Source organism: Blennius ocellaris (assembly GCF_963422515.1).
Source record: "Blennius ocellaris genome assembly, chromosome: 6".
NCBI lineage: Eukaryota > Metazoa > Chordata > Actinopteri > Blenniiformes > Blenniidae > Blennius > Blennius ocellaris.
Genome location: NC_137655.1, coordinates 28,700,516 through 28,772,604, shown reverse-complemented (window position 1 = coordinate 28,772,604; position 72,089 = coordinate 28,700,516). Strand labels below are relative to the sequence as shown.

The 72,089-nt window shown below is 42.3% G+C and overlaps 3 protein-coding genes across 3 annotated transcripts in view; 1 reads left to right on the top strand and 2 right to left on the bottom strand.

The window, feature by feature from the left end:
• Window positions 1-786, top strand: part of adcy5 (adenylate cyclase 5) — a gene marked incomplete at its 5' end in the record, with an annotated part of 184,942 nt that extends 184,156 nt beyond the window's left edge. Inside the window, one exon of the mRNA XM_080498590.1 lies at window positions 1-786. This exon is cut by the window's left edge and continues 266 nt beyond it.
• A 19,406-nt stretch (window positions 787-20,192) lies between these two features.
• Window positions 20,193-37,961, bottom strand: sec22a (SEC22 homolog A, vesicle trafficking protein). The gene is made up of 7 exons (XM_080498368.1): window positions 37,842-37,961; window positions 34,479-34,689; window positions 31,022-31,185; window positions 29,899-30,078; window positions 28,673-28,791; window positions 22,242-22,307; window positions 20,193-20,963 (listed from the first exon to the last, which is right to left on the bottom strand). The coding sequence occupies exons 2-7, from the start codon at window positions 34,658-34,660 to the stop codon at window positions 20,763-20,765; spliced, it is 912 nt and encodes a 303-aa protein (XP_080354494.1). The 5' UTR covers window positions 34,661-34,689; window positions 37,842-37,961; the 3' UTR covers window positions 20,193-20,762.
• A 22,059-nt stretch (window positions 37,962-60,020) lies between these two features.
• The window catches only part of pdia5 (protein disulfide isomerase family A, member 5), a 147,415-nt gene continuing 135,346 nt past the window's right edge, over window positions 60,021-72,089 (bottom strand). Inside the window, exons 16-17 of the mRNA XM_080498412.1 lie at window positions 63,901-64,035; window positions 60,021-61,812 (exon numbers count right to left, since the gene is read on the bottom strand). Of these exons, the coding sequence (XP_080354538.1) occupies window positions 61,732-61,812; window positions 63,901-64,035 (216 nt within the window). The 3' untranslated portion in view covers window positions 60,021-61,731. The remainder of the gene's footprint in view (window positions 61,813-63,900; window positions 64,036-72,089) is intronic.

Below are 72,089 nucleotides of genomic sequence, written 5' to 3'. Positions count from 1 at the left end.
AGAGCGGGAGACGGATTTGTGGGGCCCCGCGGGGAATATATCCCAGGAGAAACTTTTGAAGCGAACTTTTGATTCGCTTCGGCCTGCTTTTCTGAGGGCTTTCAGACAAACTTGGAGAAGGACATGAGCTGTGCTGCCTCCTCCTCCTCTTCCTCTTTTCTCTCTGCCTTTCTCCTGCTGAAGTATACGCACGAGAAACCGACAAGGTTTTCCGTGTGCGTACGTTTTATGTACTGTTTTAGTCCATGTTGTTGTGAAAGCCAGCACTGCAGCACTATCCGTCTTCTGAAAGACGTGTCCTCACGTCGATTGATGGGAGACGCTCTAACTCTAACTCATGTCTTATTGCTGGGGAATGTGTCGGCCTGGGGTGGGGGCTCTGAGACCTGGATATATTTTGTAAGAACAGAGTGTTTATACAAGGGTTCCTGTCACAAAAACAAAATCATAACTTCACATGTACAACAGCTCTCACACACACACACACACACACACACACACACACACACACACACACACACACACACACACACACACACACACACACACACACATACACACACACACACACACACACACACACACACATACACTGAGGATGTCAGAGGTTTTTTCTAATCTTCAAAATGGTTTCTATTTTACGTGGAAACACCGACCCTACAAGATATTTTGAGATTCTATATTTTGTACATTGATATATTATAAAGCTATCTATAAACACAAGAGTGTATTCAGATGTACAGAGATGTATCTCTCATGTCGGGATGTTTTGCCTGGTCTTTGCATTGTGCCACTGCTGATGCTTCAACTCCTGAAGCCCCATTTTTTGTTTCCTTTTGCTTTCTCTCATCAAATTTCCCATCAGCTCCAACTCATATTATTTGCACCAATGACACGCTGTGATTTTAGATTTTTTTTTCTGTGTCTTGGTAACAATTTAGTGTAAAACTGACAAGACCAGTGGTTCCCAACCTGTTTTTCCACCTAAAAATAACAAAAATACAGATGATATTTACATTTCTAGGTATGAGAAGCCAGCATGTAGGGCCCAAACTTAATTGATTAAGTGATTTTTGTTCCAAACCTTTCTAAAGAAACTGCTGTGGAAAAGGTGAATAATCTTCATATTACATTACACCACCATACATTACAGAGGTGTCAAACATGAGGTCCGCGGGCCAAAACAGACAAAATATCCAGTCCAGCAAAATATTAGTGGACATTTTTTTTATTGATATAACAGCTGTCTTTAATTTCTGAATTATATGATTGCAGTTTTTATGATATGAAAGATGAGTTGCAGAGTCAAAAACTTGATGCCTTATTTATTAAGCAGCAATAATATTGATGGTGAATTTTTAAAAGCTGCAAAATGTTGTAAATGTAAATACCTTAAGTATGGCACAATAATGAATCTGCTCTTATTTTTATTTAACATCTTCAGTATTTTAAGGTTTTTTCAACAATATTTTCTTAAATGCAAATGGGTGATTGATAATTTAGTCAATACGAGGTGTCCAGAAATCTGTATTTAGATTTTAATATGCTGTTATTTGACTTCTATGGCCCTTTATGAGAGAAATGCATGAGGCCCTGGACTGAAATGAGTTTGACACCCCCGAATTAAGAGCTTATTCATCATAGATTCCTTCAGATTCCTTCAGCTTCATCTTGACATTTCTCGGCTCCAGCGATCAGTGCACCAGACCTATCATCGTCTGTACCAGAGCACCCACAAAGAATGACAATGTTTGCTTCCTATTTAATTTCAAAAGAGCAAAGTGATTCAACTGTATATTAACTTTGATGAATGCAAATGCATGCAACGGATTATTTCCACCTGAAATTACACTTGATAATTTAAGAAATAATTGCAAATGTGGTTAATAGACCACTTTCTGAAGGCTAGCAGGGCCTCACTCATTAACATTGGTATAAACATTGTCGATATGAAGGCAAAAGCCTCATGGTCCGGGAGGCTGTGCTCTGATCTTTACTCTGATTTCTCAATAAATCTTCCCAGTGAAGCCAAACACCCCGTCTCACCCAGCAGCCTCCCCAGGTCTGCTCCACATTATAGAAAGTGTCTTGAAATCCATTTCTGACCACGGCTGCCATCCTCCCAGGCCACAGACTGGGAACCACTGGACTAAAGTCAGGAGCTGCATCAGGGTTGATACCCAGGAGCCATTTTGCATCCCGGTGGTTTCAGCCATCCACTTCTCCGTGCACTGCCTAACCCCACCCCACCCCCTTTGTTTGCTCAATCAGATGGTACGACCCAATGAATGTCCTATGATCTCCGACGAGGCCTTCAACACGGACTCTGTACAGATGACGCTGGTTCTGAGGAGCACATGGGAACGTGTGCTTCTATTCTGCTGTTTTCTTTTCTTCAGTATTACACATTACTCAGCACGTCCTCGGACCGACCAACCGGCATGGGTCAGCGAGGTTTTAGTCCCACGATACAATGAGTTTCAAATAAAGACTAATTTGAAACAAAACTTAAAAGAGAAGACCTGCCTTGTTTGATGGTTTTCTTGCTGCCAGATAATCTCATGAAAAGACCAAAATCATGAAGTGTTTCATTACTCCACCAAGAGGCTCCATGGTGCATGCCCGATAGATTATGAGTTCTATAAGAACATTTTTCAATCCAATTATCAAACATTTGTTCAAAGCCAGAGACCACATTAACCCTGAGACATCATTCTGTTGATTTTAGGGACGTTTTCCTGGTATTCCAGCTGATTTGTGCAATCAATTTTTACTTGTGAATAATTCCCAATTTTAACATATTTTTGAATTCAATGACCAATTTTCCTCATTTTCTATCCTTTCAAGGTAGGAGAATATATGTTCCGTGATTTCCGGACTATTGAGCGCACCCGACTATAAGCCACACCCACTACATTTTAAACGGAAAAGAAAAGAAAAGGAAATTAGCAGCATGAAACTCGTTAACCCTTAAAAAGTCATCAGCTGCAGGGTTCAAAGCGTGTAAAAAAACCAAACATTGCGGAAAGTAAAGGAAAAAGGACCAGTCATGTTGAATCACATTCAGCTGTGGCATCAGAAAGTGCCTTTAACCTCTTATAAACCTTCAAGAGACAGTGGAAAGCACCGGAAACAGTGGAAAGCACATTTATTCTTAATCTCAGAACATTTAATCCTGCACACTGGTCTTTTACAAACCGAACCTGTCCAGCTGTATTGACAGGCTCGCCTGGATAGCATTGACCACATCTGGAGGGTTTATGTGTTTTAACTGGTGCAAAATGCACTAAAATAAGTTGAGTTTCACCTAATTAAACTGTTAAAGACAGAAGTGACTTCTGCATGAAATACAGCATGCAACACAGTTGGCACTCATTAATGAAGTTCTATTACAAGCCAATGAAAAAAGCAATTGTGAAAAAATTTAAAAAATCAAGCTATTTTGATTTCATTGGTTTCCGATTGTGGGTTGCACTGTCAAGTAGTAATTCACACTCAGGGTTTAAATCTGGGCTTCCGGTGCAGGGATTGCTGTTCTCCCTGTGCATGCATGGATTTGAGAACATACATTTGAAGTTCATTTTGCAATTGCATACCAAGATAAAAACTATAAATGTGCTTTTCCAATCGTGCCACACTGTTAATCACCCAGTTACACACCCCAATGGAAGCAGCTGCCATGTAAGGCCCCACATCCACTAAGGGCAGTGTGGGTTCAGCGTGGACAGGGGTCAATGGGGAATCAAACCTTCAACCTTCTGAAGGCGATTCAAGCACTCTACCAACATTAAAACCATCTTGATCGCCTCTACAGAAGTAAATGCAGAGCTGCCGCAGAGTGTATGTGGAACACAACAATAAATAGCAACACAATTTGGCTCTACATTTGAAAGTCAAACACTGTTTTGGTCTTTCCATGAGATTTAAAAGTGAGCCATCTATTTACTGGTAGCTTACCATGTTCTGGTACCGATCCATCCTGGTTGGTTTTAGTGTTGTTAGTGTATCACACTGACTGAACCTTACAGTGTCCTAGTGGAGTTACTGAACGCCTTTTTGAGTTCATGCTCCTTTTACTCCTGCTTATTGTACATAAATGTCCCACGGGGGGGGGGGGGGGGGGGTATAGCTTTTGAAGAGCTTTTCACTTTTAAAGCTGACATCATGCTACACCTTTTCTTATTTCTTTTCTTTTACAGTAAAATAAACAGCTGAGATGTTTCACAGGTAATTGATTTCACTGGAGTTTTTTTCATCCTCCTCCCCTTCTTCTTCCTCCCTATCCCCCCTAATGCTCCCTCCTCCTCAACCCCCACACAGTCTGTCTGGGCTGTCAGGTCGCTAATGCTTTCAGATGGATGGCTGTTTACTTTGTGCAAGCTGTTGTAGCGTCACACTCATACAATACAAAAGCCACAGCGTTACATTCGTTCGAGGCTCTGCAGCTGGTTTTCATTCACAGAAAAGATCTATATTTAAAGCATCTGCAGTAACGTGTAAAGTAAATTAGCGACTCTGCACAGCTGCTTGACACCTTGCAGGGTATATTTGTCGAGTCCACAACATTAGTGCTGCACAATTGGAATAAATGGAATATTAATATGAACAATGTTCACATTGCAAATGGCTGACTGAACTGCCATAAATGGATATTTATTTTCTCAATGCCACATGTTCCGTAAATACAAAATGGTATAATTTTAAAAATGCAAGAGAAATGTGCAATTAATCCTAATTAATTCACAAAAAGTGTGCAATTACTTCGTCACCTGCACAGGTGACGGAAAGAACAAACAAAGTGCTTTAAGACATGTTCTTCCAAATATCACTGCTCATTTTGTTACCACTAATTCACACATAACATCCTCTTCTTCACACTTATGTGTTTGTATTTATTGCAATTTTTGATCTTAACCTTTGTTGAGGAAAGTCACTATATTTCGTTGTCTGTTCAAAAGGCTATAAATTGTCTTTCAAACATATGTCCAATGCATATAACAAGTCATAAATAGACTTTTTTGTTGCAAATAACCCAGTATGTTTTAGGACATTGTAGTTTGAAGACAATCTTTTAGAGAAATGATTTCCATTTTTAGCCAAAGACATTGAAACATGTGTGGTTTTGTCCAGTTTTGTATGCTCAAATACATTTATTTATTCATTGTCACAATGCAATTTTAATTTCAAGGGTGAAAATACACTTTGAAAACTCTATTTTTCAATATTTGGCCAATAAAAGGTGCATTTCTTTGCACAGAAGAGAAAAGTGACACTCAAATAAAGGTTCAATTAATGTTTTGCCCGATGAAATACATGTGAAGTGCAACTGCTGAGGCGTTGAAAATACCTACAGTCTTTATTTAAATAACAGTATAGAGACAGTCAGAAAAAAGTAAAAAAATGTTTTGTTGATACATGATTTCTTTTTTTAAGAAATGTATCTTTTTTTAAGAGTGTTGCTCATACATGTATATGTGCACACATTATAAACTGTTATTATAATTCTTTACTTTTATCATAGTCTGGAGTCAAAAACTATTAGATATAGAAAATATTTTCTAAATTAATACCAGGTAACAACCTGGTATTAATTAACTGCCGCCTACATAAAACACTTTGAATTCCTTTTTTGTTTTTATTGATCCCCTTGTGGAAATCATTTATCTGCATTTAACAAGAGGTATTGACTTTAAACTCTTATTGATGTAAGTTGATCCTTAGTAAATCCATCCACAGCTTCAGTATGGATAAATGTCATCATCAGCCCTTTCAATCTTTTCCCTGTGACTCATCTTCTTTCAGCAGTGCTTGTTTTCATTGAGACAGTGAGGCAGATAACTTGACCTACATGACCTACTTGCTCAGCGACCCAAAGGGAATCAAACCAGAGAGCACTGATATGTTCTATTCTCTTCAAACCACAGACTTTGAGCTAAGTGGTGGGATTATTTCTACATGTTCACATCGCTCACCAACAGATGGCAGGAGCAGCACATCACTGGCTTGCTGCTGCAGGTCCTTTGTCTCATTTTGTTTTTTAACCATCACTGTTGTTCTGATATAATAAATGCTAATGTGCTGATGAGCACCCTGCTAGTTACCTCGCTCATTACAGCATAACTACATTAATATAAATAGCAATATGATTAGGGCTTGGGTCAATATGTATTAAGTAGCTGCTGCACATCCAAGTAGCTTGTAATGTAATTACATATTTTTTTACTCCCTTCAAACACCCACATGGCTGATTTGTGGAAAGATGAAAAAAGTTGCACTGTGATGATGCTCACTGCTGCTTTTCTGGAGGAAGTTCAAGTGCACATTAAAGCAAACAAATTCCTCACATTTAATGGCTCTGGCCTTTGTGAACAGTCACCAAAACATTATCACCACTGACATTCACTCACAGTGCACTGGAGGAAAATCTAAGTGTGTCACCTAACAGCCCCCATTAGTCCAAATCTGCATATTTACAACTCAGGAGGGGGAAAAAAACATTCTGCGGGAACCTGCATCTTCTCCTGAAAGAAAGTGAGTTGAGGCTGTAATGGTTAACGTTACTAACCTCAGTAAAATAAAGTGATCATACCCTCTTCCCCTCTTGGGGAAATTGCTGTTGTCCACATTGACCAATCTTATTTGTGGAAAGCGGAGGTGCAGTCACATTGGGGAACTGGGGAGCTGATGGGCTCAAGGACGTTGGTCAGGGAACCTGTGAACTCCTGATCACAGAAATAAGTCTTGTTCTCTCCACAAGGCGACCACTTCTCCGAGCCAACACAGGATGAAGAAAGAAAGCAATGGCTGAAGATTTTGGCATACATAGCAGTGTCATCTGCCTCCTACCTGCAACTACCAACCATGGATTAGTAAATCCATAGACCATCCAGTCTGAACTGATGAAGCCACTAGAATAAGGAGCTAAACGTCTTCCAAGACACCTGATCTCCCTGGACGAAAGAAAACATGAGTCGACAACGTGAAATATGACCCAGAACTTCGACTCTTTCAGCTAAAGTGATTCAACACTGCCACCCAATGCACTCCAGAAGCATTACCTCAAGCTCACATCGTCCCATATTATACTAAATCGACTTTTCTGTGCTTTAAACATCATCAAAGTGCTATTTGGGGTTCATATGTATCCCCAAAGTGTTTTTTTTTAATTGATTCCCTCAAGCTTGAGTTCACAGCGATCTTTCTCTGTTCTAACTGGTGGAGGAGCTCAACGAGTTGAAACAATTTAATGATGCGGCACCACCTTGCTGACGTCACAGAGCTGGAGAAGCCCCGCCTCTAGGAAGATTGACATGCGGAGAAACCAAAACAAGACACGCCCACGAATGTGCCAAGGGGCACGTCCAGCCTCTTCTCTGCTCTCTCAGTCTCTGCTGCTTCACATTGAACTGCTGTTTTTGTTGCTGTTGATAACTGTTTTCACCATCATGTCCACTGGAGAAAATGTGTTTTCACCATCATGTCCACTTGGAGAAAATGTGTTTTCACCATCATGTCCACTGGAGAAAATGTGTTTTCACCATCATGTCCACTGGAGAAAATGTGTTTTCACCATCATGTCCACTGGAGAAAATGTGTTTTCACCATCATGTCCACTGGAGAAAATGTGTTTTCACCATCATGTCCACTGGAGAAAATGTGTTTTCACCATCATGTCCACTTGGAGAAAATGTGTTTTCACCATCATGTCCACTGGAGAAAATGTGTTTTCACCTTCATGTCCACTGGAGAAAATGTGTTTTCACCATCATGTCCACTTGGAGAAAATGTGTTTTCACCATCATGTCCACTGGAGAAAATGTGTTTTCACCTTCATGTCCACTGGAGAAAATGTGTTTGCACCATCATGTCCACTTGGAGAAAATGTGTTTTCACCATCATGTCCACTTGGAGAAAATGTGTTTTCACCATCATGTCCACTGGAGAAAATGTGTTTTCACCATCATGTCCACTGGAGAAAATGTGTTTTCACCATCATGTCCACTGGAGAAAATGTGTTTTCACCATCATGTCCACTTGGAGAAAATGTGTTTTCACCATCATGTCCACTTGGAGAAAATGTGTTTTCACCATCATGTCCACTTGGAGAAAATGTGTTTTCACCTTCATGTCCACTGGAGAAAATGTGTTTTCACCTTCATGTCCACTTGGAGAAAATGTGTTTTCACCATCATGTCCACTGGAGAAAATGTGTTTTCACCATCATGTCCACTTGGAGAAAATGTGTTTTCACCATCATGTCCACTGGAGAAAATGTGTTTTCACCATCATGTCCACTGGAGAAAATGTGTTTTCACCATCATGTCCACTGGAGAAAATGTGTTTTCACCTTCATGTCCACTGGAGAAAATGTGTTTTCACCATCATGTCCACTTGGAGAAAATGTGTTTTCACCATCATGTCCACTTGGAGAAAATGTGTTTTCACCATCATGTCCACTGGAGAAAATGTGTTTTCACCTTCATGTCCACTGGAGAAAATGTGTTTGCACCATCATGTCCACTTGGAGAAAATGTGTTTTCACCATCATGTCCACTGGAGAAAATGTGTTTTCACCATCATGTCCACTGGAGAAAATGTGTTTTCACCATCATGTCCACTGGAGAAAATGTGTTTTCACCATCATGTCCACTGGAGAAAATGTGTTTTCACCATCATGTCCACTTGGAGAAAATGTGTTTTCACCATCATGTCCACTGGAGAAAATGTGTTTTCACCTTCATGTCCACTGGAGAAAATGTGTTTTCACCATCATGTCCACTTGGAGAAAATGTGTTTTCACCATCATGTCCACTGGAGAAAATGTGTTTTCACCTTCATGTCCACTGGAGAAAATGTGTTTGCACCATCATGTCCACTTGGAGAAAATGTGTTTTCACCATCATGTCCACTTGGAGAAAATGTGTTTTCACCATCATGTCCACTGGAGAAAATGTGTTTTCACCATCATGTCCACTTGGAGAAAATGTGTTTTCACCATCATGTCCACTTGGAGAAAATGTGTTTTCACCATCATGTCCACTGGAGAAAATGTGTTTTCACCATCATGTCCACTGGAGAAAATGTGTTTTCACCATCATGTCCACTGGAGAAAATGTGTTTTCACCTTCATGTCCACTTGGAGAAAATGTGTTTTCACCATCATGTCCACTTGGAGAAAATGTGTTTTCACCTTCATGTCCACTGGAGAAAATGTGTTTTCACCATCATGTCCACTGGAGAAAATGTGTTTTCACCATCATGTCCACTTGGAGAAAATGTGTTTTCACCATCATGTCCACTGGAGAAAATGTGTTTTCACCATCATGTCCACTGGAGAAAATGTGTTTTCACCATCATGTCCACTTGGAGAAAATGTGTTTTCACCATCATGTCCACTGGAGAAAATGTGTTTTCACCTTCATGTCCACTGGAGAAAATGTGTTTTCACCATCATGTCCACTTGGAGAAAATGTGTTTTCACCATCATGTCCACTTGGAGAAAATGTGTTTTCACCATCATGTCCACTGGAGAAAATGTGTTTTCACCTTCATGTCCACTGGAGAAAATGTGTTTGCACCATCATGTCCACTTGGAGAAAATGTGTTTTCACCATCATGTCCACTTGGAGAAAATGTGTTTTCACCATCATGTCCACTGGAGAAAATGTGTTTTCACCATCATGTCCACTTGGAGAAAATGTGTTTTCACCATCATGTCCACTTGGAGAAAATGTGTTTTCACCATCATGTCCACTGGAGAAAATGTGTTTTCACCATCATGTCCACTTGGAGAAAATGTGTTTTCACCTTCATGTCCACTGGAGAAAATGTGTTTTCACCATCATGTCCACTGGAGAAAATGTGTTTTCACCTTCATGTCCACTGGAGAAAATGTGTTTTCACCTTCATGTCCACTGGAGAAAATGTGTTTTCACCTTCATGTCCACTTGGAGAAAATGTGTTTTCACCATCATGTCCACTGGAGAAAATGTGTTTTCACCATCATGTCCACTGGAGAAAATGTGTTTTCACCATCATGTCCACTTGGAGAAAATGTGTTTTCACCATCATGTCCACTTGGAGAAAATGTGTTTTCACCATCATGTCCACTTGGAGAAAATGTGTTTTCACCTTCATGTCCACTTGGAGAAAATGTGTTTTCACCATCATGTCCACTGGAGAAAATGTGTTTTCACCTTCATGTCCACTTGGAGAAAATGTGTTTTCACCATCATGTCCACTGGAGAAAATGTGTTTTCACCATCATGTCCACTGGAGAAAATGTGTTTTCACCATCATGTCCACTGGAGAAAATGTGTTTTCACCATCATGTCCACTGGAGAAAATGTGTTTTCACCATCATGTCCACTGGAGAAAATGTGTTTTCACCATCATGTCCACTGGAGAAAATGTGTTTTCACCTTCATGTCCACTTGGAGAAAATGTGTTTTCACCATCATGTCCACTTGGAGAAAATGTGTTTTCACCTTCATGTCCACTGGAGAAAATGTGTTTTCACCTTCATGTCCACTTGGAGAAAATGTGTTTTCACCATCATGTCCACTGGAGAAAATGTGTTTTCACCATCATGTCCACTTGGAGAAAATGTGTTTTCACCATCATGTCCACTGGAGAAAATGGGTTTTCACCATCATGTCCACTGGAGAAAATGTGTTTTCACCATCATGTCCACTTGGAGAAAATGTGTTTTCACCATCATGTCCACTTGGAGAAAATGTGTTTTCACCATCATGTCCACTTGGAGAAAATGTGTTTTCACCATCATGTCCACTGGAGAAAATGTGTTTTCACCATCATGTCCACTGGAGAAAATGTGTTTTCACCATCATGTCCACTGGAGAAAATGTGTTTTCACCATCATGTCCACTGGAGAAAATGTGTTTTCACCATCATGTCCACTTGGAGAAAATGTGTTTTCACCATCATGTCCACTGGAGAAAATGTGTTTTCACCTTCATGTCCACTGGAGAAAATGTGTTTTCACCATCATGTCCACTTGGAGAAAATGTGTTTTCACCATCATGTCCACTGGAGAAAATGTGTTTTCACCTTCATGTCCACTGGAGAAAATGTGTTTGCACCATCATGTCCACTTGGAGAAAATGTGTTTTCACCATCATGTCCACTGGAGAAAATGTGTTTTCACCTTCATGTCCACTGGAGAAAATGTGTTTTCACCATCATGTCCACTTGGAGAAAATGTGTTTTCACCATCATGTCCACTGGAGAAAATGTGTTTTCACCTTCATGTCCACTGGAGAAAATGTGTTTTCACCATCATGTCCACTTGGAGAAAATGTGTTTTCACCTTCATGTCCACTGGAGAAAATGTGTTTTCACCATCATGTCCACTGGAGAAAATGTGTTTTCACCTTCATGTCCACTGGAGAAAATGTGTTTTCACCTTCATGTCCACTGGAGAAAATGTGTTTTCACCATCATGTCCACTGGAGAAAATGTGTTTTCACCATCATGTCCACTGGAGAAAATGTGTTTTCACCATCATGTCCACTGGAGAAAATGTGTTTTCACCATCATGTCCACTGGAGAAAATGTGTTTTCACCATCATGTCCACTGGAGAAAATGTGTTTTCACCATCATGTCCACTGGAGAAAATGTGTTTTCGGGTGCAAGTATGGTTCCACATTATTTGGCTTGCCAAAAGAAGAAGCACAGCGGCGAATTTGGCTGGACTTTTTTTTCTTTCCCGCAAAGAATGTGTTTGTTTGCGAACGACACTTCACCAAGACTGCTTCCACAACTATGGGTACTTTGAAACTGGACTTACTCAGAAGCTGGAAACCTGCTGCTATTCCCACAATAAAAGACACTAACGCGGCGCAGTGATCTGTGAGTACATTACTACAACTACGAGCGTGGGCTGCTGGCTACGTCACCGAGGGGGTGGGAGGAGGCGGCTGTGGGCTGGGCCGCAGTCTCCGTGCGGGCGGGGGAGGCAGAGGAGCTGAGAACCACCCGTTTTATGAGAGGCGACGTCAGCTCAATCCTAGAAATAGCCATCATTTCACAGGTTTTGAGTTTTGTATACTGCATCACCCAAATTATTATATCACATGAGCATAGGGTGGACTGTGAAACATGAAATATAGCGAAATATGGGTCCTTTAATCAATTATCCTAAATATCCTGTAGCTGGAAATGTGAGTGGTGTACCCTGCCTTTACTCATCCTCAGATGTGATGGCTGGATGAAGCATAGTCAAAGATAGGTGAAAATAATCTGCTTGTTTCAGTTGTTACACCACAAAACAGTAAAATTAGTGAGGTAGGTGGAGGAAGTTTTAAAACAAAAAAATCAGATTCTAGTTGATACAGTCCAGTGCTTGATGAACATCATCTGTTGTGGATACATCAGCTTCTAAGATCAAATAAATACTTTCTTTTCTAAATTGTGTTGGGATGCCCAAAGTCAGCTGAAATTGGTCAAGGATGGATGGATGGATGGCCCTTCACAACCTTCTTCTGCTTTTTTTTTCTTTTACATTATTACACTGCAAATAACAGATATTACAACAAACCATGTCAAGTTATGGAAAAAAAACAAAACAACTTTTCTGCTGCCGTAAAGCGTTGGTGATTTTTAGTGTTCATTGTTCCATGACTCAAAGAAAGTTCAAGAATGTATGTATTTAAAGAGGACTGAAGCATAAGAACTGCTCAAAGTGATTGAGATTCAATTTCGCAGACCACATTGCAACACGTGAGGCCCCCTAAGCGCCGACGGCGCAAAGAAGAATAAATTCACTCCCAAGTTTTGTCTTTTTAAATTCATGATGGTCCATTGCCTAAATCCCCTAGACCACCAGATATTCCATTCTGCCACATGCCCCTTCCTCACATGATTGAACATCACATTTCACTTTGAAAATACATCTTGGTCAGTCTTATTTCCTTTATTATTAGATGCAACTGTTCTTGCCAAGAGCGCCTGTATTATAGTACACACTCACTCAGCAAACTTGATTGTAAATTTGAGGAAGAAAAACTTCAGTGTTTACCAACAATCAGAGTGAGAGAAAGAGAAATCAGAGGAGAATCGAGCTGGAGTCTTGTGAAACGAGCTCTGAGGTCATGTAGGTGTGGTTCTGCTGCTAGAAGAGCAGAGGAAAGTCACAGGGTTCAAACATGAGTCATACAAGAATGAAAAGCTCCTGCAGGTCCCCAGACAGAAGTGGAGTGTAGATGCCAGACTTGCAGTACATTAAATATTGTACACACCCATAATGGTGTGTACAATGGTACACACACACACACACACACACACTATTATTTCTGTCTTGCTCAAGGACACTTCGGCACGTGAACAGGTAGAGATTGTAATCAAACAACCAAACAAGCCCTAATAACAGTGTGACCAATGATCCAATCACCCATTTTGATGCATAGAAAGCCCTGACATGTGGAGGGACTCCACGAGAGCTTTGGAATCCAAGATGTCAGCAGTAGATGATTTTAATCCTGAAGGACTTGTTTGTCCAGCACATCCCACATATGCTCCGTTGGATTGAGATTTAGGGAAATTGGATACTCAAACTAATCCTTAAGCATTTTGGCTTTGTTCTGCTGAAAGAGGCCATGAGGGAGAATAGCTTCTATATGGCAGTTGACTTGGAAGTTTGCAGGTTTGAATTCCAGTGTAGGTCCCTGAGCTGGACTGTTGACCAGCAGCTCCCAGGAAAGGGCAACATGGCAAAGATAAACAGGATGGGTTAAATGCAGAGGAAAAATTTCCCAGCTCATTTCTTTACTGGAATCCATCGGGACCCTGAAGAGAGCCTAGAATTTCTACCACAACTCCCAGAACAACCCTCACACTCTTCTAATTTCAATGAATATGGCCTCTCCTAATAGCAATTAAGCTAAATGTGAACACTGTGCCGATATCCACACTGCAGGTGGATGGTAAGAGACGTTTTGTTCTGCAGGAGGAGAACCGGCCGGAGGCTCTGCGTCTTCACGGCTGCCAACACGGACCTGTTTATTACAGTCATCACTTGACACTGGCATATGCTGGAGGCTGCGTAGGCGAAGAGGAGGAACGCTAGCAGGCAGTTTCTGTTGACTGGAGAAGGTGCAGTGACAAGATACAGGAAAACAAAGCGATCATGCAACAAATAGATTGCATAAAAATCTGTACGGATACATCGCTGGAAACATTTTCTCCCAGTCAGTGAACAAACAGTTGAAATATAAGATGACACATTGATGAATGCAGGCAGGAAAGACATGAGTGTTGATGCTATAAATGAGATTGAAATTGAAGCAAGAGGCAGATTTGGATTGTTTTAAATCACAACCTTCGCCAGGTGCCTCACCAGCTGTAGTCACTTTCAGCTTTTTATTGATAAAGCAGGTATGGAATGTAGATGATAGGTGGATATTCTAAGTTTCACAATGTCTTGTCGGTAATTACATAATTGTTATTGAATTGGTTGCCAGCATGAGAGGATGAGGTCTCATTCAAAGAGGTTGAATCTTTCAATTCTAGGACAAAGGACTATATCTCTCAATGAAAGTCAGAATATTCCAGGCCACTGATCCTCATCCTGTGTCAATCTGTTTTTGTCCCATTTTATAATAACTTTATTTATAGAGCACTTTTCAGAATAAAATGTTGCATAAAGTGCTTTACAGTAAAAACACAAACAGAAAATGAGGCAAGACAGAGGCGAGCCTTCAAAGAGATGGATAAGCAGCCATCTCTTGTCCTAAAATCTCATTGACATCTCGCAGCCGGTCTGCCTCTAGCAGAGGACCACATGTGGGACCCAGGCTGGACTCCACCTTGGTCTACTCTTGACCCTTCAGACTTTGGACACTGTGTCTTTGAGAAAAAGCATTTTTGAAAAGCCTCAACATCTGATTGTATAGACTCTGGATCTGAAACCGTTGACTGTTGGACTTGAGACTTCCGAGAATTCAACTCTTGACCCTCTTAATTCAAAACTATGGAAACTTTTTGAGACTTCGGTCATAGTTCTGTAGACCTGACCCTGGACATTAGATCACTGGTGTCCACCTCTAGTCCTGGAGAGATTTTAGATGTCTGCTTGCTTCAACAAACCTTAATCTAACAATTATTTCTTCAATAAGCTCCTCAGAAAACCCAAGAAGGAGCTGCAGAAGATGTAAAACATAGCTGGATGAGGGACTCTCCAGAACCAGGACTGTAGACCCCTGCTCTATATAATTTCACTCTAAAGTTTTGAAGTTTAAAGGTTCAGGTATCCCCCTGTCCTGCCATTTTCTCCCCGATGCGCTAGAAAAGGGGTGTCAAATGTACGGCCCGCGGGCCAGATCCGGCCCGCAAGCGGGTTTGATCCGGCCCGCAAGCGGGTTTGATCCGGCCCGCGAGATGTTTATGTGAAGTATAACAATGAGCTGCAATTTTTCAATAAACCGCTGTTCTAGTTGCGTCCACTGGGTGGCGCACTAGCAATTGTGTTAAGGAAACACCCCCGGTTTATTCCGGGGCAGAGCAAACAAGCAAGGTAAAGCAAGCGCAGCCAATCCGGATGAGGTACTTTGTGTTTTGCCCGGCCTAATTATGACGGCTTCTACTTTTAGCATTATATGCTTCATCACCCTCCTTGTCCCAATATGTCACCGTCAAAAAAGATTAAAGTGGACACAGAGTGCAGAGTTCCAAGAAAAATGGTCATCCTCCTATTTTTTCCCAGAAGTGAAGGGAAAGCAGTATGTTGTGTGTTCACAGCATGTTGCAGTGCTGAAAGAATACAACCTTCGTCGCCACTACGTGAGTCTTCATGCCGACAAATATGACAACTTCCCAGGACAGCGGAGAAAAGAGAAGGTGGATGAACTGTTGTCCGGTCTGAAGAAACAGCAGTGTGTTTTTACTCACAGCCGAGACGTCAGTGACGCTGCGGTGGAAGCTAGCTACATCATTGCTAACGAAATGGCAGTTGCTTCAAAACCATTGAGTGAGGGTGAATTCATTAAAACGTGCATGGTGAAGGCAGCGGAGGTCTTGACCCTGAAAAGACACAGAATTTTGCAAATATCAGCCTGACAAGAAACACCATTGCAGACAAGATTTCCGATCTTTCCGTGGATTTGGACAGCCAGTTAAAGAACAAAGTAAACGCCTTTATTGCATCTTCAGTTGCAATCGATGAAAGCACGACATTACAGATGTTGCACAACTGGCCATTTTCATCCGCGGAGTAGATGATACATTGATCGTCACCGAAGAGTCTGTGGAGATGGTACCAATGTCAGATACAACGACAGCCGCTGATATTTTCAGCGCACTTATTGGCACCCTGGACCGGGTGGGAGTGGACTCTGGCCAGGTTCCCCAACTTGACAGCCTCGCTGCAAAGCTGTGGTTCATGTTTGGAACCACGTATCTTTGTGAGCAAGTTTTCTCTGTAATGAGCATTAATAAAACAAAGCTGCACTCCAGGCTCACGCACAGTCACTGAATCACATCCTGAAGTTGTCTGTCACTCAGAATGTGACGCCTGGTATTGATGGTAAAAGCTAAAAGAAGCAGGTATCGGGAGTCAAATAATCAATGCAACCCCACTCAAAGTGCTGCATGAGACACCTTCATATAGTGCTGTGATCTATGAAACAGTTCTGTGAATCACTGTGTTTGTGTGTTCTTTGTCGTCACAATTTTCAAAAAACTTGAAGGGATTTATGATCAACAGTATTGTTGTTTGCACTATTTTGGACACACTGTCCTCAGACTCCAGCTTTGTGTTTATATGTATTTCTGTTGATGTGCTATTGTTTTTAATTTCATTTATTTTATTTTATTTGCATATTTATCCTATTCTTGATTTGTGACTGGTTCTTGCACTTGTTGGATGCAACAGGACTTTATTATTTGTATCTACATTGCTGCCTGAGGAATGACCCCCTGATGTAGTTCTGTGGTCTGATCCTGTTCTGGTTCTGTGAATCACTGAGGCATTGTGTGATCTTTGTCCTCAGAATTTTGTTAACAGTGTTTTATGATCTATAGTGATGATGTGTTTGTACTATTTTGGACACTATTAAAACAAAGATAGCCATCTGAAGTTGTTGTTTTTAAGTTATATACCATGATTTTACTGGTCCGGTCCGCTTGGGAATAGATTTTCCTCCATGTGGCCCCTGACCTCAAATGAGTTTGACACCCCTGCGCTAGAACATCTGTGGTAACCCCCAAAGGAGACCAACCCGGTACTTTAGAATCCACTGATCTAGTCATCCACCTTTCCCTCTTATTTTCTTTAATTTACCATTTCAAATCTTGAATTGTATTTCTTTTCCCAGTTAACACTCTACGCCCACACAACAAATTCACTTTCTCTTCTGTATAAACACACAGTTCCAAGGTTTCCTGTACAATTCTTGCTTTTATTTTCCTAATAAGATATGGAACAGTACATTAACAAATGCCCCAAGGAAACAGACCTGCAGGTCGACTTCAAAGCTGGATCTGAAATCATTGATTATTGGAAGGTATTTCATCAGGAAGAAGATGAACTGAACATGTTTGCTGGAGGTCAATGATGTCTCAGTGCACTTGATGTCATAAATAGTCCTTCGTTTATGAGAAAACTCCCTAAGCGAAGCTTGCACTGCATGTTGTTGACTGAGTTTAAGGCACTGATGCCACTTAATATGAAACACCAACAGTACTGATGGGTTTGAACAACCACAAATGTGTCTGCAAATCCAAAGTGGGAGACTGTTAAGTGGTAAAAAGCCCTCCACAAATATTTGGTCAAATTCCCCGATGTGCCTGAAGACACACATGCATCTGGCGGAGTACTGCAGCAGACTCCAGTTGATCCATATGGATGCAGCCCCAGGGTCCGACGCGCTCGTGAGCCGCAGATTAATTGCAAAGTTTATTCTTGAAAGTGGTGGGAGATTAACTTTGACTGGGGCTGTAACTTTTTAAAGGATTGACCACTTAAACCTGGATGTGGTTGGATCGAGAAGATAAAAAAAAAAAATGCAGCTGTGTGAACGGAGCCCGTCTCAAAGATGAACAGAAAAATGCCAGTCGAAAGGTAGTAAGAATCCGTCCAAATGCGTTTCCAAAAGACAGGCTGAAATCTTTTTATTTTTATCTACTTTCATAATCAAGGCCTTCATGAAAAATGTTGGAACCAGAAAGTAGCCACCTATGAATCCATTTCCTTCTCTAAATATGCAACCTTCACACCAAGTCATACAAATAGTTTTCCAACTGCTGGACATCAAAAACTTGAGAACCTGGGAAAAAAAAACCTTGACAAATTCCACACGTCCAGACTCCCAGGCCCAGACTCAAACCGTGGGTCACCTCGCTGTGATACAAGTGCACTCATATTGAGAAACTTCTACTCAACACACAGCTGTCATTTTGAAAGATCAACAACATTTTGCATACTGGACGCCATTGCACATCACTGAGTATTGATGGCAAAGATATGGTGAATATTGCACTATTATCTATGATTATGCACCAAGTCTGCTTTATCCAAAGGAAGGTGGCAAGTTGGAAAACAAATAAGACAATACTTAAAATACGCCAATTCAAATTAAGTTATAAGATGATTTCAGTCTCATCCAATGTAAGAAACAGACCACATTTTTAGTTTTAATCTGGAGGTCTTCAAAATGTGGCTGGATGAGCCCCCACTTACACCACTTAAACCCCTCTCCCAACTCTTAACGTCTATTTAAATTAATCTTCTCTTGACATATGAGCAATGTCAAACACAAGACAAAAGCAGCCCACAGGAGGCTCTACTCAAAGAAAACATAGATTTTTTTCTAACAAACTTCATATGAGTAACGAAACGACACCGAGACCTGAGCTGAGATATCAGTGATGCTATCACACCAGCATTCGCCTCAAAGCCATGCTGACAGGGGGAGTTTGTAAAAACACCCAGAATGCAGCAGCTATGTTTATCACTTTACCTGTTTGCTGAAGCAGGTGACCTTATCCTGTCTTGATGCTGCTGAAGAAGCCCACTTGCTTGACTAATGAACCTGCTTATCTTGTGTTTTCTGTGATATTACTGTGTTTTTAACGGCTGCACAACTAATCGCCCTTCAAGGGACAAATAATAAAGTTGAAGTTTTTTTGACATTTCATTGTATTTTGCATAAAATTGTCTTCATGTTGAGATGGTCATTTTTTCCCAAAAATAAAAGTTTGGTTTTGGGAAAACATAATTTTTTTTATCATATGTATTTTGTGGCCACAATAAAGAAAAACATTCAAGTTTAAATGTGATGATTATAATGGCACTAATTTTCTAGTCCAGCCCTTCAAGATAAAAATGGGCTGAAAGTGGCCCCTGAGGTAAAATGTGATTGACACCCGACTTCTATCAAATTTGGGCATCTGTCTCTATTAAACCAACAACTTATTCACTAATTAAAATGTGTGTTATAGTAATCCCCCCCCCCCCCCCCTATTTTCTGCTCAAAACCAAAAGGGAAGAAACCCTGCAGCAATGCTTCCACCCTCTGATTTCTCCTGCTGCCCCTTGGGGAAGACACGCCCACACCCAGAACTACTGCTATTCTATACAACTACAAATGTTTTGTCCAGTGCCCAATGTCTTGTGTTTTCTGTTCTGCTCCCAGATGTTGGGGTTTACCCATCTTCTGGATAAAAATAAGTTACAGAAGAAATATGATAGACGCTGTGACCACTTTATGCTTTTCCATATTACACTTGAACCAAAGGTGGAATTTATTAGCATCTGCTGAAAAGATTTGAGTCTTCATCAGTAAGCACTTTATATCTAAACAGGAAAACAAGAATTGTTTTTGATGCAGTGTTAAAAAAAATACAATTTTATTTAGCAGTGTAGTTTGTGTATTGTGTAACAGATCCGATGTGTTGACTTTGAAGCGAGGTGGAGGGTGATGAAGGGTGAAGGACGGTGAAGAAGGGTGAAGAAGTGTGAAGGAGGATGAAGGAGGGTGAACGTGGACAAGAGGCAGCACTTTAGGGAGTGTAAAAAAAAAAGAAAAATGTAATCAAACAAGAAGAGAGGAGACGTCCGATTTCTTCAATGTCTATTCAGATGTTTTCTCTTGATTGCGAGTTGCACCAGACTGGAGGTGGAGACTGACGTACCAGGAGGGAGTCTCATAAGAAAAAGAAGATATGAACACAGATGCACAAGCTTGTGATTTATATATAAAAGCATGTCTTCAAAAGAAAGAAAACAAAGTCAGTCCACAAAACAAATACATAAAAGTGATGTGCACAAATGAAACCCTGATGAACTTCTGGCACATAAATAACACAAGACATATCCGTAGATTTTGATCATACATATAATAATAAATTAGAATAAAACTGTGGAAGCAAAAACTGACAATGCAGATTTTTCTTCTGCTCATCTGAAGCATTTGACTGAATTATGTTGCATAAATCCATGAAAAAGGATTGTTTGCTTTACGTTTGTCAACATTTTTTTATTTTGCATCTTCATACGAGAACATACCGGCACACAAATGTGCTTTACATGGAAAAATGATCTTTTAAAACACGTGCTTTTATATATAAAGACCCAGACATATTCATGAATCCATCTCTGGTGTTGAATAGAGATCAGAATTTTATAAAGGTCAATAGATGATGCACAAGTGATACCAGAGTTTTACCAGAGGTTTGGTTTGTGTTGTTTTTGTCCAGTGCTTCCAGCACCACAACATGTCCCTGTTTTTTCGGTCGACAACTTGTGTCAGACGTTGTAGTCCGGTGCTTTGCCCAGCAGCTGCCTCAGTTTGATCTGCAGCGTCATGAAGGCTCCCACCGCCACGTGGAAGAGGATCTGCCACATGTTCCTCAGTTCATACAGATACATGTTGGACAGGCAGATGAGTGCGAATGCCAGGAAAGATTTACTGTTCCTCCACACAGAGAAGTAGGCAAACAGGTAACACTGTATAGAGAGGAGCAGAGGACAAGTTAAGTGGCCTTCCTCACACTTCCAGATACATCATATGAGGAAGAGTCACAACCTACTTAGTGCACGATTAATATGTAACACCAATACCCAAAAGCAGAATGCAATGACATGCAAGTGTCATAAATCTAAAGTTTATTCCCAGCAGAACAAAAACAACAAATATTTTACACATATTATTCTATTAAACCCATTAGCTCTTTTTGAAATCAATGGCACCAAAACATCTTCAAAGAATTGGAAGAAGAGGCAATCTAAATGGAGTTCAATTTAGATTGAAATATTTTAAACATTGAGATATTGTGTCAACTAAAAGCCCTGTAAAGCCTTTAATCACAATGTTCAACACCCAGATCCAGTTTTAAAAGCTGTTCCAGTTTGAGACAATGTTATTTTGTTTCCCTTCACTGTGTCGACATTCTTCTCTAACTTCTCTGTGCTTTTAAATGTTCAACAAAATTAAACAGACGTTGCAAGATGATCGTTGTGATAAGTCGGGTTATCTTGTCAGGACCACAGCTGGGCCCCGTTTACACGACAATGTTGACAACAAAGAGAAAACTATAAAACTACCAAGTCCCAGGAGAACAATGGAGTCATGACACTCTGGAGGAAAAATGGTTCTGATTGTCCAGCCACTGAGCACAACAACTATTAACTACAGCATGTGTAGTAGCAGTGCTTTAGAAAATCTGAGTTTTACCCATCAAGTATGCTGTCAAAACCTTTCACTAAAAAAACATTTGGAGCACTGTTAAGTGAAGCATCCATTAATTGAGGTCCAGGACTGCTGAATGGCTAAAATGATGAAAAAGACAAAAAAAGGACGTTTCTCCGCTAAAACTCCTACAGCCGCTCCTCTCATGTCAAAATAACAAATATCAACATGACGCGAGTGTTTTGAGATGTTTTTCACCATAAAATCGACTATTTTCCCAGTTACAATGTTGTGTTGACATTGGTCAACTGATGCTATTCTGTTTTTATGAACTTTTAAAACTGCGTCCCAACTTTTCCCAAGAGCTGTTGAATTCGGTGCGGTTTTCATATGAAACCCAAGCTGCCTGCCTCCATCAACCAATTTGCGCTGCTCCATTTGGTGTTGGAAGCGGCATGAAAGCGCCTGATGAAAAGGTTTTTGGGGAAGTCGGGCTGAAAGGCATGGAGCTTCTGCTAATGTAAGTGCGTCTGACAAGCTGCTGAGCTGTAAAGTGCAGGGCTGTTAGTCAGCCCGCTCCACACACCATCACTGACCTGATACAGACAGGCTGCTGTGCCCAGGAAGAAGGCAATCACGTAATTAAAGTCCTCGTTGTCGTTCTGCGCACAGGAACAAAAGACAGAGAAAGGGATTATTTTCAGCATCATCCCTTCGAGTTTACACAAGTCGTTATGTAACAGATATAGACAGGTGCTGGTCATATTATTAGAATATCATGAAAAAGTTGATTTATTTCATTAATTCCATTTAGAAAGTCAAACGTGTAGAATGTATATATTCATTCCAAACAGACTGATATATTTCAAGTGTTTTTTGCCAAAAAAAGGATGATTATAGCTGACAACCAATGAAAACCCTAAATTGATTATCGCAGAAAATTTGAATATTGTGAAAAGGTCAGATATTGAAGACACCTGGTGCCACACTCTAATTAGCTAATTAACTCAAAACACCTGGAAAAGCCTTTAAATGGTCTCTGGGTTTGATTCTGTATGACACACAATCATGGGGAAGACTGCTGACCTGACAACTGTCCAAAAGACGACCATTGACACTTTAAAGAAGGAGGGCAAGACACAAAAGGTCATTGCCAAAGAGGTAGGATGTTCACAGAGCTCTGTGTCCAAAAGCACATTAATAGAGAGGCGAAGGGAAGAAAAAGATGTGGTAGAAAAAAGTGTACAAGCAAGAGGGATAACCGCACCCTGGAGAGGATTGTCAAACAAAAGCCATTCAAAAATGTGGGGGAGATCCACATAGAGTGGACTGCAGCTGGAATCAGTGCTTCAAGAACCACCACGCACCGACGGATGCAAGATATGGGCTTCAGCTGTCGCATTCCTCACGTCAAGCCACTAAGAGACAGCGTCAAAAGCGTCTCACCTGGGCTCAAGACAAAAAGGACTGGACTGCTGCTGAGTGGTCCAAAGTTATGTTTTCAGATGAAAGTACATTTTGTATCTCCTTTGGAAATCAAGGTCCCAGAGTCTGGAGGAAGACAGGAGAGGCACAGAATCCACGTTTTCTGAAGTCCAGTGTCAAATGTCCACAGTCAGTAATGGTCTGGTGCCATGTCCTCTGCTGGTGTTGGTCCACTGTGTTTCCTGAGGTCCAGGGTCAATGCAGCAGTCTACCAGGAAGTTTTAGACTTTATGCTTCCTGCCGCTGACCAACTTTATGGAGGTGAAGAATTCATTTTCCAACATGACTTGGCACCTGCACACAGTGCCAAATCTACCAGTACCTGGTTAAAGGACCATGCTATCGCTGTTCTTAATTGGCCTTAACCAGACCTTAACCCCTATGGGGTATTGTGAAGCGGAAGATGCCAGGTGCCAGACCAAACAATGCTGAAGAGTTGAAGGCCACTATCAAAGCAAGCTGGGCTCTCATAACACCTGAGGAGTACAACAGACTGATGGACTCCATGCCACGCCGCATTGCTGCAGCAATTCAGGCAAAAGGAGCTGCAACAAAGTATTGATTGCCGTACATGCTGAAACTTTCCATGTTCATACTTTTCAGTTGGCCCACATTTCTAAAAAATCGTTTTTTGTATTGGTTGTAACTAATACTCGAATTTTCTGAGATACTGAATCTGTGATTTTCAGTAATTGTCAGTACTAATCATCCAAATTAAAAGAAATAAACATTTCAAATATATAACTCTGTGTGTAATGAATTGATATAATATGTAAGTTTCACGTTCTGAATATAATTACTGAAATAAATAAACTTTTTCACGGTATTCTAATAATATGACCAGCACCTGTATATTGTTCGTTTCATATGCTGCGTTCACTGCGTACACACAAGGTCCAACACCTGAACACTTGTCTCTGACGGTAATGGTGCAGCACGATGATACTGGAATAACGGGGAATTGTGACTTACCATAATTTCCAGACCATTGAGTGCACCTGAATGTAAACTTCATCCACCAAATTAAAAAGAAAAACATTTTTTTACATATAGAGGCCCCATGTTTCTAAAAGCCACAGGTGTCCATGTTGCAACAGGGCATGAAATTCACTGATGTTTTTTGTTTTTGTTTTATTAGTTTTGTAAAGAAAAAAACGATTAAATATAGCTACCGTGGTGGGGCGGCAGACCGAGGAGGGAGAGGGAAAGAGAAAGTGAATCACAGCAAACATACACGAACACTGAGGGTTTTTATCCGTTGATAATGTTTTTTTTCTTAATTATTTGCCGATTGTGATTCTGAAGAGGAAGATTCTGCTCTGAGGAGGACGTTGCTCAGCCACGGAGCCCAGCAGGTCGGAGTTACGTAATGCACCTGAACACATCACCCGGGATATTTCCATGATGAGGGTGTGTGCCTGAAGCGAGTGCATTTGATGTACCGGAAATTCCGCCGGACAGTTTCATTGATCTACTGTGGCCTGTTCAGAAATTTCATTGGTGTGATGCAAAGAAGCTAAGGGTACGTCCGAAATGTCCCTCCTTTCTCCTTTTCGTTGACTTTCACTTGACCCCGGAAGTGTTTTGTGTAGCGGCCATAATAAGGACTCTCCGAATTCACAATAAGCCTAGAAAAGGAGGCTGGTTGCTTCCTTTAGATCAGGGGTCTCAAACTCCAGTCCTCGAGGGCCACAGCCCAGCATGTTTTCCATGTCTCCCACCCCTGAATGTCCTGATGGTTCATCACCACATTCAGCATAATGCCAGATAACGAGCTGCTCTTTGCAATCAGCAGTGTGGAAGCAGGGAGACATGGAAAACATGCAGGGCTGTGGCTCTTGAGGACCAGAGTTTGAGACCCCTGCTTTAGAGCCTCCTTTAGCATAGGATAGCACTGATGCCGCATTTTGCAAAGGAGACGAACAAAAGCAATCTGCATTGAACAACTTTAAAGGCCTAGTGAAATGTAACCCCCTATTATGCAAAAATTGATAGTTGGGGTACTACTTGAAAGGTTTCTCCGACATTGCCCCACCACTGTTGTTGCATAACAAAGTTATTTGAATTTTCAATCTCCAGCCGACGAAATTGGGGGAATCCTTCTCCTTTGTTGCCATTGTGTGCGGAGCCTATGCGTGACGTCAAGAGTTGGACCAATCTCAATCTGTTGTGTGGCGTTCATATTGGCTTGCGTTGTTTCCCGTCTTAAATATCAACATTTTTACTGTGTTTTGAAGTTATAGTTGGCGTTTTATGAGCCTTGACAAAAGACTGAGCATGGAAGAGACCAGCGAGAGGAGAAAAGGAGGAGGGAAAAACAATATCCAATGTGGCAGGATAAAGGACACGCTGGAACTGAAGGTAAGCTTGTCTTTTATTTCGCAACCGCCAAACACCGAAAACAGAACAGCACAACACATCCAAAATACGGGAGTCCTCCGGGAGTTAGCCAAGGCTACACGCACGGGCGGCGGGAGCTGTCTCAGAAAAACGTGAGGGAAAAGGAATCCACCCTCGTCTGAGCCGAGCAGCGACAGCATATTGTTCATCAGGTCCACAGCCGAGCCGTCTCCCAAACCAGGTAGGGAGAGGAGTCTGTCCGCCTTCTCAGCAGCAGACAGGCTGTACCTCCGGAGCAGGAGCTGCTTGTGAGCGGCGCACCTCTCAAGACACGGCGGAGCGCACAACAGCTGCATGGCCCGGCGAGTGGACTGCTGGTCTAAGGTGGCGATAATCAGGTAATACCTGGACTCATCTTCGGTGATTCCGCGCGGTCGGAAAAGCGCTTTGACATGATCCATGAAGCCGGGTCGTTCTGCCAAAAGTCAGGAAGCCTCAAAGCTGCGGTGAAAACTGCCGGCTGCTGAGGCTGAGGAGACGCCGACGAACAGTCTTCTGCTTCCTCAAACATGTTCAAAACGGGGTCACCAATGTGTCTTCTTCATCTATTCATTTGAAATGCACGATGATGATGAAATATCGTTAAATTCATCCCTCTCTTCGTCATCAAAACTCCGATCCCCATAATGTAAACACAACTTGGGCACAGCGTGTGTCCAACTCGTGACGTCACGCTATTATCGTCTGCTCCTTCCGGTCAGACGCAGTCCACCGAGCAGCAAAACTAGCGCTGTTTATCAGCTATTTTCTTGCAGATTGCCGTGTCTTAACATTTTACCCTTGGGCCAGTTAGCACAAAAATGTCCCGAGAAGCGATATCCAGAGTGTTTTGGAGGTCGAATTTTCATTTCAGTAGGCCTTTAAATAATCTAAAACCCAAATGTGCTTTATATAGTCCATTTTCAGAAACTTGGAGTTCTTTCCCCACCACAGCAGACGTCACTAACTTGCGCCGCCGTCACATTATTATGATGTCACTAAGTGAAATTGCGGTCTGACTGCCATGCTAACATGAACGCCTTTCACTAACTACTTCAGGAAGTCTTCTAACACATATCCTTAACCCTGTGATGTCATCCACGGGGTTAAGTGAAAGTCGATAGATAAGGAGTTAGGAGGGACGTTTCGGATGTACCCCTCATGTGTCAGCAGCATGAAGTGCGTTAACCTATAAAAATTCATAAATTAGCCACGTCATTGTTCAAGCTGCAGGGTTTAAGTGTGTGAAAAAGGTAGTGGCTTAAATTACAATAAGTGCGGAAAAAAACATCTGGGCAATTATCAAAATAAAATTATCAAAAAATTTCAAAGACCTTCAATATCATCTGATATCAGCCAAGGTGAAATAAACAGAGCTCATTTGTCCTGCAGGAATACTGACACACAGTTCATTTCTATTGGCGTGCAGGCGAACAGACGTCCTGCTGATTACATTCAGAACTGAGCCTTTCCACACTGATAACTTTAAATATCCCATAGGCAAGGATCAGAACTGGTAAATATCCAAGTTCCCCAAATGGTAAACATCTACCGTATTTTCTGCCCTATAAGGCGCACCGGACTATAAGGCGCACCTACATTGATTGACATAATTTACAACTTTGTTCATATATAAGGCGCACCGCCCTATAAGACGCATGGAACAGACCAGTGGTCAGCAACCTTGACAGCTCAAAGCCATTAGGTTACATTTTCCACTGATTCTAACACCCAGAGAGGTGCACACACTTTATTTTGATAGTCCTACCTGCAGCCTATGCCAGGAGGACACTACACACAGAACCTTCTTCACTGCTGGTTGACAACTTACAACTACCAGTAATAATAATGATAATAAACTAAACTACGTGAAGTAAGCAACAAAAACACAACACAACACAATTATTCCCGACCCCACAAACCAAATATAACCCCCAATAATTGCATTTAAAACACCACAAACAGCTGCAATGAATTATGGGAGTTTCTATCGGCTGCACTGAGGAGCTCCGGATGTCCCATCATGCCTTGCAGCGACAAATTTTGTGTTGTTGGAGGTTATTGTGGGTTTTTGTTGGGCTTGTGTGTGTGTTGATTGTGTTTATGTGTTTTTGTTCCCCAGTTTAGGGAGTCATTATTTCATCTAGTTTATTTTGGTTTGTTAGAATGTTGGTGTGCAACCATGAGTGATGGATGTGTTGTGTGGAGTGTCGTCCGCTCTGAAGCTCTGAAGAGTTGTCAAAATAAAAGCTTCTGGTTGTTCAGTTGGCAAATAGCAGTCTCAAATAGAGCAATTCTTCCATATATAAGGCGCACCGGGTTATAAGGCGCACTGGCAGCTTTTGAGAAAATTTGAGGTATTTAGGTGCCTTATAGGGCGGAAAATACGGTAAGTCTCCAAGGATCACAATCAGTAATTATCTCAGTATAATAACTGGTAAACATTTAAGCCTCCAAGGATCAGACCTCGTAAATTTCCCAGTTTCCATAGATCAGACCTGGTAAACTTCCAAAGCTCCAGGACCAGAACTGGTAACTTTCCCAAGTTAACAAGTATTAGAAATGGTAAATTTCCCAGTTTTCATGAACAAAACTTAAAACTCAGAACTTTCCAAAATCCAAACAGCAACGACCAAGACTGGCAACATTGTGGGTGAATAAAAGCATCGTAAGACTCAAACTGATCATTTGAAATGCTCCCAGCTGCATGAGTGCAACAGCTGGCCAGTGTCACAAACTCTCCACAAGGCAGAGACTTGGAACTATCAAAGTTCCCACCTGCAAAGAGTCCTCAGCTGCAACGTTTCCTGCTCTGAATTGTTCAAAAGCATAATGGACCGAATCTTTACAACAGAACTGGTAAAGTTTTTCAGTTCCAGGTATCAGAAACTTTTCAACTGTAAAACTAAAACTGGAAACTTCCTCAGTAAGAAGAGCAAAACATTCCCAGCTACAGGAATACACCACAGCCAAAATCATTCATCTTTCGACTTCCTGGCAGCAAGGCTAAATGGAGTAGCAACATGAATGCCTCATAAGGTTTAGATATGGAACACAGTACATGAATAAAGGTACTTTTTTGTTACCATCTAATCCTGCTTGTATGAAACTGGTATTTTGCCTTTCATAGAATGTGTATAAATGTATAAATGTAATGTCTGACCTGCAGGATGCTCTCGATAGCGTGGACTCCACGCAGCAGGTTCAGACCTCCACACAGCAGACTGAGGACACAGGACACGATGCCTGGGAGTGTCACCGGCTCCAACAACTGCGTGGGAGCTAAGAGAGAGCAAGGACACCGACTTATAGCCTCAGCAACTTTAGAAGAAAAACAAAACTCTACAGTACACTTCATAACAAAAAGAGTTCATTTGAAGAACTGTAATAATGACAAACCTGCTGCACACCAGAGATAAGCAAAGTAAAAACAGTTTTTTTAAAGTCCTCAGACTTCCACAAAGTTCCAACACAGAGAAAAGAAGAGATGTGCCACTCCGATCAGATTAGCATACTCCATCCCTCAGGACAAAATGATTTATGTTCTGAGAAAACAGAGGCGAGCAAAGCGGCTCTGATGGATGTCGGTGGGACCGCAGCAGCTGAAGTGACCTGAGGAGGCATCGCTCAGCTCGAGCAGCTGAGGTGTGACAGTGTACAGACGAGGGTCTGAGCCACACCTGACAGAAGCACTCACTGCTTTGTTACCCTTCATTATCCCTTAGAACTTCAGATTTAATCAAAACTGGCTTGAATGTGGCAAATCCTTGTTCAGTCTTCATCGTTATTAGAACTTTAAACATAGCAAGCCACATTGTACGACTGGAATCAAATCAACTTTGAGCACGACGTGAAGTTTATTGTCAGCAGATTGGACGATGAAAACAAGCTGAATCGCAGTCTACGGCGTCAATCAGTCGACATGATTGCAAACGAACTAAATGTCTTCAGCGACCATCCATCCATGAAAAAGAAATGAGCAAAACTTGAACGGAGCATCTGTTTAGGTGTTGCGCTGATCAGCACGTCATTTCACACTGCATTTATATTGGTTAGTTAGTTGACGCAGGTTGTAGCAGCATCAGCGTCACTACAAATGCATTTTATCGCAGGTTGTCTTTGGTCAATGACCATGACAACGACCGCCCTTGAATCATTCTCACAATTTCACGAAGGACCAAACGATTCCCCTATTAATCTTTCATCTAACGCAGTGTAGCTAGGAGGCATAACGCCACAGCCACCCCTCCTACGGAAATGATCACACATACAAAATCCACAGATAGAAAGTCATACATTCCAACAGCAGGAACACGAGTCGTTCCGTTAGAAAAGCAAACCCTGATTGGACTTTGTGAGTATATGTATGCAGCGGAGGGTGGTACCTACCTATGCCCTTGTACTTGGCGGCAGCGTGCACAGAGAGGCCATTGATAGCCTGCAGGTCCTCAGGGGAGAGCTGGTAGGGCGGTCGCAGCCGGATCTCTGTCTGCATGTCAGCCAGGTTGATCTTGGTGGACAGGGAACGAGGGCTGTTGTAGCGCTGTTTGGTCTTTTGGATGAAGGTGTCTGACGGACAACAACAACAATATTGCAAAGAGGAACAACAAGGGAGACAAACTGATTCTAAACAGGTCGACTGTCAAAGCGACGGAAGCATCTCAATCTTTCAAACTCTGGCTTCAGTGTAGGAAGATTTGTTTATGAACAGACTATGATCTGCACTATGATCAGTTATGGAACAAAGTTCTTTCGAAAGAGCCAAACAAGGAGATTTGCTTTTCCCGGCGGTTGGCATTGTGGGCTCAGCCTACAATGTTTGGCAGCACATCAGCTGCACCACATATCTGGAGCCAAGCAGACTGCTGGATTTTTATTAATCTTCTTCGACTTGTTAACCAACATTCTGATCGATCAGCCACCATGTGGAGCGCAAATTGAGCAAGAACATAGAGCAGTTGCCATCAATTCATACAGTTTTAACTTGGTCCCTCTGTGATTTTATACCTGCATTGATCCCACACCGGGGTTAAGTGATGCACAGCTGTACTGACCGTTTACAACATTAAGGGTTTAATATAAAACTAATATCTGGCAAGTAATTACAAACAACTCAAAATAAAACGGCACAGAAGAGGTAGGGAAATATCCCACTCTCCAAGGATTAGAACTGGCAAATTTCTCGTTTCCATTTGCATGAACAAGCAAGAAAACTTAAAACGCATAACTTTCCAAGTTGCCAGCAGCAGGGACCAAGGCTGGTAAAGTTACGAGTTCTCAAATGTAATAAAAACCAAAAAGTAGAAATTAAAAACGGGAGGGATTCAGAGAGTTGGTAAGTTTCATGTTCAGGGGTCGTCTCAGCAATTATTAGCAACTCCCATAGTCTATTGGTCTCAATGTATATTAGACAGCTTTTCTGCTTCAATCAGGATTCAAACCTGTGACCTTCACACTCGAGGTCACGACTGAACCAGATGTGTCCCCGGGGAGGATGGCCACGAAGACTCACCAAACTCAATGAGGGAGTATGGCCGCACGGCACTGACGATGCGTTTAGTTTCATAGGTGACGATGAACTCCTTCATCAGCTCGTCCAGGAAGCAGAAGGCCAGCACGTTGGGGTAACTGGCCATACACACCATCATGTACCCCACGCCAAGCGAGCTTGTGAAGCTGAGAAACACAAGTAGGATTTTAATGCAGGGCTCATCTTCTTCCTCTGTGGTGAGAGGGAGTTCTATACAGTGACAATTACTCTTTCATGGTTAATTAAATCCAAATACTATATTCTCTGCAGACACATCGTTGAATGGCCTCGCCGTGTTAATGACACATCGACTACAAAGTGAATCCACTGCCCAGGTGAGAAGACTCACATTATCAGAGATACTGGTGAAACAATTGAGAGGAGCGCCGGTTATCACAACATAAATGTAAACAAGCAGGTAAGAGAGCTGCGATGATTATCAAAGGGATGAATGAAGGAGGAAAAAATCCCAAATCTAGAGAACCAGCAACAATCTGACGTTAGTCCGTCACCAAGCAGCTGCAGTGCAGCAGTGACTCCTGGATAATACCATATCCTCCAATCAAAAGGTTCACAATAACAAAAGAACTTCTCACTTTGCTTTGAGCCAATCGTGCATCGTTCCAGTAAATATCCATCTCAATTTTCTGAAGCTTGAACGACTGTGAATCAAACTGGACACTGTTTAACTGGAGACACTGCTCCCATTGGAGTGACAGCGCCTTGCATGGCTGCAGCGTCCAATGGTGTGTGTGAATGGGTGAATGTGATGAGCTATGTAAAGCGCTTTGGGGTTGCTCATAAAGCGCTATATAAGTGAAATCCATTAACCATTTAACACTGTGAGAAGACAATGCTGCTCGTCATGACAAAGAACGTTTTAAAGAAAGAAGGGAACATTTTTAAGGCACTTAAAAAGAAGAAGCTCAGACTCCCTGGAAACGGGGGGGGGGAAACGCAACTTTTCTGAAACATTGCTACTGCGCATGCACATCGTGGTCATCGTCACGAGTTATTCTGCACCTAACAACCAATCACAGCTTTCAGCTGAGAGAGAGAGAGGGGCATAGGGGGACAACAAACAATACCTTTGTTAGTGCTACATATATTACGTATTTACAGTTATCACACTGATCCAATTATGTTCCAACGGTTGTTATATTAAACCATCCTGAGCAGCTCTATCTAGACCAGGGGTAGGCAACTCCAGTCCAGGGCTGCAGTCCTGCATGTTTTCAATGTTTTCCTGCTCAAACACACCTTAGTTCTTATGAGGCTCTGCAGAAAGCTGGATGATGAGCCACTAATTGCTTGTCAGCTGTGTTGATGTGAGGGCACATTGAAAACATGCAGGACTGCAGCCCTCGAGGACCAGGATTGCCCACCCCTGCTCGAGACGGTAACATGATTTTCTCGATAAACCAGCCTGGGGTCTCCAACTCTGGTCCTCAAGAGCCCCTGTCCTTCATGCTTTAGACTCTTACTGCTTCAGCATACCTGAATCTAATGACGTCATCACCAATGTTGTGAACAATCCCAATAACGAGCCCCTCATTGCAATCAGGTGTGTTGCAACTGGGAGAGAGCTAAACCCTGGAGGCTCTGGAGGACCGGGGTTGAACATCCCTGATCTAGACAGTAACAGGATTTTTAAGCAGGAACATAAATTAAAAAAGAAACACCAACAAAAGAAGAACATGATTTTGATAAGCGAACGAATGATGGCAGAAAACATCAGCAGCAAATATTATTGATGAATGTGTATGTGTGTCCATTGTTGTTTTATCACATTTAGAGACTTTTCCTCTATTATAATGACTTATAATATATAATTGCTCAGTGTGCATGTTGGTATTATGGTTCCAAATTAAATGACATCAAACTTTAGTTTATACCATAAAGAGACCAATTTTCAAGATTCTCGGAACGACAACACATTTTTTTCCCAATCAAGTATTGGAGTTGGGAAATACCTGGAATGCGTTATCATAGCTTGAGGTTATAAATGTGGAGTTATCCTGGCTCAGGACAGTGTGTGGAAAGCCTCCTGCCTGGACCCAGAACATCACAGAACAGATTAACCTGTGACTTCAAACACTTCCTTCCTCATTTGGACTCTTCAGATGCTTGGGGCGCTCATTGATTAAAAGAAACTCTAATCAAAGGGAAGCCGGGTTTGTTGAAAGGTTCAGGCCGCCTCATTGATGGCTGATGGGTTTCTCTCTGAAGGTCGCGTCCTCTGCCTTATTAAGACTAATTAGCTCTGAACAAACACTGCAGGACTGAGTTTTGAAGACTTTCCTCCAGCAGCAGCCGGCGTTTAGGAAGTCTGACCCATGAAGTGTAGTGCCGGATTCATGAAAATCATTCAAATTAAAGACATCTTTAAATCAGAACTGTGTCTGGAGAGGTGAGGAGAAGGGCGGAGAAACTGTCAGCAGTGAACATTCAATCAGTACAAGGTCAGTGTGAAGGAAGACAAATCAACTACATTTAGATCTGAACAGATCTTTAAAAAGACCCACTAGGGAATCATCCAAAGAGCAATTTCCATCCGCCAGATATTCATGGCCCAATTTTTGACATACATCAAATATTCGGCTCATGCAGCAGCGGTTGTTGACTTTGTAGCCAGCCCTTCAAAACATGCCCTCCGACGTGGTGGAAGTGAGCACAGGCAGCATTCGGTGAAAGTCAAGTAGTAACAGTGGTGTTGCAGCACTATCAATATGGGGATATCATCACAACGGCCGAACATTCAGTTCCAGCCCTGCCGTTTATACAACGGTGCTCGAAGCCACTGAAAACACACTCCGTCTCGGGATGTTTGAAACTTCAAGCTGAAGCGTCACCAGTTCACATTCACCAGTTTTTCAACTGAAAAAGATTCATTCAGCTCTAATTTTGGCCATTGCTACAATTAAGTCATATTCTATGTAACTCTCTCGGTACCCTCTTTTTTTTTGTTTTTTGACCAATTCATCTTTCTCTTTAGGCTGGCGCTCTACAGTTTCTTTTCTCCTGCTGCTGATTTTGCCAGCTTACCTTTTGTGTGTATTGGACACACTTTTTAACAGTGTTTTTTTTAAATAATATTTTTTAATGAATTTTTACGTGTAAACGCTTGAAACGTTTTATGTTTCAAGCGTTTACACTTCTAATGTAAACGCTTGAACTTTGTAATTTTATGGCATGGATGAAGACATTCACTCACCTATTTTAAAACATAAAAAAGTAATACTCCTGAAGGGCTTCACAAGGACTTATGAATTATTCAAGTTAACAAGGGTCAATATGAACCCAAACGCATACTTAAACAGTAATGACCCCCAGTGTGCCTCCAGCCTGAAACACCACAACACAAAGACATGACAAATATCAAAACCACACTCACATTTCTCGACCTGCTTAACTTTTTTGTTCATCACTGAAGACTTACTTGACATTATACGGTCCGGTCTTCAGTGTGCAGCGGTCAGGAAACTGCCCAAGTTTCTTGGAGAGACCTTTCAGGTGTTTCTTGGTTTCCTGAAGCTCTTTGTCCTGCTCGTAGTCCGTGGAGGCAGACAGAGGCAGGCCGTCCCCAACCCGGACCACAGAGGCAAACAGCACCATTGACATCCTACAGCTCGGCCAGTCTCATCAAGGCCCTGCAAACAAACAAACAAATCAGAAGTCTTTTCAAAGCCCTGCAAACAAGTCAGAAGTCTCTTCAAGGCCCTGGAAACAAACAAACAAGTCAAAACTGTCTTCAAGGCCTGCAAACAAACAAGTCCGAAGTCTCTTCAAGGCCCTGCAAACAAATAAACAAACAAGTCAAAAGTGTCTTCAAGGCCTACAAACAAACAAATCAGAAGTGTGGTCTGTGTCAGAAGACAGACCAAATGTCAAAAGCCCAGTTTCCACCGCACAAAAAGTGCTGGAATGGACTGGTATAGTCCGTTACGGTTTGCATTTCCACCGCAGGAATTTGTGATTTTCCGGAAACAACCGCTCCAAATGCAGTCGCTTTTCCGCTCCCCCTCCGTCGGAGTACCCGGGACTATGGAACGGGTTTGAGTTTGAGGAGCCGTCTGCTGATTGGTCAGTGATTTACAACACACCCTCAATATTTTAATATGTGGGCTGTATGAATCCTCTACTGTTAGTGTGGTCAGCTTTGCACTGGTTGTTTGTTTTTTTCTTTTCTTTTGTTGTCTTTGCTGCTCAACTTTCCTGTTGGTCGTGAAAGAGCGGATTTTTGAGGCAGGGGGAGATCGGGGCTTGGGACCTGGCATCGCGTCGGAGCTTTCTGTTTCCAGCATAGCGTCGCAGCATAGCATTAGTGCGCCGCGCTGGGGGTGCGCCCCGTGCCGGGTTTTTGCATCGCGTCTGAGGTTTCTGTTCAAATGCAATGCAGCGGCGGTCAGTGTTCTGTTCAACATTGGTCAGTGCTGCTGCATCGCGTTTGAATAGAAAGCTCGGCGTCCGCACTGCCAGTGGTCGGGCAGAAGGCGGACACAATGCAAAGACATGCTCGGAGCAGCCTCTGTGTCCAGCATTTGAGCAGAAAGCTCAGGGCCCCCTGGTCCGGGTGCCAGCCGGCGCGCGCTCAGGTGCGGGGCAAGTAACCGGAGCGTTCGCTCTCTCTGGACCAACACGGAAGTTACAGCTGCAGCTCTGTGGCTGCAAAAAATAAAAGTTAACAAAACAACTAGTGCAAAGTGGAGGATGTAAACAACAACCGCAAGAGAGGATTCATAAGATCCAGATGGCTGAGATGACTGTTGTAACGTCACATATCTGCGGAGCTCTAAGCCCCACCTACTTTTTAAGCTCCTTTCTGCAGTGAAAACGGGTACCTGATTTGGATCCGGTTATGCTATGCCGTACCGCTCCGTTCCGTCCCTGCACTTTTTGTGCGGTAGAAACACGGCTAAAGGCCCCATTCATACAACGTTTCAAGTGAAAACTTAACATTTTTTCATTTTCCTTTCCAAACTACGGCAAAGTTTTGAAAACGATGTTACATGGAAACACCACAAATTAAAAAAACCCCAATGTTGTTTCCATGTTCAGCCACGAGTTGGTGCTGTTAGTTGTTTTTATAATGAAACCACACACATGCACTCAGAGAATAAAACACTACAAACATTACCAATGGGAGAACATGGATATTTGCATGGACAGACGACTAAGTTGGATTGTTATCTACAGTTGACTGTCAAGTATAAAAGCACCAGTAGCAGCGTCTTGGCAGTCTGCGACTTTTCAAATAGTTGGATTTTCACCCATTTACATGGATATTAATTTGGAGCAGTTTCAAACAGTTCAACCTTGGGAGCAGTTTTCATTAAGAAACGTTTTCAGTGGCCTCGAGAATCGTAACCATTGTCATTTAAATGGCCCTCAAAAAAGTAATAAAAGTTTGGCATTTTCACTTGAAAATGTAGTTGCATAAACGGGACCTTAATGTAGAAATAATTTAAGTTTAAGTTTTTCTTTGGGACTCAGGCTGCTAGTCAAACTTAAAAAACTAGATCACCTTAAAAATGTTATTGCATTGTACACACTAAACAATTAACAATATCTATCTATCATAATAGCAATACATCTATCCATACAGCATGGAGATGCAGTTATTGACTAAATGGTAGGGATGAGCCAGATAGTCGTCTCAGACGAGTATTCGGTACGGATAAAGCATTTTTTCACGAGTATGAGCATGATACCAGTAAAACTCGTCAATATCTGTGCTCGTGCAGAAGGAAAATCCTCATTTGGTAACTAACTGTCTTCAGGCACTGTGATTGGCCAGTCACACACATCTCTGCAGCCAGCTCCAGCACACAGAGAGTGACTGTTATTCTCTTCAGTACTCTTCAGCTCGCCTCTGTTTCAGTTTGTATGATATTTAAAGTTACTTGAACTTGTTTTCATAACATACGCGGCACAGAAGTTTTCTTAACTTCTGATCAATCCATAACAATTTCAGACTTAAAATAATGTTCAGATTTAAGCCCCACCCAGTTTCACTTTGACCACGCCCACTTCCGGTTTATGCCCCGCACACTCAGATACAGATCATTTAGATGGTTGAACAGATGCAGATACAGATAGTGGTGTACTCGCTCATCCCTATTAAATGGTTTAACACCATATCACGTGAATCTTACAGAATACGACACGTTGTGCACAGTAACACCTAATCGAAATTAATGTTGACCAGTACTGTTTGAATAAGCTTGATTAAAATAAATGAGCGTGAAATCATCACATGACAACAAAGGCTTCTCAATGAGGCGTTCAGGATGTTGTGTTTCTGAAGGTAAACTCCAGCTCAGCTAACAAGATGGGGGGTAAGAACCATGGACAGCTCCTCACACTGACTGAAGGGGCGTGAGGAGCAAAAAAATCACTTTGTTTCATCACAAAATCAAAAACAAAGTCCTCACGGATTTAAGGGCTCATTTAGAGATCCGGCTCAGTAACAGAAACCACCGATAAGACACTTACAGCCGATTGTCACATCAAATTAACCGCCATTTGGCACAATCATTTTACGATGCATGAGCTTGCCTTCCACAACGCTAAACATGTTGATCCGGAATCGAAATAAAACTTCAAACTTGTGGAAAAACATGTTTTTAAACCGAGTTAGCAGCCAACCAATGTTAGCCGATGAGCTCCAACACTGTAGAAAACAGGCTAACGGCTGACTACTTTCAATTTCAACTCGGATTAAAGCGACAGAAAGACGTGAACCAGAGCGGCATAACCCTAACCCAACAAATTCAGAGCTGTGCCTGCTTTTGGTTTTTACCTGGCAAACGGAGTTTGAATCATGAGGAAAGCTGAAAGATTCTTAGCTTTCAATCTGAAGTGTTAGCATCGAGGCTGCTAACAGCGAACGAGCTAATCAGCGTTTACGTGGCTGAGGCGCGGGGCATTGTGGGTCTGCAACTGTCCTGTCAGCTGCATAAAATCAAATACAATTCAATTCAACATAAATAAAGAAAACATAAAACAAAATTAAATGAAAAAAATTATAAAAGAAAAAAGGACCATAAATACAAAACATTAAATATTCCATTTTGTTATATATGTATGTACATATATAACAAAATGGAATGAAAACAAAAAAAATCATAATAAAACAAAGTTTAAATATCAATACAAAAATCCAATCAAACTACGGATGAATGAGTGGATGAATGAATGAAAGAATAAAACAAATAAATAAGATAGATAGATAGATAGATAGATAGATAGATAGATAGATAGATAGATAGATAGATAGATAGATAGATAGATCCAGCATGATTTGAAGCCAGTTTTATAAAGCTTATAAAATAGTCCAAACAAAGTTCTTGTGCATAATGAAATATGGGGTTTTTGAGAATTGAAAATTAGCTTGCCCTATTCTGAAAACAGGGCAAGCAAACACATGGATTGAATAATACAGAGCAACACGTTTTAGGCTGAATGACCATAAAAGATGGACTCTAATGTGACTATGTGGGTTATACTTGGACTCCATCGGGTTGGCTGATGGGTAAACAGGCTGCTGCTGATCACTGCTCTTGAACCATGATGGTTAATATTCATGATCTCATTATCTTTGGAAGAGACACTGTTACATTATTTAACTTTTCTCTACATTTGGGCTCTCTTTATATTTTCATCTCAAGCCGCAGGAGGTCAGAAACAAATTATCCCACCTTACTAATACTTAAATTAAAACATAAAAAATTAATGCCGTGTGCCCGGAGCTTGGACCAGAAGTAGGCCAATCGCTCCAATCAGCATTTTCCTTCATTTCTATGAACGTCCTGTTGGAGAAGGAAATGAAAACAACAATATGATCAGCCACATTATTATAACCAATGAGTAAACAATCAGTGGGATTCACTTGTCATTGGGTGTTTTCTATTAAGCAGCATGTGGACAGTTTTTCTTCACTTCTTTTTCCTTTTCCATGCATTTCCCGTTGGAAGAGGAAATGAAAACAACAGTGCAGAGACGGTTAGAGGCCTCATCCCTCACATGTCTCCCCCGAGCCGGGGCAGTGTGACAATCTGGGGAGTATTCCTCTCTACATGGCCTCTGTGTGCTTGTGCGTGTGTGTGTGTGTGTGTGTGTGTGTGTGTGTGTGTGTGTGTGTGTGTGTGTGTGTGTGTGTGCGTGCGTGCGTGTGTGTGTGTGTGTGTGTGTGTGTGTGTGTGTGTGTGTGTGTGTGTGTGTGTGTGTGTGTGTGTGTGTGTGTGTGTGTGTGTGTGTGTGTGTGTGTGTGTGTGTGTGTGTGCGTGCGTGTGTGTGTGAAGAAGAAAGTAAAATAGACAAACACACAGAGGGATGATGGATGTCTGCCTCTGCTGACAGCTTGATGGATAGCCGCAGGTTGTGGGTAAGAGTTTAGTGCAGAAAATGTCAGGTGAGGGGAAGACGGTGTCGTCGTTCACACTAAACACTCTCAGCATTCACATGCGTTTCTCACTATTGTCTCTTTCCGGGGATGTCATCATTACAGCTTTCAGCGAGCAGGGTGACATCTCTAAAAATACATCTATGGACAAGTGTCTCAGGCTGACATGATTCACACTGCTTTATTTATTCATTTTTTTCCAGTGCAGAGAAATGATGTGATTACCTGGATGATTCCAACAAGTGGAACAGTGAGTTCGTTCAGGTGTGATTGAAGACAGATCGGAGACAGATAAATAGAAAAATGTTTTTAATGAAAGTGATGTTGTATGTTGGTAGGTTGCTTTTGTTGAATGCTACTTGGAAATAATTGCAATAATCATAATGTAAAACCAACATCTTATTAATGCAAAAAACACAGATTTAAGAGTTATCATAAAAATGTAAAATTAGAATGAGAATTTTGATATGATGCGGTATTTATATAATTTTTGTTAAGGAGTCTGCATCCTGTGGCTCCTTGGACCTTCTGTAGTGGCTCCTTGAACCTGTCATAAAATCACACATAAATATTATTGTATCTTGTTTATATTTTAGATATGCACACAAGTCATTTTTAAAAGGCCTTTTAACTTTTGATAAAAATAGTTTTTAAAAAAAGGCACAAATGAAATAGGGAAAAATAGCTAAAACCACAGCAAATTGGGGGGAAACTTCAAAAACAGCTTAAAAGGGGCCACATGCTAAATTCACTTTCTAATGGTTTTCCTACAGTAATAATCTTTCCCATACCTGGAATGTCACTTCAGAAATGAAGAAAGTCTGTCATCTTGGTCTGTGGACTGTTTAATTTTTTTCTAAAGTGTGTGCTCCAACAAGCCAATCAGAAAGCATACCCCATGTAGCATCAACTCACCAGAGGTCCTTTCACGAAGCAGGTTTATCGATTACCCCAGGTTAATTAACACCGAGTTGAGGGAAATGCGGGATTTTCCGTTTCACGACGGGAGGTAACTCCAACCAGAGGAAGTGGGGTAACTCAAGCCTGTTTCACGAAGCGGTGTAACGTCAACTCCCGGTCAGTTACCGGGGCAACAGACGCTCTAGAACTAACCTGGTCGGGAGCAGGTTTTTGTCAGTGAACCTGGAGTTTTGCTTTGGCTCCGCCCCCTTTCAGACGGACACGGGATTTCATTTCCTCATTCAGCGGGGGAGTTTTGGTGAAACAGTTCTGCAGTGCCTTATTCCTCAGGCAAATTAGACGTCAACTTTATTCCCTCAATATGGAATGTGCTTTTGATAATGATCCGATTGATGAAGGCGCAGCATTACTTCGCCGAGAATTTAATATTCGCATCATCAGACCGCGCATAGATGTACTGGCATTTGCAGACACCTTCCTTTTTGAGCGGTACGTTTTACTGCAGAGACCATTATGTACATCCACAGTTTAATCGCTCTGTACATTAGCAATATCACCAGCTGAGCCTTGCCCTGACGTCATAGCAGATATTGTAAGTTGCGCTGCGTTTCCTCGCAAATGGCAGAGCTGTCAGAGACACCATATGTCATCATCACTTCGGGGTCTGATCACCACCACCACCACCAAATAAAGACATGATGCACAATTCATTTGGTCTTTTTTATTTCCTACAAATACAAGAGCTAGTTTAGTTAATGTAGTTAGTAGTTAGCATAATTCACCTGGGACTGAACACCCACCCTTAACTTGTGCTCCAGTAGTTCAATTTACAGATCTGCATTTCCTTAGCAGTGTTTTCCATCTTCTGGAACAGGTGCAGTCTATAGATCTGTTTTACAGATAACTGGGAGGACATAAGGAGGACATTCAATTATTACAGTTGGACATGAATTCCACAGAATGAACCTCTGGTGTTTACTGAACATCTGTCTCACTGTCAGTCCTTGCAGTGGATGTTGAGGGACCCTCCTGCTGCTGCCCAGCCAGGCCCTGTTAAAATAATGTGTCAATACTTCAGTGTAGACAAAATATCACTCTTTATTCCACCACAATGTTTCAGAAATGTAAACAGGATGAGAACTATCATACCTCTACAGGCCTTTGTGGATCCTCCTCTGTAAAGGCAGCAGACAGGGTTTCCTGTACTCTTCATCCTACATGAATATGTTTCAGTATATTTAAACTACCATTTTGCAAGATCTTTGGAGTGTTGCCTACTTACAAGGTCTGTTGTGGCATGAGGGGGTCCAGCAGGCAGAGAGCACCATCACAATCTGTTGGGTGACAAAAAAAAGACATGATGGGGAAATAAAGATGAACAAAAGGAGGCTTAAAGAGATATATAGGCCTCGGCATATTCTATATTATGAAGGAAGTGGTATCTTGAGGGGTGAGGTCTGAAGAGGAGCTCCTCCAGGGATTCCCTCAGCCACTGGCCTCCCAACATTCTGGCTTAGGGCTCTTCTGCCTCTGTTAAAGGTGGAGGTGCTGGGCCACCACCCGTTTTACATCTGCCTTCTTTCTGTTGGCTGAGTAAAGTCTGTCTTAGTTTAGCCTTAATTATTTGACAGCACATGATGTGGGTAAGAAGACATTTATGTGTTTGAAAACAGCATTATGTTGGAATAAAACATAATGCATAATGCACAGTCCAATGGCCACTTGATATTTACTGTACAATGTCACACATGATCGAAATTACGTTAAGAAATGTATTGATTAACAATTAAATTAGCAGCGGTCTTACCCGATTGGACAATGTTTTTATATTTCACTTTCAGCTGCTGCCAAGAGCGCTTCTCCCCCGCGGAATTGCACCTAAAAGAAATAAATTAATAAGCTACCATCAAGCAGTATTCCCTTGCAATAATATTGCGATGACAAAGACGTTTGAACTTACGCATTCACTTGAGTAGCAATCTTCTTCCACGCCGCCTCCCTCTCTTTAGCAGCCGCTGCAACGTTGCATTTTTTTTATTTAAATATGTTCATATTCGCCATATGATGGGATCAATACTTCCTGCTCCACTGGCGTAAAAAACTCCGCCCTCCGCGTCTCAGTTGTCATGGTGACTCATTGAATCGGGGCTCCATTGATGCGGTCTTTTTAGAGTTGTGGTGCACGCGCTTAACTCCAGGTGAAACTACTCCGAGTTCATCAAACTGGTCAAAATCCGGCGTCGTGAAACCGAAAACTCTGCGTTTTCTGTCTCAGTGTAACTCAACTCAGAGCTCGGTGTTAAGCCCATGGCTTGTTAAACCTGCTTCGTGAAACGGACCTCAGGGTTTTTAGCCAACCCCAATCCAGGTAGACCCTCCCTTTGCCCAGCCCACAACCAGTCACTCCGCATGCAGTTTTTTTCACCTGAGGTCCGTACTGCGGGCCCCCCCCACAACAGTTCCATTCACATCCAGAGGACAAACACACACACACACACACACACACACACACACACACACACACACACACACACACACACACACACACACACACACACACACACACACACACACTTCCACTCCTCATTGACGAAATTGTTCTGTTAATTATCAAAATTAAGTTGTTGTTTGCTTTTTTTGTTGTTGTTGCTGTTCTCGTTGTTGTTGTTTTCCTTCCTGTTTTTTGTTTGTTTTTGTTTTTATTTTGTTTTTTGTATTTGTATTTGTTTGTTTGTTTTTGTTTATTTGTTTGTTTGTTGGTTTTATGTCCTTTTGTTTTGCTTTTGTTATAATTGTTGTGATTATTTTGGTTTTTGCTCTGTTGTTGCTCAGGCTGGTTTAATCTCATGGCAGTTGGAAAATGTTTACTATCACTGTGATTACTGTATTATTAAAAAGAAAAAGAAATGTATGTAGCACTAACAAGGGTATTGTATATATTTCCCCACCAAGTCTTTCTCTGTCTGTCCTCTCCTCTCCTCTCCTCTCCTCTCCTCTCCTCTCCTCTCCTCTCCTCTCCTCTCCTCTCCTCTCCTCTCCTCTATCCTCTCACCCCAACCGGTCCGCAGAATTCCTCCACCTCTGACTCTGGTTTCTACAAAGTTTCTCCCTGTTGGGGGGAGTTTTACCTTTCCACAGTCGCAAACACACCTGCTTGCTCATGTGGATATGTTGGGCCTTTCTATTTTCTCTATAAAAGCACATTGGAATGACTGTAATGTATTTGAAAATGTCTTTTTTTTTTCTTAATAAAAAAAAAAATTATACAGTATATACATAATTTTTAAATAATTATTTTTAATTAAATCAATATCATCAAGGGATTTTAACAGCCTAGTAAGAATATCAAATTCTGGTTTGAAAGCAGTAACGGTGAAAGGGCAGCCGACAACCCAGGAAAGACCTGGTGACAGCCTGAAGAGACTGCTGACACGAGGGAACAGACCCCAACGGTGCCTGAAAGAGCTTACCAAGAGACCTCACAAGAGGTACAGCAAATCAATAGAATGAAGCCCTGTGGCAGAATGCTCACCACGGCCAACAGGGAATCAGCACCCCAGACAAAGTTCAGCCAAGCACAGCTCCACCAGCGAGCATGAGCCCGGACTCCGTCCAGCCACAGCCAGCAGCAGAGAGGATAATACATGGACAAAAGCTTGTGGCCCAAATCCTGCTGGGAAAAGGACTGGAGAACGATAGACACAAACCTTGTACATCTCCTTGAAGGTCCAAAAAGGGAGGTTGGAAGGAAACTGGAGAATATAGGAGAGATCATCTACAGTTACGGTGCAGAAAGATTTTGTGTGAAGTGCAGGGGCCTTGGCACTCAGAAAGAACCTTCAGCACATCCCAAGTCCAGGAGGCAGCAAGAGATTGAGATACTGGTGAAAGAGAGAAGGTGCCTGATGAAACAATGGAAGAAGGTCACTGAAGTAGAGAGAGATGGTATTCAGGCACTACAGGGTGACGTCCAGCAGCGCCTCACAACGCTGCAAAGGGCAGAATGCCTAAGAAGACAACATAAGAAGAAAGAGTGAACAAGGACAGCCTTCTATAGAGACTGCTACAAGTTCACCAAAGGCCTCTTTGAAAACCATGACTCTCAAAGTACCTGTGGGGGAATTAGAGGAGCACCTGAGAAAGGTGTTACTCTGAAATCACCTCTTCTGATGACCAGAGGCCACCATCCCTAACGACATGCCACTGATCCAACTATCCGAGCACCAGCTGGACATCAACCCCAGGGCCCAACGGAGTTCCATATAGGCTCTATAAGAACACGCCACGCACCTTGAAGGTTTTCTGAAAGCTTATGAGAGTGGCATGGGAAAAAGGCATAATACTCAGGATGAGCGGATAAAGCATTTTTTATGAGTAAGAGTATAATACGAGTAAAACTCCACAATATCCATGCTCGGGCTGAAGGAAAATCCTAATTTGGTAAATGACTGTCTTCACCCTCTGTGATTGGCCAGTCACACAGTGCCCGCCCCTCCCGACACATCTCCGCAGGCAGCTCGTGCACACAGAGAGTAACACTTGCTCCCTTCAGTACTCCACAGGTTCTTCAGCTCGCCTCAATTTCGGTTTGTATCATATTTAAAGTTACTTGGTGAACTTATTTCGTAACATATGCAGTGCATTTGACAAGACAGAGCTGAAAACGACTCGTGTCGCGTCGGACGCTGCCTCCACTTTGGTTGGGTTTTTTTTTTTTTTTTTTTACCGTCTGCTTGCTCTTAGTTTGGCTGGTGCAGTAATGTCAGTTGGAAAACTTTGCTCGTACTGAACGTGGTGCTTTTGAGAAGAAGACAGTGAACAAGTCTGACATATTATTTCCCTGTTTGCCACCACTGGATGTTTACAGGCCACTTACACACATACACACATATAGCTGAACACACAAAGTAGCCTATATGGATATGTTTATTGTATATGGCTGTTCATAAGAATAAATATATTAGAAATGTTACAAACTAAGCTTTATATACTGTATACAGTATATCGTTTTTTTTACATCTAAAACGTTGAATCTCAATTCTGAGGCTGTTCTGTAAATAGTTTTCAAATAAACAATAAATAAAGCAACTTCTGATCAATCCATATCAATTTCAGACTTAAGATAATGTATCGATTTAAGCCCCACTCAGTTTCAATTGAATCACGCCCACTCCCTGTTTAGGCCCCGCCCACCCCGAGTACAGATACGGATACAGATCATTTAGATGGTTGAACAGATACAGATAGTGCTGCATCCCTACATAATACCTAAGGCATGGCAAAGGGCAGGAGGGATCCTGATTCTGAAAGAGAAGAACTCCTTAACCACCAATTCCAATGGAGATTAAACCCAACAAATCCTGCAGTATCTCTATTGTCAAGGGCCAGCTTGCCAACGAGAGGTTCCAGATCAACGACGAGCCAATTCCAACGATCCTCAAGAAGCCCATCAAAAGGCTGGTGGTACAACACTGATCTCAAAGATTCCATACAGATGGAACAACTCAGGCGAGATACGATCAGTGGCCAGAGGCCAATTTCTATGAGGACACTTTATCCCCAGGGTTGGGTAGTAATGGAGTACTTGTAAGGCCATTACGTAATTAGGATACAAAAATATTTACATGAACAAATATGTAATCTTGTTACAGGTAAAAACTGGAATTACTGAGCGCGATTACAAGAGAAAATCTGATAGAATAAACTAGAAATGCAGCGGTCACATACACCGTCCACTGGCATTGCGACACTTCTCAACGCTTTCAGGTAACAACACACTGTTGTTACCTGGCCGGCACTGACACGTGTCCATGGATGTTTTGAAGTGGGAGATGTCTCTTAACCTCTCTGTACAATGGTATTGACGCCTCCCAGCCATGAAACTGCTGTCAAAATCCAGGGACTCGACGCCTCACCTGAAGGACTGATACATACCTGGACTGTGTCAACTAGTTTTAGTAGCTCATAACCTGCCAGTAACCTGCCAATACCAGTACTTGTACTGATGGTAGGAAGCCATTCTCAATACGTTTAGAGGATCTCATATTTTAGGGATTAATTGGGGGGACAGGCGCTATAACTTTTTTTTTAAGTCTGCTCGTTGACTGAGTAGCGGGTCCAACGGGTTGTTCAGTTATTATTTATCAGTGATTCATGCTGCCAGATACAGCCTCTCAAACCTACCAAACATTTATATTTAGTCTGGAAAATAAACAACAACAACATTAAAACCTGATAAGAATCAGGTGTGCTGCATCACCTCTCTGCCCATAAAAGGACGAGCAGCCCAGACATGGTGTGACAGGCGGGAGCACAGGCTGAAAAGCTGTGTGCGGGTGTTTAGTGCGGTTTTGGTTGCGTTAATAAAACAACTATGGTGAAGGAAACTCCTTCTGTCTCGGCGTCTCTGTGGGGGAACCCAGCAGTGGCATGGTCAACTGCGACACAAACCAACGAGGAAACGGGACGAGAGAGAGAGAGAGAGAGAGAGAGAGAGATTTTTGAAATAGATAAGCACATTTTCTTGAATAGAAATAGTTTTTAGGACTAACACTTGAATAATTGAAAGCTTCATTTGTACTGTGGTTTTGATTCTTTAAAAAAAATCAATGTTAGACACCTGATTGGTTACTGAGTTTTGATTTAGTTCAAAACTTGTTAAGTGCAATTTGTATCTGCTGTGTATAAGATGTGTCAATACACTGAGCAGACGACAGATTCTATTCTTTCTTGTATTTATTTTTTATGTTTGCTGGTGAAGTAATTCAAAAGTGACTAAAAGTACTCTGGTATGTTACTTTTTTACTTTAGTAGTTAGTAGTTAATCAGTAAGTCACTGTGAGCTGTGAAACATGGGGGCTAACATGCTGAGCTTTACCATCAGAGCCATGTATGATGTCCTGCCCTCTCCAGCTCATCTCTGGTCTGGAGAAGATCCAGCTTGTCTCCCATGTCAGGCTCCAGCAAACACCTAACCCTATTTCAAAAACACATCCTGGAGACCAGCCTTACCCAAGGCAGATATGCCTGGCGCCACAACCAAATGCTGAAGTCCCTGACTGCTGCACTGGAGAGCAAGAGGGTAACCATGCCCCCAGCAGCCCAGATTCCCATCTGACAACCAACATCATTCGTACGTGTAGGTGCCATATTAGTCATTAAGTATTTCATGGTAATTTCAGTTCATGGTACAATACATTTTGGATTTATATTAGTTTCATTATTTAATTGTATTTAAATGTGTTGATTTAAGTTGTAAAATATTAATATTTGCACTATTATTGATGTTGCACACGAACGTTGATATTTCATTATTATTTGTGTGGTGGATAAAAATAAGAGCCTGTAGCTTTAAGGAGTTAAGTTTCGTTTTTGAGGCTCGGAAGTTTTAGGAGCGAAGCGATGTGGATGACTAGTATGGAGGAGCTCACGGTTTTTCTGACCGTGTTAGCCACATGTTAGGATTGTGTTAGGATTGTGTTAAGACCGAGTTAGGAACCTGTTAGGACCGTGTAGGAACAATGTTTGGCTCGAGGAATTCGTGTGGAACAGGTGCTTGTCTTTTTGTATTTTTGCCGAATAAATAACATAAAAGAGAGACCACTGTGGAGGACACACTTTTTTAAACACGCGTCAGCCATAAGCTCCTGTGGATAGTGGAAGGTTTTATTGGGAAACCTACATTTTAGTCAGAAAAACCTCTTGTCTTCTTCGTGTGGAAAGGACAGGACTCGTGGAAAGTGGAAACGGCTTCTGTGGACAACGTGACAGCGGGAGCACGCTGACGAAAGTCGGGCGGATTATTGATTTTAAGCCCACGTTGATCAGAGAAAAAAGAAAGCAGCATGGTAAGCAAGCCAGCTAACGTTGCTATTTCTTGGCAATTGGACATTATGGCTGGTCGGTGGAGAGCCCTTGTCCCAAGTGGAGGAGTTCAAGTATCTTGGGGTCTTGTTCACGAGTGGGGGAAAGATGGAGCGTGAGATCGACAGGCGGATCGGTGCAGCGTCTGCAGTTATGCGGACGTTGTATCGGTCCGTCGTGGTGAAGAAGGAGCTGAGCCAAAAAGCGAAGCTCTCGATTTACCGGTCGATCTTCGTTCCTACCCTCACCTATGGTCATGAACTATGGGTCATGACCGAAAGAACGAGATCCCGGATACAAGCGGCTGAAATGAGCTTCCTCCGTAGGGTGGCTGGGCGTACCCTTAGAGATAGGGTGAGGAGCTCAGTCACCCTTAGAGATAGGGTGAGGAGCTCAGTCACCCTTAGAGATAGGGTGAGGAGCTCAGTCACCCTTAGAGATAGGGTGAGGAGCTCAGTCACCAGGGAGGAGCTCGGAGTAGAGCCGCTGCTCCTCCACATCGAGAGGAGCCAGCTGAGGTGGCTCGGGCATCTATTTCGGATGCCCCCCGGACGCCTCCCTAGGGAGGTGTTCCGGGCATGTCCCTCTGGTAGGAGGCCTCGGGGCAGACCCAGGACACGCTGGAGGGACTATGTCTCTCGGCTGGCCTGGGAACGCCTTGGGGTGCCACCGGAGGAGCTGGAGGAAGTGTCTGGGGTGAGGGAAGTCTGGGCAACTCTGCTCAGACTGCTGCCTCCGCGACCCGGCCCCGGATAAGCGGTAGTCAATGGATGGATGGATGGATGGATGGACATTATGGACTATGGACATATACTATGAGGAGCTAGTTTGTGGAAAAAGAGAACCAAAGATGACAGAAAGGGCTGTCGGGGAAAAAGTGGATCGATTAACTCAATCGAGGAAAGCTAAAGCGGGTCATCTAACTAGCCAAGCTAACGAGATCGAGCAGCTAATGGAAGACGATGCTAACGTAAACACAGTGAAACAGAAATTACGACTGGGTTATCAAGTCTGGCTAGAGGAATGGTGCAAGACAAATGATGCTTTTACAAAGTTGCTGTGTGAAGAAGAACTAGAGAAGGATCAGTGTTCATGGTTTGAGCCTAAATTAATGCACATTCGTGGATTTATGCAACACGTGGAGATGTGGATAAAGGCAGTGGATGATCGTGCTAAACAAGCCAAGGAATGTGACGCAGACATTCAGCCAGCAGACAGTGTATCGATGGCTTCAGCTGCTCAAAGCTGTAGGAGCAGACGGCGTGGTTCAGGTGTAGGGAGCAAGGTGTCCACCGCCTCCTCAGCGCGCCTAAAAGCTGAAATAGTGAGAGCCTCATTACTTGCACAGGCTGCAGCTCTTAAACAAAAACAAGATATTGAACATCAAGAAGCTGAGCTGAAAGCAAAAAGAGAAGCTTTAGATCTACAAACTGCCATTGCAGCCTCTGATGCTAAGCTCAAAGTTTTAGAAAATTATGAGAATGAACACCAATCATATGTAAGCCAAGAGGGTGACTGGACTATGGATTCTGGTACTTACCATTACCTGTGAGTCAAAATCCAGTTATCGACAGGAGGAATGGACATGGTGAGTTCAGGCCACTGCAACCTCAACTTACCACATTGCAACAGTCCACTGGTGATCTTGTGACAGGAGATCGTACCGTGGAGACTCTCTGTAGTGTTATGGCAAGGCAGAACAACATAACAGAGCTGATGGTAAAACAACAGAGAATGATGACACTGCCGCCATTAGACATCCCTACTTTCAGTGGCGATCCTCTCGATTATAATTCATTTGTTAGAGCCTTTGAGCATGGCGTAGAATCACGCACTGAAAGCCTTAAAGACCGTCTCTACTACTTGGAGCAGTTCACTGACGGACAGCCAAAGGAGCTGATAAAGAGTTGCCTTCACATGAAGCCAGATGCAGGCTACCAATAGGCCAAACAGCTGCTAAAAGAGCATTTTGGAAACAATGATAAAATCTCTGTAGCCTACATGAACAAAGTGTTGGACTGGACACCTATCAAGCCGGAGGATGCAAAGGCTCTGAACGCCTTTTCACTCTTCCTGACAGCATGCTGCAACACCATGACTGAGGTGAGCTACATGGAAGAGCTGGACAATGTTGCAAACTTGAAGGCTGTTGTTGCAAAGCTTCCATTCAAGCTGCGTGAAAGGTGGAGAGGTGTTGTGTGTCGCATACAGGAGGAATGTGATACAAGAGTCAAGTTTAAGGATTTAGCAGACTTTATTCACAAACAGGCCAAAGTTGCTCTTCACCCAGTCTTCGGTGATATAAAGGATAATATGTTGGCTAAAACATCCTTCGCTAAACAAAGCAACCAGAAAGAGCAGAAAAAAGGCATATTCAGGAAGTCATTTACCACAAGTGCAGTAGAGCTGGAACAGAGGGATGCAGAGCAAGTGGAGCATTCGGCTCCTGCTTCTCCAACAACACTGGTGTGTCTCTTCTGTAAAGGTGAGCATGTCATGGATACTTGTAACAAACTTAAAGGCAAGCTTCACAAAGAGAAATTGGAATTCTTGAAAAGCAAGGGACTTTGTTTCAGCTGTCTCAAGTATGGTCACATGAGTAAACTGTGCAAATCAAAGGTGAGCTATGAGGTGTGTTCTTTAACACATCCCACACTTCTGCACATAAAAAAAAAAGGATGTAGTCGCTGATGCAGAGAAAAGGAAAATTAACAGTGATGGTCAGGCAGTGTTGAGTGCATATGTCTGTGCTCAGTCCGAGGGTCATGAGCTGACTGGGGCCGGTGAGGACGACTGCACGCTCGCAATTGTTCCTGTCCAAGTCAAGTCAAAGCGTGGAAGTGAGATGGTGCGGACGTATGCCTTCCTGGACCCAGGCAGTTCGGCCACATTTTGTACCGAGGCACTGATGAATGAGTTGAAACTTAGTGGATGAAAAACGGACATGCTGCTGAGAACCATGAGTGAAGAGAAACCTGTCAGTACTTATGTGGCATCCGGTCTGGAGGTCAGTAGTTTGTCAGGTGATGAGTTTATTGATCTTCCAGATGCTTTCACGTACTAGACTATAACAGTAGGTAAAGAAAACATACCACAACAGAAGGATCTTGAAAGGTGGCCTCACCTTAAAGAAGTACATCTGCCTCAGATCAAAGCTGACGTTGGATTGCTCATTGGAGCAAACGTGCCAAAAGCTATGAAGCCGTGGGAAGTAGTGAGCAGTGTTGGTAATGGACCATATGCTATACGAACTATGCTTGGCTGGACTGTGAACGGGCCTTTGAGGGAAAGCTGCAGTTGGGCAGATAAAAGGAAACCTACCAAGGCCATGGCGAACCGCATATCGGTGGCCTGTTTGGAGAACTTGTGGCTTCAACAGTTTCAGATGGATTTCCCAGAGGGAGGAAAACATGATGAAGTGAAAATGGATGGCGTCTTGAGAAGAGAGTTGCAATCTGACCTTGCACAGTCAATTTTTTGGACCGACAGTACAGTCTTACTGAAGTATCTGCAAAATGAGGCGACACGTTACAGAACGTTTGTGGCAAACAGAGTGTCTGCAATTATGAAAGGCTCTGATGTGGAACAATGGAGACACGTAGGCACCGACAAGAATCCAGCTGACTGCGCCTCTAGAGGGCAAAAGGTGGGTGACTTCATGAAAAACACAAGTTGGATTTCAGGTCCAGACTTCCTTTGCGGTCCATTTGAGTGTTGGCCAAAGAGTCCCTTGAGCGATGCAGAAGTTGCTTTGGATGATCCTGAGATCAAAAGAGTTACAGTAAACTCCATAGGTGTGGAAGAAAGTGTGACTCCATTCAAGAAACTGATCCACTACTTCTCATCTTGGATGAAGTTGAAACGAGCTGTGGCTTGGTTCTTGAAGCTTAAAGTTTTGCTTTGGAGTCTCTGTCAACGGAGGAAAGAGCTGTGTGCAGCCAGTGAGGAATCCAGCTTGTACAGTAGACAGCAGTTAATCCAAAGTCAGATGGACACCTTTAAAGGAAGCTACAAGAGCACACACATTTCAGTGGAAGACCTGGATAAGGCAGAGCTTCACATCATTAGATTCTGTCAGAAGGAGAAATTCTCAGAAGAGATTGCAGCTCTGAACAAAAGACAAAATGTGAAGCGCAGTAGCCCCTTGTATAAGCTGAACCCCATGCTTCAAGATGGTGTGCTGCGAGTTGGTGGAAGGCTGAGTCGGGCAGCCATGCCAGAGAACAGCAAGCAACCTGTCATTCTGTCCAGAGATTTTCACATTTCGGGTTTGGTTCTCCAACAAATTTTATACAGAAACTGGGCATGGAGGACGCAACCACATGCTCTCTGAGTTGCGTCAGAAGTTTTGGATGACGAGTGCCAACACGGCTCTCAGAAAGATATGTGGAAGGTGTGTGGTGTGTCGCCGCTTGCATGGTAAAGCTGGAAAACAGCTAATGGCTGACCTTCCACTACAACGAGTGTTACCAGATGATCCACCCTTCACGAGTGTTGGGGTGGACTATTTCGGACCATTCGAAGTGAGACGTGGGAGAAGCCTCATAGAAAGGTATGGAGTCATATTCACTTGCCTAGCTGTGCGTGCAGTGCATATTGAGCTCGCCTCCTCATGAGACACGGATTCGTGCATAAACGCTCTCCGGTGTTTTATAGCATGGCGAGGACAAGTGGAAGAGATTCTCTCAGATAATGAGATTAATTTCGTTGGAGCAAGTCATGAGTTGAAGGCGTCCATTGCTGACTGGAATTCCTCAGAGTTTCAGCATCTGTTCCATCAACACAAAATCAAATGGATGTTTAACCCTCCCGCCGCATCACATCATGGAGGAACATGGGAGCGGCTGATAAGATCAGTAAGGAAGGTGCTGAACTCCACTTTGAAAGAACAGCTCTTGGATGAGGAAAGCCTTCACACAGTGCTGTGTGAGGCAGAGTCAATCGTCAATGGCCGGCCTATCACGAAGGCATCCAATGACCCAAACGACTAATCATCTCCTGCTTTTGAAAACGAAACCAAGCTTACCTCCAGGATTGTTCGACAAGGATGACCTCTACACGCGGCGTAGGTGGAGGCAGGTACAATATGTGTCCAACCTATTTTGGAAGAGGTGGCTCAAAGAATACTTGCCTCAACTCCAAGAGCGTCAGCGGTGGGCCACAGCTTCCCGGAACTTCGCAGAAGGAGACGTGGTTCTGCTTGTTGACGACTGTGCGCCGAGGAATTCGTGGATTATGGGAAAGATCATCGAGATTGTTCCAGACAAGAAGGGTTTTGTTCGCAGAGTTCGGATAAAGACAAAGACTAACATCATGGACAGACCCATTACAAAGATCTGCCTGCTGGTGGAACCTGAATGAGCCAGTGGTAAAGACTGAGCTCCCACGATGAGCCACGTACTGGTGACCTCTGGCTCTTTCTCTTTCTGTCTGTCTCTTTCCTCTTTTTCTATCTTTCTCTCCACAGCTGATGAAGATAAGACGGGCTGCCAATGGACTTTGTATGTTTGTTTGAAGTTAATGGACAAAACAGTGGACATTTGCTATGCTTATTAACGGCACTCTTTTCATGTTGAAAAGTTTAATGCTTGGCAGTGTGGAATACCTGTTAATTATATTTACTGTTTGTATAAGTTTATATAATTGTGGTAATTGTTCTTAAAAGTTGCATTATCAGAACAATTAGGGGCCGGTGATGTAGGTGCCATATTAGTCATTAAGTATTTCATGGTAATTTCAGTTCATGGTACAATACATTTTGGATTTATATTAGTTTCATTATTTAATTGTATTTAAATGTGTTGATTTAAGTTGTAAAATATTAATATTTGCACTATTATTGATGTTGCACACGAACGTTGATATTTCATTATTATTTGTGTGGTGGATAAAAATAAGAGCCTGTAGCTAGGAGTTAAGTTTCGTTTTTGAGGCTCGGAAGTTTTAGGAGCGAAGCGATGTGGATGACTAGTATGGAGGAGCTCACGGTTTTTCTGACCGTGTTAGCCACATGTTAGGATTGTGTTAGGATTGTGTTTAGACCGAGTTAGGAACCTGTTAGGACCGTGTAGGAACAATGTTTGGCTCGAGGAATTCGTGTGGAACAGGTGCTTGTCTTTTTGTATTTTTTGCCGAATAAATAACATAAAAGAGAGACCACTGTGGAGGACACACTTTTTTAAACACGCATCAGCCATAAGCTCCGGTGGATAGTGGAAGGTTTTATTGGAAAACCTACAGTACGTATAGGGAAGAAACTGCCGGCCAACCGGTTGCCTCTAGACTCAAGTCCACTGAATGCGGCCAGGGATTGGGAAATGTGAGTAGATCTAAATAAGAGGCTCACTTTCCTGCCTGAACTTGGAGTGACCAACCTGGTCCTATGGTTCAAATCCTGCTAACATGTTTTCATGGTTGAGCCCCCTGGGAGGAAGCCATCGATGAGGCATTCGAAAGGAAAAGGCTGCAATATGCAAACTTGCCCACTGAAGCAGAGGGCTGTGGATGGAGGGTATACATGGGTCCAGTGGAAGTGGGCTGCAGGGGATTTGTAGCCGGATCCAATACAAAGCTACTAAAGGCGGTAGGGATCAATGGACAAGCACAACGGAAGGCTATCTAAGAGCTGGCAGCTACAGCTGAAAGAAGCAGTCATGAGCTGTTGCTGAAGCAGAGGGAGACGTCACGGGCTGCCGAGTGACCTCATGGAGCCTCCGGTGCGTCACATGCCCAGGCCTGATCAACCTGAGGAGGGCCAGCCATGTGTGAGGGTGTATTGTGATAAAAGGCCGAAACACCCGATGAAGCCGGGGTACACAACCGATGATGTGTCGTATGGGAGGCACCAGGTGGTCTTCTTCAAATCAAACCCCAACCAAAGGACGTTGCCATCAACAGCGAGGATCTGATTCATCGAGAGATTTTTACATCTCGTCCTAGTAAGAATACATATTGCGTATTTACTGAAGACTAGAATAAAATGATTATGAATCAAATCTATTTGATGGTGGCATGGTGGGTAGTGGTTTGTTCTCTCTGGAAGTGAGTTTGATTCCAGCCTCAGCTGTTCATGTGAAGTTTGCATGTTTTGCCTGTGTGTGTTGGTTCTTTGGTTTCAGGTTTGTATTTATGTTTGTACATGATTCCAATAAAGACAAGTGGAAAAAACTAATTTTCTAGCAGAAGAAATGCATGTCGGGAAAATATCAGCAGATTGAACACTGTTGAGTGAAAAGGTCATCGTCAGGTGAAATGAAATCCCAAACACAATCATTCATAAAGGGAGAACTGCCTCTTGAGTGGTGCAATTGAGCCGACCTTGATCTACTAACTACCCTCTTCCTGTGTTTGCTTTTCACAGAGGCTGAAAGGTTCGGTCAAGGAAGAACAATATGGTCTGTCAGAAATGAAGCAGGAAAACAGCAGTCATCCACCTCTATGTGAACCTTAAAGTGGAAGTGAGGCATTAAAGAGTCCGCTCATTCTCCTACGCAGCATCTCCTCAAAACCTGAAGAAGAAAAGAGTCCAGTAGAGAGGAAGGTTCTCCTCCTTCATCCTGCAGTGGGGATGACTTTCATCCCGACGTGTTTGTCATCCTTCAGCTGGAGCCAAAGTTTGACCGAGGTCACTGAGGAACGAGGTATTTTGATGCGGTTCTGTAGCCATTTGTCATGATCAAGTCATCACTGTCAGATCTGTCGAGGACCCGACTGCAGTTTGCCCTCCGTCGGAGATGCAGAGAAAAACAATCAAGCACAAAAAAACTGCATCCATTAGTCTGGAGCCCATCAAGGGCATGCTTTTTCTTTCTTTCTTTTTTTTTATGTTTTCATCATGAAGCTCCATTCTGCTGCTTGTCTGTGTGAAATACTCAGATTGCTCCCATCATGTTATTCAAAGTGAGAAAACTCCACAGAGTTTAAATGTATTACACATAAATGACATTTTACACCTTTTGTTTGATTCAGTTTATGGATCAGGACAATGAGCAGGGTTCAAACTACTATTTGACAGATGGAGCGGTGGTGCAGTGGTTTGCTGTCTCGCCTCGTGGTGTTCGAACTTCTGTGGGGAGACTGCATGTTTTCTCCAGGTGCATGTCAAAATGCCTTTGAGGGCTTTGTGTTATTATTAATGGTGCAATATGTACTAATGTAATAATGTTCACCTGGTTACGTAATTACACTGCATTTTGTAATAACACATTCCATGCTGTCAGTTTTTACAAAATGGTCTTTCACTAATTCTTTGGAAAATTTTATAATTTGATGCATTATGTAATACACCTTGTCCTTATCTGTGTACATGGTTCTTTGTGTCAGGGTTAGTGGAACTCAATTGCACGGCAGACAAGAAGCTCAGTTCAAAAGTGTTTAATAGTAAAACATCGTCAGAAGCTAAGTCAAGCAGTCCAAGGTCAAAACCATCACAGGCGGTAGAGAAGGAAATCCAAGAGAAGTCGGGCAGGCAGGAGGTCAGAACACAAAGGCAGCACGAGGAAAGAATGGCGGGTACGACTGGTGTGAGAATGCAGATGAACTGGCAACCAGAGCTACAAGAGAGGGGAACTAAATACAAACACTAATGACCAATATCAAGAGCTGTGACCAGGAGGAGGAAGCAGGAGAGCACAGGGGCGGACCTAAGGGGAACCAGGAAGGGAGGGGTGAGTGAGAGCAGGATCATGACACCTTGTATAATAATTAAGAAAAATTATCACAATAATTAGGAAAAATGTAATTCCCTCATTGGACTAGCATTGTATGTCAGTCCTTTTCATTACTTGCCAATGGCAGAACGCAGGATCTAAATTAGGTTGAGCTTTTAGAGCAGCTGCTGTTGTGGCTGGTGGATTTTTAAAGTTAAAATCTAATCAGTATTTCCACCAGACATTTCTTTTTTCTTGAAGAAATGAAACGCAATTGTAAGTTTATTACAAAATGTCGAAGATTGACAAGATGTGTGATGTCTCCTCATTACACATTGTGTAATGTTTCCTCATTATTACATAATGAGGAGAAAATGTATCACATTATTACATAATGCAATGCTATAGGGTATTTGGTTATTCTACTCTAACGTTACGCAAAGTTGTGAACCTGAGGCCCCGTTTACACATTTCAACTGAAAATGCTTCGTTTTTGCATTTCAAACAAGTCTCATGTTTACACTGAAACATTCTGAGAACAATGTTCATTTTTATGGAAACAGAAGAAACTCTGAAAACGATGTGGTCAACATGTTGGACTATGAGTTGGCGTGTTAGTTGTTTTTAGAATGAATGAATGGTTTATTACAGTTTACAGTGGAACATTTAAATTTTGTGAATTCAGTTTATTGTACTGAAATGTTTTAATTTTTTGTTTGTACAATTGCTGTAGCTTCAATATTTTTTTGAAACCTAACGGGGATTTACACAATTTTAAATCATCACCAAGTGCGTTCCATAAAAAGACTCCCAGAAAGAAAGCACATCTATATTTAACATTAGTTCGCACATTGGCACCAAATCCTCTTTAATTATAATTATTTTCTCTTAATTTCAAACATTTTTTGAATATGAATGTGAAGACTTTTATTTTTCACTCAAAATAATTTTCAAATTTATAAGTATACAATAGCTATGAATTTTAAGGTGGAAGATTCGATAAATAGTTTATTTGTGGTTTCACGAAATGAAACTTTATTATTCTAATAATTCTTTTCTGAAGTTTAATGAGGGTCAATGTATTTTCTTTATGTTCCCCAAACCTCAACACAATATGTCATATATGGCATAATATGTGAGAAATACAATAAACGTAAATATTTCTTGTTCAGAAAGTCACTTGTTTTATAAACAATACCAATAGTTTTAGATAAATTCTTTTGATATATTCTATGTGTGGCTTCCAACTGAATTGATCATCTAGGATTACCCCCAGCAATTTGGTCTCAGACTCTCTTTCAATTCTTTCTCCAGTTAGGATGAACTGAATGTCACAATTTGTCCGAGTCCCACCAAACACCATACATTTAGTTTTATTTTTATTTAATGATGACTTGTTAATATCAAACCACTCTTTCAACATGATCATCTCCTTTTCTACTGTTGTCAAAAATTATTTTATTTCTGGTCCTGTGCAATATAAGTTTGTATTATCTGCAAATATTGTACATTTCAAATTATTACATACTGTACAGATATTTACATAAAGTATACATAACTTAGGACTCAATACAGAACCTTGTGGAATGCCACACGTTACTTTTTTATAATGTGACATTGTACTATTGATTTTTACATACTGACATCTATTATCTAAGTAACTGCTTGTCCAATGTCGTGTAACACCTCTTATGTCATAATAATCCAATTTCTGCAGAAGTTAAGAGGTTAATCGTGTCAAGTGCTTTACGTAGATAAATTAAAACACCTACAGAGTTTTGTTTCTTGACTATAGGTGAAGATATATTTTCTTCAAGTTTCATCCCAGCTCGGGAAGTTGATCAGTTACTCCTGATCCATATTGATGGTCGCTCAATAACTCATATTTCTTCATGAAATCATCCAGTGTATTTACAAACAATCTCTTGGGCATTTTTGAAAACTGAGGTAGCAAGGACTCGGGTCTATAATTCGATAATACATGTTTGTCATCATTTCTTTTATAGATTGGGACCAGCTTAGCCATTTTCATCCTGTCTGGAAAAATACCAGTTTGAAATAATTTGTTGCATATAAGTGAAGGGTCTGAAACACAGTCCATATCTTCCTTTATGGTATATGACATATCAATGGTATTATGGTCTGTATACTTTTTAGTCTTAAACCTTCAGACCACGTCTGACACATCACTCTCACAGACCGCAAGGAATATTGAATTGTTACTGCTGAAAGCAAAATCTACATTCCTTTGCTAAATACATATGCGTATTTTCAATAACTTGATTATTATTTCTAAAATATGTTGGAAAGTCATTTTTACTATAATTTTTTTTATCATACAATTGAGCAATGAATGATTACTAATGAAAGCAGACACACTTATCGAGCAGAGAACAAGACACTATAAACCTTAACAATAAGAGAACACAGACATTCTCATGGACAGACCACCAAGTTGGGTTGTTATTATGGTGGCTGTCAAAATAAAACTACATGTGCAGAATTATTTACTGCAGCCATAGGAGAAGTTGTTTTCTGCCATGTCGACAGAGTCAGAGCATTTCCAAAAAGTTGTGTTTTGTGTCAATAGTGTTCCAAGTCAAACCAGTCAAGTATAGGATGTCTTTGTGGACAACATAGGAAGGTACATCCTTAAAGGGGTGCAAGGCACTGTGGGAAGGATAGGCATTGTTTTACCTGTGACCATATGTAAGCTTTGAATATGTATTAATCATAGGGGAGGGGTTTCACGTTGTAGGATGAATGTATTATCTATATTCATTCGGGTTAGGGTTTTACTTTTTTAAACAGGCTAATAATGTGTTTAGACAATATCTGTGACTTGTGCATATGTCTGTTCAGAAATTATGTTAAAACAAGTAAACATTTAAATGACAAAAAGTGTTAGAGCATTTTCAAAAAGTTAAAAATGCTCGGTTCAGTGTCTCCTAGCGCCCTTGGGGTTTCCATGGAAACCTACAACAAAATGAAAGTGATGACAAAGCGTTGTGGAGGAAACGGGGCCCGAGTTTCCTGTGATGAAGTGGTGACCTGGCTGAATCCGGGAACCTGAATTAAAGAACAGAGGTTTAAACAAACTCCATGTCATGCATCAATATGGCACAAAAACATGCGGAAAAGCATCTTTGAAAAAGGTTTGGTTTTTATTTGCGATCTCCTTGCTGCGTGGGGCAAGCTGTACATATGGCTGGGCACAGACAGAAAAAAGTCAACAAAGGCAACAATGACTTCTTGGCATAAGCGCGGAAAACATTTCCACATGACAGATTCCTTTGGGATGCAGGACGGAGTCTCTATGATCAAACGAGTGTCTCATGTCAGAGGAAACAAACAGAAAGAATCACAGGTTGTAATCACAGCGATATATCATCAAAAACACCCTGGGAGAGGAAGAGGAGGAAACAGCTCAGTAGCGTCTCATTTGGATGAATTGACATCGCATACAGATGTAAACAACACACGACTCGGATCGACTCCAATGATTTGGCTGGAATGCAGAAATGAGAAAACAGCAGTTCCCTTTTACCATGATTCGCTTTCCCTGAGAACTTTATTCATACTGAAAGACACGAAAGTCTGGAACAATAAGAGACGAGTCCAGCTGCAGATAAGACAATATTTATCGAGACCAAAACCACAAATTAAAGTCCCAAAGGTAAAAATGACGGCAGGTCCAGAGGCCGACCGACTCCTCAGGGTGGCTGCTCTGTAAAATGCAATGAAGTGAAGGAACGACAATGCAAATGCATGGCAGGGACACAGCACTGTCATTTAGCACCTGGATCCTTCCAGAAACCCTTTAAAAAGAAAACAGTCGCCATGGCAACTCATTACAACTTAAGCTGTTTGGATTCCGGGATTCAAACTAGGGCCCACACACTCAATGCAATGAACTTACAGCTCATAAAACAAGAAAATAAAACCCTGATTACTTTTTATTCCAGCAACTTGTGACAGCAGGTGGGATTGTGGGATATTTGGGATTATGGAAACAAACCTTCTCGTGATGCTATATTTGGCATTTCATGTATTTGTCCATTTCTTATCCTTCGACTCAGTGGTGAGAAGATTGTTTATTTTTCCGCCCCAGGCTTCGGATTTCTCCCGACTCCTGTGTGTGCGTCCTTTATTGTGTGTGTGACTGACTGACTGACTGACTGACTGACTGACTGACTGACTGACTGACTGACTGACTGACTGACTGACTGACTGACTCTCACACACACACACACACACACACACACGCACAATAAAGATTGCTTAGCCAAGATTCCACGATTTGAGAGGAGACAAAAAATATTCTGGAGGCCGTGATGATCGATATGAAAACAAAAAGTGAATAATCAGCAGAGACGGGACGAGAGCAGACTGACGACCATGATCACACACACACACACACACACACACACACACACACACACACACACACACACACACACACACACACACACACACACACACACACACACACACACACACACACACACACACACACACACACACACACACACGTCAGTATTGCATAGATACAAAATAGGGTGTCGCTTTTCACATCAAGTCACAGTGATTAGGCAAAGAGAAAGAGAAAGAAAAGAAGAAGAAACCATTTAGTTTGTTCTCGCATCTTCTGCCCGTCAGTATCTCCATGGGAAAACTAAAAAAACAAAAAGACGTCTCAAGTGGTTGGTCTGACTGCGAGTACTCTGTTGGTATCTTTACAACCACGGTGTACAAAAATAGCGTTTTGCTGAGGTCATCAAGTCTCCCACATCAGAGCTGTTCGGGCCCCTGCCAGGGTCAAAGGTCACATTGCATCGCCCCGCCGCACGCCGCCCTCAGAGCTCCTCCTTCTTCTTTACCACCTTCTCCTGGTCGCGTCCTCGGAGGCTCCGCATGAAGCCGATGAATCCCGCCTCCTGAGAAGAGACGGAGCAGCTAAAACCAGATGCAGTTCAACCTGAGGCATGCGAGAGGCTGTGACGCCAAACCACCCAGAACGTTGGAGAACGCCGCTGTGGCGCAGGTTTATGCAAATTATGATTTGATGTGAAACGTTCTGGAGTAAACGGGACCTTAGTGTCTGTGGAGATCATCTGGACTGAAACAGAACAGAGTACTGCTGGAGGGCAATGTGCTGAGCTGCCCGTGACACAGCAACATGGAACTGTGTGAGTTTGACACGGCACCGAGGGCTGGTGTGCATAACCTTCCACCGAGGACTACTTTTACCACAAACAATGCAGTTAACATTATATATGTGTCCAGTTGTGGCCGTTGGTGGGAGTGAGACAGTGTGAAGGCAAACTGTGGGAGAAATACAGCGAAGTTGAACGAAACATTGTAGATTACTTCTGAGAAAACACATATTTCTGTCGAGCTCTGGAGGAAAGTGACTTTATGGCTTCAAAAAGCACTAAAATACAACCCTACAGTCCAGACTTCAGTTTAGTTTTTAGCTCAGAGGAATAAACACCTGCCTTCTTCACTATGTTTCACCTTTAAGCTTCAGTTAATGTTTAATGTGACGCCTCACTTTGAAACTACAGAATTTACTCAGGTCTAATTAATGTAGAAGACTTAGTGTTTCTGTCCTTTCACAAACAGTTTGAAAGTAATTCATAGCATTTTAAATAAAGTACAGCCAGGCTATACCAGTATTATTTAAATATGAATATTTGAATTAATAATGTATCCACGCCGACGACCACGGTTGCAATGTGTGTTTAAACGTATGTAAATATTCCTCCAATTGCGTACCACCACTAACAATCATAAAGTTTCCCCTTTCAAGAATATTTCAATTCATTGTAAATTCTTTTTTATCCTCTTGCTATGAGTAGAAACGTCCCCCTGATAGACTTTTCAGAAGCTTGTACGCTCAATTTCCCTTCATGGCCACCTCCAGTGTCGGTAGTTTTTATTTTGTGCCTCCGGATGCTTCTGCACTTTCACTCGGCCCTGAAGACCACAAATAGATCCTTTTAATCACAAATACAAGCACACACACCTTCACACATTTTAGATTAGGATGAGAAATGTGTAGAAGGATGTCGGTAAATCTCCAGTTTGGTCTGCAGTGCAGAAAACAGGTTGCATTGCACCTTTAACATCAAAGATAGGAGCTCTTGGGTGGAGTGCTTCACTCAAGGCAGAAAAAGACGGAGATGATAGAGCAAAACAGTGAAAAGGACTGTTGTGATTGTGATGAGAGCTGAGTGCTCATTCATGTCTTTGTAACGTGCCTCGAGGAGGTCAGTCGTACATGTCAAAACAGGATTTTAATTGCATTTTATCCTCCAAGCAAGTCTGTGTCAAGTGGTAATAAATCATTGTTTTTTTTTTGTTTGTTTTTTTAGCTCTTTAGGCATTAAACACTTTGTGGAGGTTACAGGCACTCTGCTCTTCAGCTTTAGAAAACTTGCGTTAATGATGCAAATTGATGAAAAAAATAATTTGGAAAATGTTTTCGTGCACCTAAGAGTTTGTACAAGAGTTTGCACCTTTGTACAATGCTGTCTGTTTCCATATTTCAAGCGTAAATATTTCATCTTTAAAATGAACCTCAAAACAAACTTCTTATTCACTTTGATGATAAAGATCCCATCACACACGGCCATCAAAGTGCAATCCTCAGCAGGTTTTTATATTGACAGGATCACAAACGCTTTATTCAGTGTTTATGAATACCGAAGGTGAGTACTGTATTTTCTAGACAATAAGTCACATTTCATTATGCATTGTTTATGCAGTTGATAGTCCAGAGAAAATGATAATTGGATGATTTCACACCGTTTGGTCCACTTCAACTTGACCAGATGTGACTCAGAACCCTTTACACAATGTTTCAGATGAAAACACATCCTTTTTCACTTTTCGTTTCAGAAACGTTTCACGTTTCCTATGCAACGTTATGAGAGAAAAGCTGATAATAATGTAGTTGGATGAAGGGCCTCTAGTGGATGCTGTTGGTTTGTGTTTTCCAAAACACTAAGTAGTAAACTTACCCCGCGATCTCCGTTGTATTTCTCTACAAACTTTCCATAGTGGTAGTAATTGAAGGTGGGATAGCCTTCCACTCCCTCCTGCTTACAGACGTCGTGGTTCAGTCCCTTGGTGCAGTCCACGGCAGCGTACACAATCTGGAAAAAAATGACCATGACTTTTAATCTTTCAATATATGAAACTGTTAGACTAGGGGAGGTAACTCATTTTCCAAACCTGAAGACAAAACGGGGTATCCATTAATAAAAAGCAGAATGTCTCATGGTCCTTATAAGCTTTTTTCCCCCATCCAACAACTACAAACATGACCAACCTGACTATATCCTAAATACGTTTGTCATATTGACACGCTGCATAAGGCGTGGGCAACTCATTTTCCTAAAGGGCCACATTAACAATGGGCACAGCTATTGAGTGCTGAGACATAACTTGACTTGAATTTTGCCCAATAAGAATTGTCTCTTGATAAAAACATGATTTCTCTGAGTTTAGTGTTGAGTCATGGTCAGGAAAACATGACATTTTCCAAAATTTGGAGTTTAGTAAATAAAACCAATTTTTGTTCCATTAAGCATCCTTTCTTTTCACTGTGAAAAAACAATTTTGTGAGGCAACAATTGCTAAACCCAACCAATAACTTCATAATGGCCGATACGTGAAGAAGGTAAGTCCTTTACATGTAATGAATCCATTAATAACAGTAATTCCAATGTGATTGTGGAGTTCCCGGTGACACCTAAAGGGCCACTTACAGATCCTCATGATCACATTGATGCTGGAGGGCCAGTCCAGTCCAACCAGGGGGCCTCGTGGCCCCCGGACCAGATATTACCAAAGACTTACACATACGTTCATTAAATTGCAAATGAAGCATTCATATTTTATCATTTAAAGAAAGACAATTATGAAGCAAGGCTGCCACTTATATCATCAGTCCTTATGTCAAACGCACGGCCCGATAGTTTACTCTGTTTTTCAGTTCCAGCAACATCTAGCCAAATGTTCTATGCCTTTAAAAATGTAAATAGTTAAAAAAAAAAATCATCTGCACGTCGTAAAGCACATGCTGACCTGAGGGATGAGATTGATGATGTGAACTACTTTCAATATATTAATACTTTGCTGCACCAAGTCGAAGAAAAGGTTTATGTATCTACGTGGCCCCCGAGGTGAAGTGAGTTTGATAACCCTGCCTTATAATCTTTTTTTCTTCAGTAAAAGCTACACAACAGGATAAAAGTTTACTAGAGCTGCAGTTTAATGACCATTTTTAATAAAAACTCAGCCATCCATCTTGAAGTTTGATGTTGGTGCTCAAGCTGTTGACCTCTCACATCTTCTAAAACCTTTTAAATGTAAGTTTATATAACTCTTTTTCAATTTAGACACATCCCACTTTATTACTGTTTGTGTTTAAAATTTATTTTAATTCAGATTAGACAGTTTAATTATTTTGGGAAACAATTAAAATGAGCTTCATCATTGGTGCAGTTCAATGATACAGTATATGCCATTAACACGGTGGATCCTCTAATAAAAGCTCCATATAGCGTGACTCTAACATATCCAGCCTTTGTGTAACTGTATAAACACTAAAGTCACAATGGAAAAGATGGAAACCTGCCATTCATGTGCTCACATGTATTCCAAATTGAATCTCCAGGTGACTAAATTGAGCGATGCACTCGGCACTCTTCAGATAAATAGTTTAGAGCGGGCACACAACCACAGCAATCGATGTGCCACAGAAAGCAGCAGAGATTTATGCTGCGTGGCTGTTGCCCTGATTAGTGACGGGCCATCCCGATGAGGTGTGAATGCTGCCTGCCTTGCACGCGGCTGGCTCAGCATGTCCTTTTTGGACGGCTGAAACATCACCCTCTCTCGGGGTGTTGAGCGCCGCACATTGAACACGTCACTGTCCAGGAATTGCTCAATGTCTGCCTGCTCGAGCTGAAGACGGGCGAAAGAAAAACAAGAGAGAAATGACACTGTTTCCAATCTAGACTCCCAAAACACCTTGTCCTATTTACAGAATGCATGTCATATGTTTTTAACGGGAGTATAAGAATGTAAAGACGAGAAAATTTGCACGAGAGACAATATTTGGTTAAACATGAAGATCAGGAGAGGCAAACAGATTTTATTTCAGGGGCCAAAGTTATACTGTGACAGTGTTTGTAAAAACAACCATAATGCAACAGCTATAGTTTTGTTTTTTTTTACATTAAAATTGGCTTTATGTTGAAACTGTAGTAATTTTTAATAGTAATTGTTTGGTTGGTGAAAACATCAACATTTTCATCATGTATATTCTGCGCCATAACAAAAAGAATCTTTAAAGTTTAAATTTAAAGATCATTAAAGGTGTACAGGAGGATTTTCAGGAATTTTAGGAAAGAACCGCCCTCTCCACCGTTTGAAAAAAATGCGCATGTACCTGCTCCCGAGACGGAACGCCTACTAAAACGTGTGCGAGAGACGTGCACGAGCCCAGTTCTCCTCGTGCACGCTCTGTTTACAAGTCACAAGTCGGCATCACTCATATAAGCTCACTTTACAAGAAGATTTGCACCAGAGGGGGTGAAACTGTGTAAAAATGTGGGAGAATAATGAGTCGGGTCGGCCACCGGCATGATGAGGACCGTGTGGAGTGAGCTGCGCACAGGGACGAGCACGTACGACGGCCTTACGTCATATATCACCAGAATGATTGACAGTTGGGAGGACCAGTTATTTTGATGATCCACCCGGAAGAAGAAAATCCTCTACTATACCTTTAAGGCACTATTTCTCCGGTCTGGCTCACTCAGGATGACGGATGATGAGGAGCTCTAGATGTGGCCCTGAACTAAAATGTGTTCGACACTCCTGGTCCTTATGTTCACAAAACCATCCATCCATCCATTGTCCACCGCTTATCCGGGGCCGGGTCGCGGAGGCAGCAGTCCAAGCAGAGTTGCCCAGACTTCCCTCGCCCCAGACACTTCCTCCAGCTCCTCCGGTGGCACCCCAAGGCGTTCCCAGGCCAGCCGAGAGACATAGTCCCTCCACCGTGTCCTGGGTCTGCCCCGAGGCCTCCTACCGGAGGGACATGCCCGGAACACCTCCCTCGGGAGGCGTCCAGGGGGCATCCGAAATAGATGCCCGAGCCACCTCAGCTGGCTCCTCTCGATGTGGAGGAGCAGCGGCTCTACTCCGAGCTCCTCCCTGGTGACTGAACTCCTCACCCTATCTCTAAGGGTACGCCCAGCCACCCTACGGAGGAAGCTCATTTCAGCCGCTTGCATCTGGGATCTCCTTCTTTCGGTCATGACCCATAGTTCATGACCATAGGTGAGGGTAGGAACGAAGATCGACCGGTAAATCGAGAGCTTCGCTTTTTGGCTCAGCTCCTTCTTCACCACGACGGACCGATACAACGTCCACATTACTGCAGACGCTGCACCGATCCGCCTGTCGATCTCACGCTCCATCTTTCCCCCACTCGTGAACAAGACCCCAAGATACTTAAACTCCTCCACTTGGGACAAAGGCTCACCACCGACCTGAAACCAAACAATATAACAAAATCCTCATTTGGCTTGTAATATCTGCACTGCGCCTTTAAACTAACGGAACACTCCCATGATGCATCGCTGCAGAGGAAGATATGAAATGGGCTCAGGTTCACGTTCACTCTTCGTTTACCTACAATATGAAAGATTTATGAAATATATTTTTTTGTCACTTGGGCAGCTTTCGTGGGAAGAAGTGGAACTGGATTTCTATTATATAGTGTTTTTCTGCCCCAGAGTGCTTTACATGACATTCACCCATTCACACACCAATAGAGGCGCTGCCATGCGAGGTGCTCTGTCCATCCAATGGGAGCAGTTTGGGGTTCAGCATCTTGCTGAACCTGCAACCTTCTGATTGCAAGGCGACCTGCTCTCCCAACCAACTCACGGCTGCCCAAGAATCACCAGCACACTGAACACCGGAGGTCCAGATCATGTCTTCAAGACGTCAACTCCATTCCTCCAGAAGACATCTTCTGGGAACCAGAATGAACGTTCTTTTGTACATCTTTCCTGGACCTTGTATGGGCGTCCTGTCTGGGCATCCAGACAGGACCTTTGGATGACATGATGTAATGAAAAAAAAAAAATTACAATTGTGACCACAATTGAACCTAAACTTCTTTCATGACAGGTACGACTCCTGTCCACTGGTCCAGGAGTCTGCTGTTGGTCTGGTGGACATGTGTGGAGCTCTGGCCCTGGAATGCTGCCGTCCTCCATGTCTCCTTGCGTCAATGCGGCTGATTGCTGTGAGTGACTCGTCATCAGGCTTTCTGTTGAACTCGGTGATGAACCATCAGGACATTCAAGTGTGTTGAAGAAGGAAGACAAGGAAAACATGCAGGGCTGAACCTCCAGGACCTGACTTTGACACCTCTAGTCTAGTGGAGTCTGGCCTGACATGGTTTGAGTTCGATTCAAGGTGGGATCGGAATATTATTATTTTTTCCATGGTGTCACGTTATCCAGAAGTCTTGTTTGGACGTCATATGAACGTCAAGACAGAGATTCATTATCGTTCCCTCAAGATGTCTTCTGGAGGAAGGGAGTGGATGTCTCTTTGCTCAGTCGGGGGTTTGTTTTACCCGGTACAACTACACAGTTTACCAGACTCACTGCAACATGTTCACATTCATGGGGTGTTTCACCTTTTTAAATTCAAGTTTTTGTTAATTATTTCAAAGCACTTATAGCAGCTGAATGACAGCAGCTTAACCACGGCACATTCTCGAGATACAGTCTAACTGCCGACACTCATGTGATCAATCAGAGTTGCTCTAAATCGACGGGAGAAGATGAAGCTGTACAGTTGTTGTTCTTCAAGGGTCTGCAGCCAATTCCGCTATCGATCCGTCTTCAAGTGATAGTGGACCCCAGATCACGTCATTGATTGCATTTCTGAGGAGCAGCATATAACCTGCTGGCCTGGATTCAATCCCACAAGGAGCAGAGCAAGGCTAGAGTTCTCGCACATTCAGGGTTAGTCCACAATAGTGCCGACACTCATGCTGATAAACACAGACCAGTGAAAGGACTGGGGAACATTTTAATGACTTAATCTTAAATCCTTGATGTTATTCCTCCATGACGACACATTCTGAAGCAGCAGGACAGACAAACTATTATAACAGGAGTACATAAACTTAACACTACATGCTCAATTAGAAAAGCAAGTTTGTGGATATTCATGTGCAATGAATTGCTTGCCTGCAATTGACAATGCAAGTGAATGCAGATAAACGTAACTCACACTTTGTATATTTACTTTGTGTGTGGGGGGGGTTTTCATTGTCGTAATCTGATTCCTGCAACTGGAGGAATCTGTGGATGGATAATGTCATCTAGCTGTCCGAGTGAACTCAAACGCCACACAAAAAGACTTAAACCAGGAATTCCAGGCTGTGAGCTGAAAGCACTCTCCACGACTCCACCACGCCACCTCCAGGCAGATTATGTTCAAATCCTTGGAATCAAATGAACCTGCGTCGTCATCACAGTGACCAGAGACCGCCTCAGTAAACAAGCTGCTCCGGCCTGCATGCAGCTTTAACGCTGCTGCACACCCAGCTCCCACGCTGTCACACAACACAATGTGGACTTTTAATTGTTTATGTGTTTAAATCTGCTGCTAAGCCCGTGTTTGTCTTTGGTAAATGAGGCAAGGGCAGCTAATAGACTGTGATCAACACTGGCCCGGTACAACACATCGGGGGCTTCGCTTTATAAATACAGAGGACTGCCAAGTAAACACATGCCCACTTTGCAGATTTACTCCTGTTCAAACAAAACTTCAAACCTCCTGCAGCCACCGTCGGAAGAGGGGAGAAAAAAGGTCTTCAACTTGTGAATTTAAATTCACCACTGCAGTGGTGCCAGAGTGCCGTGAGCTGTTGTGGCCCCAAGACATCGACTCGGAAAAAACTGTTCTCAAAGTCTCTCCAAATACACAAAGTCAATATCTCTGTGGGTGGTGTGCAGTGTGGTGCAAGTTACTGAAAATTACTGCACCTGCTGGTTACTCCTACTCTGTACATTACTGTAAAGGAATAGTAACTCGTTTCCTAGGAATTCAACATTACTTGAGCTTTTAGTACAGTATGGTAAAACATATTGATGAGAGAAAGATGCTCTATAATCTGATGTTCGAGGAGGACGATACTCTATAATCTGGATGTGAGAGGAGGAAGACGCTCTATAATCTGGATGTGACAGCAGGAAGATGCTCTACAATCTGGATGTGACAGGAGGAAGATGCTCTATGACTGTTCGAGGAGGCAGATGCTCTATGACAGGCTTCCCCAATTCCAGGCCTTGAGGTCCGGTTTCCTGCATGTTTTAGGTTTCTCCCGGTTGCAACACACCTGAATGCAATAAGGGCCTCATTACTTGGCTTGTTTACAAACTTGACGATGACGTCAACATCAGATTGAAGTGTGCTTAAGCTGGGAGAGCAAAAACCTGCAGGACACCGGACCCCAAGGTCCGGAATTGGGGAAGCCTGCTCTATGATCTGGATGTTAGAACTTCTAGGAGAGGCACTGAACACAAACTGCTCCCAGTGGAGGTTAAAGATATTTGAACGGCAGCCATCTCTGTTGTGTTCAACGTGTGTGAATGATGGGTGGATGAAAGCCTGTGAATGATGGGTGGATGAAAGCCTGTGAATGATGGGTGGATGAAAGCATGTGAATGATGGGTGGATGAAAGCGTGTGAAGCTCTCAGAGGCGAAGGTGAAATCATTTGTTTCTCGGTGCTATTGAAAAAAAAAAAGGAAAACAATTAATATTTGACAATCATGCATATCAGATCAAAAATAGTTGTTCCTGGTGAAGATACTTTAATTCTATGATGGATAATATGACAGAATTAAGCGTTAAATTTAGGAGAAATCCAATTAATACATAGTTGGGAAAGGCATGTTTTAATATCCTGATGTGAAAAACGAGGGGATTTGAAAAACAAAACACTCAGTTTCATCTGTTTAGGTTTAATATTATCAGGAAACGTTACAGAGCATAGCCTCAGAACACTGGATGACTAAGTTGTGGAGGATACGTCGTTGATTTACACCAGCTGACAATGATTTTGAGAAATTCCAAACAAATGAGGGAGAGAGGGGCTGGAGCATGGCTGGAACAATGTTTTGATGACAACTTGCAATCGAAAGGCAGCATCTTGATGTTTTCTTCTTGAAGCTTTCTAAATTACAACATTGACGTGTGCCTCAACTTTGTGTGCGTGTGTGTGCGTGTGTGTGTGTGTGCGTCAGTTAAGCAGGCTTGGATGTAAGCCCTGCAGTCAGAGGATATTAACAGGAGTGGGAGGGCTTCAGGACATGAGTCCCTGAGGGGGGATGAGTGTGTCCTGTTATGACTGTATGAACCTTCAGTAACCTTTGTGTTGGAGGAAACTGTGGGGGCTTCAGCGAAGTGGTCTCACTCCTGATTCCCGTCATGTGGAGAAAAATACCGGCAAGGAGGCGGGAGTAAGTTTACTCATTTCATCACGCGACTGCTGAAAGATGTTATCAGAAAAGATGGTGCGTACACTGCAAAATTCTATCTAAAAAATGTATTAAACTCTTGTTGGCGAAAGAGGAGCTTGTGTGGCTTTTTCATGTATTTACAACCCAAGTGTGTACAGCTCATCAACATGAAAGCATTCAGTTATTGTAGTAATGATTCACATAAAGGCCTCGGTATATTACTGTATGTTACTGTACAGTACGCTTCGGGCAGAGCTTAGCAGTTGGCAAGTAAGTAAGAAAAGTTTATTTATAAAGTGCTTTTCATAGATAAAAAACACAAAGTGCTGTACATAAAATGGGTGCAACAAAATAGAACATAAAAATTTCAGAAAATAGAGTAAAAGTGATAAAAGTATTTAACCAAAAGCTTTCTTAAATGGGTCGCCCCCGGGTTTTAAAGCAGGTCTTTGCGACCTTTGGGAGACTCTGGCCTAAAGATCGGAGGGTGACGGAGGATTGGAGGGTGACTGAGGATGGGAGGGTGACTCTGAGGATGGGAGGATGAGTCTGAGGATTGGAGGATGAGTCTGAGGATGGGAGGGTGACGGAGGATTGGAGGGTGACTCTGAGGATGGGAGGGTGACTCTGAGGATGGGAGGA

Bases quoted from the DNA above. Each gene is read 5' to 3' on its own strand.
- sec22a (XM_080498368.1), bottom strand. From the start codon at position 34,660: ATGTCAATGGTGCTGTTTGCCTCTGTGGTCCGGGTTGGGGACGGCCTG. The intron at 31,186-34,478 runs GTAAGTCTTCAG...TGTGTTTCTCAG, and splicing joins ACCGGACCGTATAATGTCAA to CTTCACAAGCTCGCTTGGCG. The intron at 22,308-28,672 runs GTCAGACATTAC...TCCTGTGCGCAG, and splicing joins CTATCGAGAGCATCCTGCAG to AACGACAACGAGGACTTTAA.